General features: G+C 48.3%; 5 protein-coding genes across 7 annotated transcripts; 2 read left to right on the forward strand and 3 right to left on the reverse strand.

Annotated features, from left to right (window-relative positions):
• Window positions 1-728: 728 nt before the first annotated feature.
• On the forward strand, window positions 729-16,854 carry pmepa1 (prostate transmembrane protein, androgen induced 1). 2 transcript variants are annotated; one of them, XM_067241222.1, is made up of 4 exons: window positions 729-1,113; window positions 15,199-15,353; window positions 15,936-15,989; window positions 16,166-16,854. In XM_067241222.1, the coding sequence occupies exons 1-4, from the start codon at window positions 1,104-1,106 to the stop codon at window positions 16,739-16,741; spliced, it is 795 nt and encodes a 264-aa protein (XP_067097323.1). In that variant the 5' UTR covers window positions 729-1,103; the 3' UTR covers window positions 16,742-16,854. The 2 variants fall into 2 exon arrangements, with proteins under 2 accessions (XP_067097323.1, XP_067097315.1); XM_067241214.1 differs by lacking the exon at window positions 729-1,113 and adding an exon at window positions 13,633-13,725.
• An 11,108-nt stretch (window positions 16,855-27,962) lies between these two features.
• Window positions 27,963-33,117, reverse strand: pck1 (phosphoenolpyruvate carboxykinase 1 (soluble)). The gene is made up of 10 exons (XM_067258271.1): window positions 33,045-33,117; window positions 32,291-32,642; window positions 31,727-31,911; window positions 31,166-31,369; window positions 30,765-30,952; window positions 30,418-30,580; window positions 29,924-30,148; window positions 29,529-29,660; window positions 29,225-29,320; window positions 27,963-29,087 (listed from the first exon to the last, which is right to left on the reverse strand). The coding sequence occupies exons 2-10, from the start codon at window positions 32,512-32,514 to the stop codon at window positions 28,630-28,632; spliced, it is 1,875 nt and encodes a 624-aa protein (XP_067114372.1). The 5' UTR covers window positions 32,515-32,642; window positions 33,045-33,117; the 3' UTR covers window positions 27,963-28,629.
• Window positions 33,118-35,613: 2,496 nt separating this feature from the next.
• On the forward strand, window positions 35,614-40,051 carry ccndbp1 (cyclin D-type binding-protein 1). Its single transcript, XM_067233379.1, has 11 exons — window positions 35,614-35,746; window positions 36,148-36,207; window positions 36,366-36,445; window positions 36,595-36,676; window positions 36,854-36,950; window positions 37,084-37,157; window positions 37,300-37,376; window positions 37,523-37,779; window positions 38,354-38,414; window positions 39,385-39,431; window positions 39,701-40,051. The coding sequence occupies exons 1-11, from the start codon at window positions 35,659-35,661 to the stop codon at window positions 39,807-39,809; spliced, it is 1,032 nt and encodes a 343-aa protein (XP_067089480.1). The 5' UTR covers window positions 35,614-35,658; the 3' UTR covers window positions 39,810-40,051.
• A 923-nt stretch (window positions 40,052-40,974) lies between these two features.
• Window positions 40,975-48,252, reverse strand: tgm8 (transglutaminase 8). Of its 2 annotated transcripts, none has more exons than XM_067233391.1 (14): window positions 48,064-48,252; window positions 47,985-47,994; window positions 46,588-46,758; window positions 46,111-46,362; window positions 45,397-45,515; window positions 44,964-45,092; window positions 44,536-44,713; window positions 44,078-44,213; window positions 43,769-43,878; window positions 43,234-43,476; window positions 42,698-43,087; window positions 42,227-42,390; window positions 41,931-42,064; window positions 40,975-41,616 (listed from the first exon to the last, which is right to left on the reverse strand). In XM_067233391.1, the coding sequence occupies exons 2-14, from the start codon at window positions 47,992-47,994 to the stop codon at window positions 41,433-41,435; spliced, it is 2,220 nt and encodes a 739-aa protein (XP_067089492.1). In that variant the 5' UTR covers window positions 48,064-48,252; the 3' UTR covers window positions 40,975-41,432. The 2 variants fall into 2 exon arrangements, with proteins under 2 accessions (XP_067089492.1, XP_067089498.1); XM_067233397.1 differs by having other exon boundaries at window positions 47,985-48,010; window positions 48,045-48,252.
• Window positions 48,253-52,752: 4,500 nt separating this feature from the next.
• LOC136941095 (protein-glutamine gamma-glutamyltransferase 2-like) lies at window positions 52,753-60,496 on the reverse strand. The gene is made up of 13 exons (XM_067233501.1): window positions 60,285-60,496; window positions 57,717-57,887; window positions 57,261-57,512; window positions 56,940-57,058; window positions 56,596-56,724; window positions 56,173-56,350; window positions 55,724-55,859; window positions 55,415-55,524; window positions 54,895-55,137; window positions 54,314-54,760; window positions 53,818-53,981; window positions 53,489-53,622; window positions 52,753-53,204 (listed from the first exon to the last, which is right to left on the reverse strand). Exons 1-13 carry the CDS (start codon window positions 60,292-60,294, stop codon window positions 53,021-53,023), a joined length of 2,277 nt encoding a protein of 758 aa, XP_067089602.1. The 5' UTR covers window positions 60,295-60,496; the 3' UTR covers window positions 52,753-53,020.
• Between the last annotated feature and the right edge of the window lie 452 nt (window positions 60,497-60,948).

Genomic DNA, 60,948 nt, shown 5'->3' on the forward strand with positions numbered 1-60,948 from the left:
CAGTGGTCTATCTTGATGGTAAAATAGGCCCGCAAGGTGTAGATAAGAAAAGGTCCTGAAGAGAATACGTTAATCCAATCCAATGAACTTTAGATGCCACTTTAGAAAATTGTTCAGGTAATTTAAATACGCTTAGGTAACAATGCCCTAAACTAGATAATGTGTTCAGGTTCAGTTCGTAGGCGTTTTATCGGCGAAAAGGCATCTTTAATGTATTGGGGAACCAATCGTCTGAAAATATAAATGAGTGACTCAGGCTACCGGTGATCCACAGCGTTACAGCCGTTATGTCATTGTTCCAGACCGGCGTAAGGCCACCCTAATCTGACAGTCGGCGGCTTTGGAGGTGAGGGGAAATAGTAGGTCTGGGTGAGAAGTTGGCGTAGGTCTGTCGTAGCTCTGTAAAAGTATCTTTCGTCCTAGTGCCAAACAAACTTGGGGATATACACCTAACAAACCGCGAGGCATGAGTGGTTCATGCTGACAAGTAGGCTACGCAGGGCGATACGTATTAGACCGTAATTAAATGTGCAGATTGGCTAGCTAGGACAAACTAAACTGCGTTGACATTCAGTACTGCTATCCAATTGGCCGACACGCGGTCTGTCACTCTCACCATTTCAAGTCTGGCGCTGACGTAATCATGTCTGCCTCCGATGTCCCGCCCCTGGGAACGCAGCCGACTTGGACTTGAATGAGACGAGTTCAGAGCCCGTCAGACAGACGGATACAAAGTAGCACAGTCTGTCTGTCCCGACCCTCGGCGATTCTGGAGTCCTACCCAGGGCAGACTGCGCGGCCCGGGGAGGGGGGGTGGACTACGGACACATAGACCGTTGACTTCAGCTCTCAACTGTAGACTTAAAGACGAGGGGAAACATCCAAATCTACGCGGTTTTTTGATGCAATTTCGATCTGCCTCGGCCCGGGGAATCGACCGAAGTCAAGAAGAAAAGGCGGACGGGGTCTTGGTGCGCCTTGTTCTCTCGTAGTTTTCAAGATTTCGATGTTAAACTTCATGGGTGTGATTAACGGTACCGCGGTCCATCCAGACCAATGTATCTTGTACATGTAACTGCAAACGCTCCACGTCATTCCAGAGCATGGAGATCAGTAAGTAGGCTACATCTGATTTTTGTTTTATTATCACACTTGACTTGCTCGAACACTTTGTTTTTCCAACTTGCCCTGCTAGACTACGCTCAGTTTGTTGGCGTCGTCGACTTCATTAGGCTTCCATTACACTTCTGCCTCTCTCTCTCTCTCTCTCTCTCTCTCTCTCTCTCTCTCTCTCTCTCTCTCTCTCTCTCTCTCTCTCTCTCTCTCGTGAGTTTTTATATCAAGATTCGGTTGATTATGCGGGCATGGGTGGACTCGTCGTTATTATCTTAAATTCAACTCAAAACAACTATGCGTCGCTTTCCTTGTCTGCCATTTACGATAAACTTATTTGTCCGCACTGGGGGGCTTTGCGGGGCTCGAGCGGCGTCTCTGTCTGCCACCCCGGTGATAGGCCAGACCTCTTATCTGCTCGTCACAACACTGCCAACAGCGCGAGCCAGGCGTCTAGTCGTCCGACCGGGGAATCCCGGTGACTGTCCCTATCGAAGGTCACGAGAGAGCTCAGACAGGATTCCTACATGTATAGACTAACAGTCATTTCTGTGATAGTGATATGTTTGTGTCGCCTGTGCGTCGCGTTTGAGATCCCATTCCGTTTTACTTAAAACCTATTTACTCATTTTTAATCAAAGCCACGTACCAAAGTACATTAGTACGTAAAAGTGCTAAACAGGACAAGATGTAAAAATGTATCTAAAATGCAACATCACAAAACGAAACATTTTCTTGCAACTAAAAACTTAGAGAGTTGCATTACAAAACCACCTCTATGTGTGTGCGTGTGCGTTTTCTATTGTGTAAATTAAGATGGACCAGCCAATTCAGACTCATATCCTCAACTCAGAGAGACAGGGGAGAGAGAGGGCGAGAGAGGGAGATAAAGGAGGAAATCTCCCTGTTTGTCCGTCACTGCTCTGCTCCAGACTCAAATATGTTCCATTAAAAGTGAGCCAGAATTCTCGATGTGCAGCAATGAAAGAATGTGCTCTCCTCTTCTCTCCTCTCCTCTCTCCTCCTATCAGCCCCTTCCCACTCTCCTCCTCCTCTCACCCTTTCTCTCCTCTCTCTCCTCTCCTCTATCACCCCCTCCTTCCAATTCTCATCTCTCCCCTCTCATCCCCATTCTCTCGTCCTGTCCTGTCCTCTCACCTCTCCCTCTCCCCTCACCTTCTCTCCTTTCCCCCCCCTCCCGTCCCCTCCCCTCCCCTCCCCTCCCCTCCCCTCCCCTCCCCTCCCCTCCCCTCCTCTCATCCTCTCATCTCCCCTCCCCTCCCCTCCCCTCCTCTCCTCTCTCTCCTCTCCTCTCCTCTCCTCTCCCCTCCCCTCCCCTCCCCTCCCTCCCCTCCCCTCCCCTCCCCTCCCCTCCCCTCCTCTCCCTTCCTCTCCTCTCCTCCCCTCCTCTCTTCTGTAATTCCCTTGTCTCCTCTCTGTTGTCATCAGGGTGACACTCGGTGTCTGCAGGTGGAAGATGAGGTGTGTTGTGTCTGTCGACTGTCTAAGTGTGTGACAGGGTCAAACAGACTGGGGGAGGGGAAGGGGGGGCAGGGCAGCATATAGCATCCTGCGGTGACTGAATAGACACTTAGACAGACAGACATGCAGGCAGACAGGCAGACAGATATAGACAAGCCATAAAACAAATGAGACTGAGTTATGGAAGAAGCACTGTTGTAATCAGATTATTAAAGCCCTGGCTGTGCCCTGGCTGTGCCCACTCTGAGGATAAGCTCTCTCTGTCTCCCTCTCTCTCTGTCTCTCCCGCTCTCTCTCTGTCTCTCTCTGTCTCCATCTCTCTCTCTCTCTGTCTGTCTCCCTCTCTCTCTGTCTCTCCCGCTCTCTCTCTCTCTCTGTCTCCATCTCTCTATCTGTCTGTCTCCATCTCTCTCTATCTCTCTCTCTCTGTCTCTATCTATCTCTTTCTGTCTCTCTCTCTCTCTCTGTCCCCCCCTCTCTCTCTCTGTCTCCCTCTCTCTCTTTCTCTATCTGTCTATTTCTCTCTCTGTCTCCCTCTGTCTCTCTCCCTCTGTCTCCCCCTCTCTCTGTCTCCCTCTCTCTCTGTCTCTCGCTCTTTTTCTCTCTCACAGCTCTCTCGCTAGATGTCAAATTAAATGTTTGTTTTTTTCTAACACAGTTCACAGGAACATTGTTCAGCTTTCCCCGGTTAAAGTTTCAGTTAACAAGTACGATGGATTTATAAGGTTGACCATAATGGTGTGGGTGTGTCTGTTTTGGCATTCGTGTTTTCCCACAGCATCCTGGTTCCAAGGTGAGCAGGGGACAGGGGTGCCAGGGGTCAAACGGGGGTGAGCCCAGGACCCACATGACCCTGTTCACATCTGGAATTGCTTCTTTATGATACCCAGACATTAAAATGCATCTGCAGCGCAGAACTGTACAACTGTGTGTCACAGCATGACAACAGAACGCTGCTCTCCCTCCAGACTTGATGAATACAGAAACACTGCATGCTCATTGGCTCAGTTGGTATTTGGTTGGAACCGTGACCACCATGATTACCTGTGTTCTTGGTGTGTCATCGTCCCAGAACGACCCTCCCCCCTCCAACACACACACACAGACACACACACAGACACACATTATCCCACCACCCTCATCTCCACTTCCAGACAAGCCATGCTCTATAATTGCAGGGTGAGATCTTAGTCACAATCTCTGTCCTGTACCACCCCCCTCCCAGACACACACACACATACACACACACTCAAACACCAACACACCATGCCCAGCCAAAGCAGATGAGGTCATCGTCCCTCACAGAAGAGTCATAGACATGGAGACACACAGAGTCTGCTCTTTGTGTGAATGTGTGCTGTCCAATCATTAACCACTGTACTTGAACTGTATTGATCTATAGTATTTGCCCCCTTCAGCCGTTTGCTGTTATCAGACTAGTCACAGTCTTAAACACACGCACACACACCCAGGCCAACACACACACACACAACCCAGGGGGAGGGAGGTAGTAACATGCGTGTCTTTGTTGTCTGATGCAGGCTGGGGTGACAGACTGGGGGGAGAAGGGGGGGGAGGAGGAGGGGGGGGGGAGAAGAGGGAGGAGAGGGGGCGAGAAGGGGGAGGAAGGGGGGGGGGGAAAGGGAGGAGGTGTATTTGTTTGTTTATTTGGGTTATTGAGTTTCTGGGAAGAGAGCGGGAGATAAAAAGCGAGGGTAACAGAACATGGTCGTTGTTTTCTGTGAATCCTCATCACTGCTCAGTTTCTCCCTGGAGAAGCCAGCTCTCCACTCTATATTCTGTTAGCTCTTCATAGAAGCAGTAATTGGTAGCATGATGCTTACACTAATTTGGTTAGTTCAATGGATATACCTTGTGGGTGTGTGTGCGTTTGTGTGCGTGTGTGTGCAGCATGAGCAGACCCAGACGTCTCTCTGGGGCTGTCTGTCTGTGCAGCCTCAGGGTGGTAGACAGACTCCTTGTGGCTGCTCACACCTCCCACAGTGCTGTGCGTGTGTGTGTGTGTGTGTGTGTGCGTGTGTGTGTGCGTGTGTGCGTGTGTGCGTGTGTGCGTGTGTGCGTGTGTGCGTGTGTGTGTGCGTGTGTGCGTGTGCGTGTGTGTGTGTGTGTGTGTGTGCGCACGTGTGTTCTATTGTGCGTGTGTGAGTTCTATTGTGCGTGTACTAGAGACACAATAGAAACATGTTTGATGTGGTCTCACTGCATCCTCTGACACACACACACACCTCTCAACCGGCTGGGAATTTTTATGACAAAGGGTTTTGGTAAAACTCTCTATCCACCATGAACACAGGTGTTCCTCGCTGTCTGGCTAGCAGACCCCACTAAACACACACACACACACACACACACACACACATACACACATTGTGAATCAGGACAGAGTCACCAGATCCGTCTCTCTGGGGAGGGGAGAGTGTGTGTGTCTGAGAAGGTTTTCTAATTACACAGTGCTAGTTGTGTTAAGATGTACTGAATAACTCATTAATAATGGTTTGTTTGGCAAACCAAAATTGAGTCAATTAAATATCTCTCAACTCTTTGTTCACGCAAAAACGACTTTAACCACCTGACCTCACCTACCAATCAGAAGCATGGATGTCTTGCCAAGGGATCTTGGCCCACTAACTGCTCTCTGCTAGCCCTATCCCCCCCCCCCCCCCTTCTTCACACACACACACACACACACACACACACACACACACACACACACACACACACACACACACACACACACACACACGTATGAGCTGCAAGTGTGACTTTATTTAGCCTGATAGCATATGCGGGGGGTGGTTTGTCAAGCCAGTTGCAAGGTCTTCAGACTGCACACTGTTGGTGTCTCTCCTCAGGCAAGGCTATCTCATCATTACAGCCTGCCTCCCAGAACCTCACACTGTGTGTGTGTGTGTGTTTGTTTGTTTGTGTGTGTGTTTTTGTTTGTGTGTGTGTGTGTGTGTGTGTGTGTGTGTGTGTGTGTGTGTGTTGGAGCTACGGCCAGTTCTAGCGACAGGGTCTGGGAATGGTCTGCTGTGAGACAGTCAGCTCATAAAACCCAGCTGGTCACACACACCCACACAGACAGACAGACTGACCTGACATGCCCCACCCCCCAGTCTAATATCCCCATGATATTGTCTTAGGAATTCAGTATGTAAATGTGTTTTTGCATATTAAATCAGTCCTGCTTGCATCTGCAGAGGAGGGGAGCTGGAGGGGGGGGGGGGGGGTGTCTCCCGGCAACATGGGGGTGTCTGGGTGGTGAAGGTCAGAGGTGAGAGGTCAGTAGGGGAAGGGGGAGGAGGTGTCTAGGGTGAAGTAAAGGGTTCATTGTCACAATGCCTTGGGAGAGATGGGCTAGTTTGTGTGAGTGTGTGTGTGTGTGTGTGTGTGTGTGAGTGTGAGTGTGTGTGTGTGTGTGGTATTGTTGCCCTAAAACAACAGGGACACCCTTAAATCAACCCCAACCCCCCTGCTCTCTTTCTTCCTCTTTCATTCTCTCTCTCTTTCTCTATCTCTCTGTCTCTCTTTTCCTTTTCTTTTATGTTACAGAAGAATCACTAGCTGCTTTACTTTTTTAAAGTTTAAATAATTTAGATGATATTTTTATAATATTATTGTGCTTGGGACAAGAGGGCATCCACCTAGATTTAATAGTATTTGTAGATATATAAAAGGAATATTTATACATAGATATATCCTTACCTCAGTGCACGGAGATGGCAGATACCACCACCATACACTGTGTGAGCCAGCACACACGAGAGCAAGACATGTTTTCTGGTGTGTGAGGTACAGCCAATGGACATGTTTGGTAGTACAGAATTCCATTTACCTTTGATATCCACCACCGGTGGGTGTAGGATCTAGGTTCCCATACTAATTTCCTGTCTGTACCCAACAGACACTGTCATAATATTTACCCCAGTCTCAACCCCTCCCCCAACCTCCCCACCCTCCCCCCAGAGCCCCCCCCCCCTCCCCCAACCCCCCCCCCCCTCCCCCAGAGCCCCCCCCCCCCCCCCTCTCCTAGACCCCCACCCTGCTACTAGACACCCAGTCATTTCCATTTAATCATCATTAGGCTGTCTGGTCTGTGCTTAGCCAATATTTAAACCAGGGTGAGGACCGTCTTCTGGGGTGTGTGTGTGTGTGTGTGTGTAGGGGGCGGGGGTGGTCATGTAAGTTTCCCTGTGAGGTGGGGGGGGGCAGGGTGGATCACCAGCCTCTTGTGGTTCTGTGGAGGTTCTTGAGGTGGAACAGGAGAAGCTCACCTGCATGTCCTTCATCACAGCCCTGTCTGTTGCTAGTGGTTGTTCAGTGGTGTAGAAGTGAGGGAAGATGGTTGGTGATCTCTCCTCTCCTCTCCACCCCTCTCCTCTCCACCCCTCTCCTCTTCACCCATCTCCTCTCCACCCCTCTCCTCTCCACCCATCTCCTCTCCACCCCTCTCCTCTCCACCCATCTCCTCTCCACCCCTCTCCTCTCCACCCCTCTCCTCTCCACCCTTCTCCTCTCCACCCCTCTCCTCTTCACCCATCTCCTCTCCTCTCCACCCCTCTCCTCTCCACCCCTCTCCTCTCCACCCCTCTCCACCCCTCACCTCTCCACCCCTCTCCTCCCCTCTCATCTTCTCTTCTCGTCTTTCATTGTTGCTACATGTCTAGACTAGCCCTCAGAGTACCTCTCTAGTCAGGCAGACCAAGCTCTCATGTGAGTAACACTGCTCAATGAGGGTGTGTGTCTGCCTGATGGACACAAGCACCCCCCATCAGCACAGCAGAAACACTTGACACTGTCTCTCCTAAATTACACACACACTCACACATACACGACAAGGAGTTTGTCTCTGTGTCTGTGGCCCTATAGGAAACAGCTGTGATGTCCCCTGATTTGCATGAACACACTCCTCGGTTTCTCATTGTCTGTCAGCAGACCGATGGCACAGGGGTCGGGCGACGCGGAGAGGCTCTATGCAAATGTTCCAAAGCACCATGGCATCATTAGTCATTTCTGGTGGCTTGCGTAACTATTAGTCAGACAGAGTCCGACGTCAGACGGTCCCAGGGGACAGCAGACCACACCTCGACCTGTCTCTGTCTGATGACATCACAGCCCCTCCACTGTCTGCTCCTAGTCTGACTGGAACCCTGTCATCTGTTTTAGAGTTCTAGAATGGAACCCCTTATATCTGTTGTTACATGGTTCTAGTCTGGAATCCTATAATCTGTTACATGATTCTAGTCTGACTGGAACCCTGTCATCTGTTTTAGAGTTCTAGACCAGAACTCTGTGGTCTGTTACACAGTTCTAGTCTGTGTGGAACTCTATGATAAATTAGATTTAGTATAGACTTGGGTCTCGTGAAACTGCATCAGCCAGCACACAGAATCAACCTTCTGGTTTGAGAATGAGTTTGTGTGAAGCTGTCTGCCTTGAAACAGTTTATACGTTTTGAATATACACACACATACATACACACTCCCTCTCCCACACAACTCTCTCTCTCTCTTCCCATATGCACACACACATCCTGCATCCATGTTGTAACTGCTGCACTAATGACTGGTGTCCTCAGTAATGAGCAACAGAGAGAGGCTCTTTAATGTGGTCGTAAGACCGTTATTTTAACTGAGACTTCCCAGCACAACATGGTTTGTGTGAGTTTAGTGTGTGTGAGTGTGTTTGTGTGTGTGCGTGGAAGTGTCTGAGGGTGAGTGTGTGTGTGAGTGTGTGCGTGCGTGCGTGCGCACAGTTATGTGTGTAACTCTCCAAGGGTCGTTGTGTGTACAGACAGACAGGAAGTTGAGCCAGCTGGCAGCTCTACACACAATGTGAACATGCACCTGGAGACAGCTGGTGAGCTGCAGAGGCCCTTCAGTCCTCCACCTACGAGTCAGCCCAGCCCAGCACTGTCCTCACTAGGCCAGCACTGTCCTCACTAGCCCAGCACTGTCCTCATTAGCCCAGCACTGTCCTCACTAGGCCAGCACTGTCCTCACTAGCCCAGCACTGTCCTAACCAGCCCAGCACTGTCCTCACTAGCCCAGACCAGCACTGTCCTCACTAGGCCAGCACTGTCCTCACTAGCCCAGCACTGTCCTCACAAGCCGAGCCCTGCATTGTCCTAACCAGCCCAGCACTGTCCTCACTAGCCCAGCACTGTCCTCACCAGCCCAGCACTGTCCTCACTAGCCCAGCAATGTCTTCACTAGCCCAGCACTGTCCTCACAAGCCCAGCCCAGCACTGTCCTAACCAGCCCAGCACTGTCCTCACAAGCCCGGCCCAGCACTGTCCTCACTAGCCCAGCACTGTCCTCACCAGCCCAGCACTGTCCTCACCAGCCCAGCACTGTCCTCACTAGCCCAGCTCTGTCCTCACTAGCCTAGCACTGTCCTCACTAGCCCAGCCAAGCACTGTCCTCACTAGCCCAGCACTGTCCTCACAAGCCCAGCACTGTCCTCACTAGCCCAGCACTGTCCTCACTAGCCCAGCCCAGCACTGTCCTCACCAGCCCAGCCCAGCACTGTCCTCACTAGGGGAGTCAGGTGGCTGAGCGGTTAGGGAATCGGGATAGTAACCTGAAGGTTGCCAGTTCGATTCCTGACCGTGCCAAATGACGTTGTGTCCTTGGGCAAGGCACGTCACCCTACTTGCATCGGGGGGAATGTCCCTGTACTTACTGTAAGTTGCTCTGGATAAGAGCGTCTACTAAATGTAAATGTAGCCCAGCACTGTCCTCACTAGCCCAGACTTCACAATCCTGACTGGCCCAGCCTTGCCCAACACAATCCTGACCTAGACAATTCATTCATCTGTATCCATCCATCCATGCATCCATCCATTCTGCCATGTCTTTACTCTAACCTGACACTGCTTCGTCTAAACCAGGCTGGAAAGCTGGGCTTGTTTGGATTTGGTGTGGATTTGTTTTGTCTAGACTTCCTCCACCCCATGCGCACACACACACAAACACACAATCCCTAATGCAAAACTTGTTATTCAGGTTTAACAGAAGGTTGACAGGAGTTCTGTTCAATAAACACAGACAAACAGATCGACAGGCAGTCAGACAGAAAGACAGACAGACAGTCAGCAAGTCAAACAGACAGACAGGCAGTCAGCAAGTCAGACAGACAGATAGTGTCGGACAGACACGCGTGTTGTCAACGAAAGACTAGACAAAGCAAAGCCTTCTCACAGACTGGATGGTGATCATTTTGTCTAGCTACGCCCTAGTGTGTGAGAGTGACAGACAGTGAGAGGTGTGTGTGTGTGTGTGTGTGTCTGGGCTGCATAGCCTAGACGATCAAGCACTGATGACTTGATCTTTGCTCTCCAGTCTGCCTCTCACCCTCCAGTGTGTGTGTGTGTCGTGTGTGTCGTGTTGTGTGTGTGTTTGTTGTGTGCGCGGTGACAGCAGATGAATAGGTGGTGAGTGGTGGGGGCTGGGGGTGTGAGGAGTGTGAATCCAGGACTAGGCTTGCTCCTGCTGGCTAGAATCATAATGAGCGTCCTGTCTTTCTCACACATATACAAAGCCACACACCCCCACACGCACGCACATACACACACACACACACACACGCCTGAGACAACCAGCTGATAACAGGGTTAGATTTTCATATGTTTCAGACAGGCTGGACCACAGGTCAATTTGCTCTGGCTGTCTATGGTGGCAGGATTCTCTCTATATGTCTGTCTCTCTCTTTCTACATCTCTCTCTAAAGCTTTTCCTTGTCCTTATAAATAATAGTGTAAATATTGCCAAAGTAAAACAAACATGGAGAACAAAACTGTTATTATCAGGAGGTTTATAAAATAATAATGCTGTTTTGATGCTATTAATAGTTTTTTATTCCAAGCAATGGTCTACATTTATAAATCCATTAAATAACTGATAGCTAACTAAATAACACACTAATAATGGAAACACAAGTTATTGTAATAATAATATTAATTGTTACTTGGCACATAAAAAACATAATTAATATTTGTATTAATTCAACATAAATGCATTAAAATACAAATAAAACAAACAAATGAAAATAAATTATGTTGTTGAAGATCACACCAATTAATAACAATGCAATGAAATAATATTAATAATAATAAATAACATTTATTATTCCACTGGCTGTCCCCCAGGTTAAAACAGGCTTCTTTGCTGCCAGTGTATGTCTTCTGCAAACTATTTCATTTAGACTGTCTTGCATATTTATTAAGATTCATGGAATCAAGCCTTCCAAATCCATGGTGTTTGTGTAGTTCCTGCTCATTCCCAGTGGTCTAGTCTAGCTAGTTTACGTGGTGTTTATGAGAAGTCTCCAGTATGTAATTATTAGTTTAGTGGTGTTCCTGTAAAGCGTTCAGGCCAGACTGACTGAGTGCAGTTGTGATGCATTGTGGGGCTTTGGTTCTGTCAAGACCAGCCTGGGCAGGGGCTCTTCTCCCTGTGTTCCTCCTGGCAGTACAGGGCATGATGGCAGACAGTGCTCTATATCTCTGTCCTCCCCTCTCCTCCCACACTGGCAGTGGGAGTGTCCAGGCCCAAAGTTCCCACACTTGTTGGGTGATGTGTGACCCCCTCCCTCTTCTCCTCCTCCACCACCCAATGCCCTTGCCCCCCCACCCCCCCCCCCCCGCCCCCCTTCCACCACCAGCATCATCACACTACTACTGCTGGGTCTTGCTCTCGGACTCCACCCACATTCTTTCTCATGGAAATTATCTAGCACATTTTTGTGAGCCTTTGACCTCGAACCCACCCCTGGCACACATGCACACGCTGTCTTTCACAGACGCACACACACACACCAATCTGGCCACTTTAAATTCACAGTCTGTTGAGTCACTGTTGCAGAGGTAGAGAAAGTCCTGCGAAGCCTCCCTCCCTCCCTCCCCCTCCTCCATCCATCCACCCCTCCCTCTCTCCCCCTCCTCCATCCACCCCTCCCTCCCTCCTTTCCTCTCTCTGTCTGCCTGCGTGCTCAAAGCTGTCTGGCTCAGCATTGACCGCACATACCCTGTCTGACTGGGGTGGGGTAGGGGGGGGGCAAGGTTAACTTCCTCATGCAGCTCTTTCTCTTTGTCCCTTCCTGTTTCTCTCTTCCTCTCTGTCTCTCTCTCTGTCTGTCTCTCTGTGTCTCTGTCTCTCTCTCTCTGTCTGTATCTATCTCTCACTCTTTGTCCTTCCAATGCCTTCCGCTTTTCCCCTCTTACTCACATTTTCCCTCTGTCTTTCTCTCACTCTCTTTCTGCGTTTCTGTCTTTGCCTTCCCTCATCCCCCCCTCTCTCCTCTCCTCCCTGTCTCTCCTCTTTTCCCTGTCTCTCCTCTCTCTCCCTGTCTCTCCTCTCTCTCCCTGTCTGTCTGTTGACCTCCTCAACTTCTCTTTTTGGAGCTGATGGGGCTCTTGGTCTGTTCCCCAAACCACACACAGACACACACACACACCCTTCTGTTCCCTCAACACAACTTCCTGTCAGCTGGCTCTGTGCTCTTTCGGAGCTGTATGAATGTGTGTGTGTGTTTTCGGCATTTTGTTTTCTGGTTGCTTTAATCTTGAGGTCTGTCTCTACAGCTGGTCGGTCAGGAGTATGCCTGTCTGTCTGCCTGCCTTTCTGCCTGTCTGTCTGTCTGCATGTTTGCCTGTCTTCCTGTCTTCCTGTCTGTCTGACGTACAGGACACAGCGTGCTCCCAGGCGAGTGGAGCAGGACAGGGGAGGAGGGGAGGAGGGGGGGAGGGGATGAAGGGAGGAGGGGGGGAGGAAGAGGGAGCAGGGAGTGTTTGAGCTTAAGAGCAGTGTTCCAGAAAAAGAGAGAGAGGGTGTGTGTTTGAAAGAAAGAGAAAGAAAGATAAATCAAGGAGGTAGAGAGATATAGTCTGCTATGATGCAGCCCCCTTCTACCCCAAGTCTGCCTGCTTTGCGTGTCTGTGTGTGTGTGTGCGCGTGTGTGTGTGTGTGTGTGTGTGTGTGCGCCTCAGGGCTGCGTGCCAGCTGAAAGAGGCTGGCCGTTCCAGACAGTGGGTTGGGACAGTCGTTGGCACAGAACATGTATTTACCCAAGTGCTACACACACACACACATACACACACACACTCCAGAGCTGACCACACACACCTAGCAACACCACTGTTGTTCCGCAGTTTGTTTGCAGGAAATAGACTGTGTCTGGGATTTTGTGTGCGTACGTTTGTGTGTGTTCAGGTGTGTACGTGTGTGTGTGTGTTGTGGTGTCATAACAGGAAATCAACTGAACCAGTGTGGTATGTTTCTCAACAAGAGCCTAGTTAGAGTAACCAGAGGACCTCACATGGTCTATCTGTCTGATAGACACAATCAATATTGGGTTATATTCATTCATTATGAGAATGAATGTTCAGAAGAAGAACTCTTAAAACTTTGTTGTTTTAGCAACACATCTCTCGCTCATCTCTTTGACTCACTTTGCCCGCCTCTCCCTTCGTCTGTCTCTCTGTCTCTTTGTCTCAAACCATCATTCTCTCTGTGCCTCTATCCCTCTGTATTTCTGTCTATCTCTCTCCCCCGCTCTCTCTCTCTCCCCCGCTCTCTCTCTCTCTCTCTCTCTCTCTCTCTCTCTCTCTCTCTCTCTCTCTCTCTACCCAATATGCCTTATTGGCCTGAATTGTTTAGATTAAACATTCATGAGAATTCAAAATATCTGTCTGCCTCACTCACTTTCTCTCTCTCCCTCTCTCCCTCTCTGTCGTTTTCTCTCTCGCTCATCAGTATTCCTTCCATCTCTCTGTGACCCATCTGGTTGAGCTGGTCTAGACTTCCCACCACTCCCCCTCTCTCCCCCTCTCTCCCTGTCTCCTTCTGTCTCTCTCTCTCTCCCCTCCCCCATTGTTGTTTTTAGTGAGTGGGGGTAGTCAGCTGTTGCTTTGTGTGTGTGTGTGTGTGTGTGTGTGTGTGTGTGAGACAGACCAGGGGACAGGGCAGCAGGCGAGAGAGAGCCACAGTACGTGTGTGTCCTCGGAGGCAGATAGGTTTGTGCTGAGTAGAGAGAACTTACCACGTACCATGCAGCCTCTGTCAGGAAACAGCCAGCAGCAGCACAACTGTGAGCAGACAGAATGCCCTGGTGAGTTACCCCCCTGCCCTCCTCCTCTCTTCAGCTCTCTTCTTCTCTCTACTTCTTCTCTCTTCTTTTCCTTCTGCCTTCTACCTCTCTCTTCTTCTTCCTCTCTCTCTCTCCCTCTCTCTCTTTGTTGTTCTTCCTGGGAGACACATGTGTTGTGGTCAGATGGAGGTTAGAGGCTGTGCAGGAGAACTTCTGGGGGTTCTGTGTTCTCTCTGGGTCATGAGAACTGCTGTGGGGTTCTGTGTGGTGTTCTGTGTGGGGTTCTGTGTGGGGTTCTGTGTGGGGTTCTGTGTGGGGTTCTGTGTGGGGTTCTGTGTGGGGTTCTGTGTTGTTCCTGTGGTTGAGGAGGACGTGTTATCTGTGAGCTGCTGTTGATATATAGGTTGTGTTTGCATGTGCCTGTGCTACCTAAAGTGTGTGTGCATTTACAAATAGAAGTACAGAGCTGTGTGTTTATGTAGACCAGGTCAAACAGGGTTGTGTAATATAGGTGTGTAACATTCCAGGAATGTTGGAAAGCACTTTTATCAACCCTGTCTGGTCTTGGAGGTGAAGCGAGAGAGAGAAGGAGAAAGAGAGAGATAAAGAAAGGAAGAGAGAGAGGGAAGGGGGAGGGGGAGTTTAGAATGTAGCTGGAGGCAAGACTCTCTCACAGACTGGATTTGGCCATGAACATGTCTCTCTCCCACATGGTGTGAGAAAAAAGCTGTGTGGTTGTGTGTGTGTGTGTGTGTGTGTGTGTGTGTGTGTGTGTGTGTGTGTGTGTGTGTGTGTGTGTGTGTGTCTAAAGCGAGAATGTGTGTAATTTCTCAATAGTGGTGTTATTATCTTGTACTCTCCTTGAGTATCTATCACATTTTTAGAACTCTAAATGGCTCTGTGTACTTGTTAGTGTGTGTATCTCAGTGTGTGTGTTTGTGTGTGTGTGTGTGGGTGTGTTTGTGTTTCTCAGTGGGTGTGTTTGTGTGTGTGTATCTCAGTGAGTGTGTGTGTGCCTCAGTGGGTGAATGTGTGTCTCAGTGTGTATGTGTGGGTGTGTGTGTGTGGGTGTGTGTGTGGGAGGTAGGGATGGTGTAGGGCAGGCTGCTCTGACCTCACTGTCTCCAGATAAAGATATTCCTATCTGCCCAGAGTCCACACACTGAACTTTGAAACAGACCCCTGTGTCTGGGTCAATACCACACACAAACACACAAACACACACACACACACAGAGGCACACACACGTGCACACGCACACACATACAGGAATAACGTGTTTACTAAATGGCTTGGTCTGAGCACACATGATGTTGGTGGTAATGGTGATGTCATCAATCATAACAGCTTGCTCATCTCATCCTCCCCTCCTCCTTTCCTTCTCTCCTCCTCCTCCTCCTCCTTGCCTCTCCTCATTCCCTCTCCCCTCCCCTCCTCCTCCCCTCCTCCTCCTCCTCCTCTTCTCAACACCTCTCTCCTCCCTTCTCTCTGCAGCCCAGCTGGAGTTTGTCCAGATCCTGGTGATTGTCATGGTGATGATGGTGATGGTGGTGGTGATCACGTGTGTACTGAACCGGTACCGGCGCTCCGCTCGCTCACTGCTGTCCCGGCACGGCCCGCAGCGCCGACCTCACCTCCCCTTGGCTTCTGTAAGTATGCTGATACCTCCTATTGGCTATCGCCACCACACTCCATCTTCCATTGGCTACCACAGCTGTACACCACCTTCTATTGGCTAGCTTAGCTATGTTTAGCTGTACGCCACCTCCTATTGGCTAGCTCAGCTATATTTAGCTGTACGCCACCTCCTATTGGCTAGTTCAACTGCTTTGTGTGTGGCAGACATGCTGTCTGGCACCTGACTGACACAGTTCTAGAACCGTATGACCTCAATGCTGTCTTCTGAATCACCGTGACTCACACAAAATGACTCACCAGAGATGAAACACACACGCGCACACACACACACATACAATATAGGATTCTCCCAGGTGCCCTGTGCAAATTAGCCCCTGCTGAATCTCAGATAGACAACCAGACACAGCCAGCAAGAGAAAGCCACCTGGTGGTCATTCACTGAAATGCCACACCAGTAACTTTACAAATAACATTTTTGCTCTCTTGTTTTCCCTCTCTGTCTCGCTCTCTCTGTCTCTCTCTCTGTCTCTCTGTCTCTCTGTCTCTCTCTCTCTCTCTCTCTCTCTCTCTCTCTCTCTCTCTCTCTCTCTCAGGAGGGAGGTCTGTGGTCATCAGAAGGTGCAGGGCCCTCTAGTGGACAGAGTGAGGTAAGAAAAGTAAAAAGCTCCCATCTTTCACTTCACATGTTAATTTCAGACGGATCACGCGTCTCATTGGCTGTCATTGAGGACCTCTCCTGTGCTTGTTAGCTTACGTTAAGATACGTGCCAAAGTGATGCCACGTCTAATCTGCACCTCTAACCCTCCCCCCTCCCCCCCACAGCAGCAGGCGTTCACGCCCCGCCCCCCCGAGCGGGTGCCCTCCTACCTGCAGCGCGAGCTGGGCCGCTTTCAGCCCACCTACCCTTACCTGCCCCAGAGCTTGATCGACCTGCCCCCCACCATCTCCCTGTCGGACGGCGAGGAGCCCCCCCCGTACCAGGGCCCCTGCACCCTGCAACTCCGAGACCCCGAGCAGCAGCTGGAGCTCAACCGCGAGTCTGTCCGGGCTCCGCCCAACCGCACCGTCTACGACAGCCACCTCCTGGACTCCTCACACTGCCCCCAGGCCCCGCCCCACCTGCACCCGGGGGGGGGGGGCGGTGGCGTCATGGCGACCACCGCAGCCTTCGGCGGTCAGGGCGCGCGGGTGCACGGGGCCCCGCCCACCTACAGCGAGGTGATCGGTCACTACTACCACCCTTCCTCCCTGCCCCCTCATCCCCATCAGACTGGCGGGCCCCCGCACCCCCCCTCGCTGCTGCAGGGGCTCCTGCCCAACATCAGCCCCCCGCCGGGCAGCCTGGAGAGCAGGAACGCTCGCAACTCCAAGGAGAAGCAGAAGCCCCAGCAGGTGTGATGCGCTCGCCGCGTGCGTCTCTCCAACACAGCCCACACACACTTCCTGCTTCCTGCTCTTCCATGCATCAGCTGACCCGGGGATGAGAGAGAAGCTGATGTCAGGGTTGAGGTGAGAAGGGGGGAAGCGGGGGGGGGGGGGGGGGGGGGGCGGGTTGGGGATGGGGGGGTGCAAGAGCCCCCTCTCCTCCCCCCCCACCCCTTCTCGCTCCTCCCCCCCCCCCCTCCCTCCCCCCTCAGCCTGACTGACTTTGTAAACATATTTTCCTGCTTATTTACCATCTCAGTGCTCTCAGCTTTCTGATTTCTATGGCCACACACGGAGAAAACGAAGAAAAAAAAGTGTCATCGTAGACCGTTCTCTTCCAAGTATTTAGATTTATCTTTTGTAATATTGCGCTTGCTACCAGCTGCATGTTACTAGTTTCCCAGACTCAAGAGGGAGCAAGGACTGTCTGGACCGTCTGGACTGTTCTGGTGTGGTCTGGTTCATACCGGTTCAAACCGAACCTGGCAAAGATGAGATGATGCCAGCACTCCGACCCGAACCAGGCTGAGGTGTGGTTAGCCAAGTTAGCGTTAGCCAAGTTAGCGTTAGCCATGTTAGCATCTGAAGTGTTTATCTCTTACTCTCTGAATTAGTTTCCTTCAAAGTCCAGAAACATTTAGTCCTGTCTGGGCTATCCTGGGCATAGATTAGATCCGATTTTACATTGCTGACCTGTTCTCAAGAGATGTTTGCACAAGCTTCCAGACTGTTGCTATATATGGAAACCCAGAAACTTCTTTGCAGTTTGGTAGAGGACAGGGAGAGCAGGGGTATTTTTGTAAACCAATGGATTCTAAAGAGAAAATATGCTTTTGTCTGCGCTACAAAAAAAAGAAGTTAATTGCAAAGTGTTGGGGTGCCAACTGAAACATGTTCTACTATGTGCTCCAAACGCATATACAGCATCCCTGTGCATATGTAGAAATGTGTCAATATACCGTAGATATGTACGTATATACACACATATATGGAAACTTAAAACAAACTTTAAAAGAGTTATTTATATAAATGTTGAAAAGAATTGCACTATTTTTTAATGTAAGGAGATGAAACGTAAAATGATATCTCCAATCTATAGGAGGATTGTATGGACGCATGAGAAAGCCCTGGAACACTTGCTCCGGTCTTTGTTTCCAGGGGACAAACCAGGGGACGGACCTATTGCTCTTATTGTGATGGTGCAGTGTTCAGTAGCCTACAGCATTATGGGGGAATCCTGACTTACAGTTTGCTTTCAAACTGCTCAAACTCCCACATCAATCTTCCATTAGCATCATGGCAAGATTCATGCAAACGTTTGAGTTCAGCCAACAAATCACAAGTCAGAATTCCACCCGAGAATCCAATCAAATTCTCAGATTCTCTCCCCCAGCCTGAGACTCTGGCCAACAGCCTAGCCCACGTTCACGACACAGCTTTGTCAGAACATTGATCTGGACAAACTACCTCAGCCAAGAACTACTCAAGCACATCGCGTGGAAGACAACCTTCACCTGACCTGCCTGCCATCGACCTCCTGGCCGGAGTCCAGGAGTGTGTGGGGTCTGTGCTGGAGCGTAGAGAGACTGAGGTCAGAGAGACTGGTAGGGAGACATGACGTGGTGTCTAAGAGGTGTATGGTTGCAGGTATCTGTTCACTGCACCATCCTGTCCCAACCTTGCCCCATCCTACACTACATTGTCCAACTCTATCCTACCCCACACTGCCCTACCCTACAATAACCCTACACTACCATACATTTACCCTACCCTGCACTTCCCTACTCTACCCTACCCTACCCTACTATACATACCACCCCCTAGCCTCCCCCTGTCCCCAGCCCTGGTCTCTTTCCTCCAGGCATCTCTGAGCACTTTACTGAGGAAGGAGAGCCACCATCTCCCTGGGTCAGCACTGGTGCACCACTCTGGCGGGCTTATGCAACTGCTTCCTCTGAGGAGGGACCTCCAGACTACCACAGGCAAACATAGCTGATATCACAGCTAGTAGAAAGAGAGGATAATCCCTGTTTTTCTCTCTCTCTTTCTCACTCTCTCTATCCCTCTTTGTCCTGCTCTGAATTTTAATGTTTACATTTGATTTTCAAAGACTTTTAACTGAATCAGAACTAGATGTTGAACCTTTAAACAGCCAAAGGATAGACTTCGGGTCTGGGTTAGTCACCCTTGAACCCCAAAGGGCTTTCAGCCCGGTCCACGTTCAGCCCTGGCTGCCTTCCCAAGCCTGTAAACCTCTGAGGCTGTAGATCCAGTAGGATCGGTTGGGTTTCAGCGACATGGTGGGGACTTCTCCCGGTGTTCCAGACAGGTCAGGGGAGAACCTCCACCATGGTGCTTCCACCCATCCTGCTTCTACTGACCTGAGGCCTCCAAGATAAAGGAGACAGGAAACAAGGCACCAGGAGCTTGGTGGGCAGCCAGGGCTTGTCAAGGGGCCTAGTCTTCTGTGTGTGGTCTGGTCCTCTCAGAGGTGAGCATGGGTAGGGGCCCTGACTGGACCTGTCCTGTCCGCTAAGGGATCACCAGTGCTGACCAACCCAACAGATTTGGGGTGGGTGGGGAGCTTTGCAGACACACCGCCCCCTCCTCAGGCCAGGCCCTGAACCAACACCTCACTGGTGTGTGTGTGTGTGTGTGTGTGTGTGTGGGGGGGGGGGGGGGGGGGGGTCGAACTCCTTCCTTTATCCTGGAGACTCTGAACATTCCTGTTGGGCCCACCAGCTGCTCTGTGTAACAGTGACGGGCGGAGCACTTCAGAGAGCGTTGACGCAGGGTTGAGGCTGTTGAGAGGGCAGGATGGGCCATCGCCCCGTGAGTGACCCTCCACCGTCTAGACGAAAGATAAACACCTTTTAAACTAAACAAACAGTCCTCGGTTCTTACCCTGATGTGTCTGCAAAGTTGGTTCCTACCTTTGACCCCCCCCCCCCCATTCCCAGTCTGAAATGAGCTCTTCCTGTTCCCTAGAGATGCCTGTGTCCAATGACAGAGTTCCATACAGATCAGCCCTTCTGCCATTGGCTGGCTATATGTCTCCTTGGAAATGTTCAGTGTTTTATTACGTGTGCCTGCCTGTGCTGAGGCAAATGATAGGGCTGTCTGAGCTGTCAATCACTTCAGACCACGCCCTTGCTGCCTAATACAGACACAGATTTGAGTGGATGATGAGGATGATGATGATGATGATCTTGAAGATGTTAGTTTTGATAGTGGTGTCGCGGAGAGTGTTGCAATATACCTACTATTTGCCTTTTGATAACGTAGTTTTTGTTTAACCTAGAGAAATGTAATGCGCGTTTTTTGTTGTTGTTATTATTGTTGTTATTATTGCTGTCTTTCTTAAAAAAACAAACAAACAAACAAACAAACAGGTCATTGTGCTCCAGTTCATGGTTCACACACACCAGGGTGAGCTACAGAACAGTGTGAATGCTCAGCTGCAGTCTGCTGGGTGTCCACCAGGGGGCGTCAGAGAGACTGTCCACTACCCAGGGGTCAGCAGCAGAGCGCTGATCCAAGATCTGTTTAGTCTATTAGATCATCTTGGATGAGATCACCTGAAAGCTTAATCCATGTCCCCCCCCCTCCCCCCTCTCTCCCCCTTGAGTCCCCTCCCCCCCTCCCCCCTCTCTCCCCCTTGAGTCCCCCTCCCCCTCTCTCCCCCTTGAGTCCCCCCCCCCTCCCCTCCCCCCGCCGTCTCTGTCCAGACGAGTGCCTTCGAGGGCGGTGGTGGGTGACACTCTGGTGACACGCCGCAGCCGTAGTGCATATGGAGGGGATACCCCGTTCGCCTTTTGTTTTTCTTTCTTTTCTTTCGTTCGATGTAAATCACCCGTTGTTTTATTATTTTACCAAAAACAGACGACCACCCGATTCCCCAACCTCCCACTCCGTCACACTCTTACCTTACAGACACGTGAGAAATGTGGAAACTTGAAGCACTAGAGTGAACCAAATGGATGCAGATGAGGTGGGCCGATGGCGTTGATCGGTCACATGAGTTACTCAGAAAGTATTCGAAAATCATTGAGATCATAATTGAGATCATAAGCGATAATATTTGAGATAATAAGCGATAGTAACTGAGATAATAATTGCATGTTTGATTTGGCTCACCGTGATCATTCAGGGGAGTGGTCAGACGGTTTTATTGCAAGTTCAAGATCAAGATCACCCCAAGTATTGGACGCTTTGATAGTAACAGACACAGAATCTCTGGTCGCTATAGCAACCTGTCCAGTCCTGGAACAGTAGCTGTGTCTGGATGACCTGGAGGCTCTCTCTCCCCTGGCTTGGGGTCACAATGTAGGGGTCAGAGGTCAGCGTGTGACCTGAGGCCTTTCCAAAGAAGGAATGGTCCTGTCCTAGACTCTGGAGATAGTGCTGAAAGGCTGAACGACTCGAACTTTGTTCCTTTTCTGTTCCCCGTTCTGTGTTCTGTTCCGATGCTTGTTTTGAACCCGGAGAATCAGCACTGTGCCGCGACCTATACCCGACAATGACACACACGACACATACTCTTCTGGAGACTGTATAAGCATATTTATAATACTTTATAAAGCAATCGTATAATAAGTGTAATGGAAAACTCCTCTCCTGGTAATGACTGTTTTCTGATGTGTGTGTGTGTGTAGGAGAACAAACGTTGTCTTTATTTTCTCTTTCTGAATCAGTTCTTCTTTATCCAAGCTTGGACCATGCCTGGCTGTGTTGCAGTAAATATATAGATGCCTACTATTGTTGACAATAACTGCTTTTGTGTATCAAACATTGTTTATTACTTTTAATTTATATTGGATCCTTAAGTGTTACTGGTTGTGTTTTCTATCTCGTATGAGTTATCACGGAGAACATGCTATCAATCTGACACATTTCAGTTAGTCTTATGTTAAACAAATAAAATGTTTTATTAAAAAGTCTGTTTCTTTGTCTTTTTTAATTTAAATTTTTACAATTCTATAACTCCTACATTCTATTCCGTAATAGTTTTAACATTTAAGAATTCACTTCACTGCAAGTCTTCATTATCAACAACTAAATCAACAAATCATACAATAAAAACGGAACAAATGAATGTACAAAAAAACGACAGCAATAACACAACAATGTTTTAGTTATATAATCGAGCCCCAAACCATTATACAGTCAGAACATCATGCCTTTCACAAATGGTCTTTGTGCTGGCATCTTTGCATGCAATACTGGTGCCTGACACTAGGTGGCAGTCACATACAGAGCTGCAGAATCTGGGACCTCAGTGATGCTGCTTGCTTCTCAGTGATGACTGCTCTAGGCAGGTGTGTGCTAGGGAGGGCTGTTCTGCGTTCCTCCCACCAGATGAAGCTCTTGTATCAGTAAAAGAGTCAGATGGCTGAGCGGTGAGGGAGTAGGGCTAGTAATCTGAAGGTTGCCAGTTCGATTCCCAGCCGTGCCAAAATGACGTTGTGTCCTTGGGCAAGGCACTTCACCATACTTGCCTCGGGGGGGAATGTCCCTGTACTTACTGTAAGTCGCTCTGGATAAGAGCGTCTGCTAAATGACTAAATGTAAATGTAAAAGAGTGTGTCTACCTCGGTCAGGATGCGTGGCGATGCGTCTAATATTTCATGATCTGACCTTAGAGGTGGCACCACAGGTCCAAAAGTGGTGGGGCAAAATTTGGGAAGCATCTGCACTGACTCGTTTTTTAATACAGTCTATGCTCTATAGCGTTAGCAGCAATGAGTTGTTGAGAGGGGTGGTCCATGCTTTGCCTCTGGAGCCCGGTTGGCTGTAGCTAGGAGATGGAGCAGAAATTTGGAGAACTATTTGATCAACTTGTTCAATTGCAAGAAGAAATAATGTTTTTTTGTTGTTGTGTGTCTTTTTTAATAGTAGATAAATTAAATGCGTTCAATACCCCCTGCTAAGTCGAAAGTGGTGGGGCACTTTGAAAAGTTGTGGGGCAAATGCAGGCAGTCAGGTGGCTGAGCGTTGAGGGAATCGGGATAGTAATCCGAAGGTTGCTAGTTCGATTCCCGGTCATGCCAACTGACGTTGTGTCCTTGGGCAAGGCACTTCACCCTACTTGCCTCGGGGGGAATGTCCCTGTACCTACTGTAAGTCGCTCTGGATAAGAGCGTCTGCTAAATGACTAAGTGTAAATGCATGCTCGCCACACACGTGCCGGCGGCACTGTCTGACCTCCTACATTTTACATTTAGTCATTTAGCAGACGCTCTTATCCAGAGCGACTTACAGTAAGCACAGGGACATTCCCCCCGAGGCAAGTAGGGTGAAGTGCCTTGCCAAAGGACACAGACACAACGTCAGTTGGCATGACCAGGAATCGAACTGGCAACCTTCGGATTACTAGCCCGATTCCCTCACCGCTCAGCCACCTGACTCCCTAGACCACAGGACCAGAGTCCTCTGTCTGACCTCCTAGACTACAGGACCAGAGTCCTCTGTCTGACCTCCTAGACCACAGGACCAGAGTCCTCTTCATGCACTGGCTGTTCTGTCACCTGCAGCGTGGGTGGATGAGAGACCAGTTCGTCACAGTTATCAGATAGGTCACTTGGCCAGTTCATCGGCTTCAGCAGAGCTTTGAGGTGAAAGTTACATTGTGGAAATGATACGTAACCATTGATCCTGCTGTGTGTTGGTATCATCTGTCCCTGCAAGCGTTTGTCACAATGATCCATGAAATGTTTCGTCAGTATGCGGGGGGGGGGGGGGGGTGGTGGTGGTGGTAAATGGTAAATGGACTGCATTTATATAGCGCTTTTCTACCTTAGAGTCACTCAAAGCGCTTTACAATGTTTGCCTCTCATTCACCCATTCATACTCTCACTCACACATACCGACGGCAGCGAGCTACCATGCAAGGGGTTCAGAGTCTTGCTCAAGGATACTTCGGCGCATGACCTAGGAGGAGTCAGGGATCGAACCGCCAACCTTGCGATTAACAGACAACCCTCTCTACCCCCTGAGCCACAGCCGCGGGGGGGGGGGGGGGGGAGGGGGTGATAAGGCCTGTCACAGATAACACACTCAGAGACAGGCTCTTACATAAGGGCTGCTGTCGCTGGGACTTACCTAGAGGGAGAGAGGGAGGAAGAAAGAGATTGAGAGATAAAGAGAGAGATAGAGAGATTGAGAGAGAGAAGGACAGATAGAGAGTGCTTACAAGCATGTCCAGGCAGGGTTCCAGGGATGGTTGTTCTGTTCCAGAGCGCAGCTCTGATCCGGTAACCTGGTTACCCATCTGGCGAGATTCCAGCCCACTGTCCCTGGCCTGCCTACAGTTCCAGCCTGCATGTAGAGAGGCTAGGCCCACTGTCCCTGGCCTGCCTGCTGTACCAGCCTGCATGTAGAGAGGCTAGGCCCACTGTCCCTGGCCTGCCTGCTGTACCAGCCTGCATGTAGAGGGGTAAGGCCCTCCGTACCAGCCTGCATGTCGAGGGGTATGTCCTGCAGTCTAGTCCTATCTGTAGAGTCAAAGTGAAAAAGATGTTATTGTCACTAGCACAGTATAACACCAGGTCACTCTGGACTTTCAATTCATGTGACATGGCAAGAAACAGCGAAGTATAAGCATACAAATAAGTGAATGTGGAGCTATTGTCAGTGCGGCCTTCCACCGGTGCACCGGGATACAGGACTAGCCCCCCTGTACCGACCCGTCTGTGGAGGTTTGAACAACTTAACTTATCCCCTAGCATCCTAGCTACATCTCCTAAACTCCTAGTTTCCTAACTGACATGTTTTGGACTGTCTCTCAGTTCTCTGGAACGCTCTGTCCCATCATCAGCCAATCACAGCCCAGAATCTGGCAGGTATCACTGCTGACGTCCAATGAGGGGTGAGGGTCCGACTCTACCCCCCGCCCCCTGATAACCCCTGACATCAGTGCGTAGCAGCGTGACGCCATCTCACACCGGCTATCTCCCTCCGCAAATATTGTTGGGATCCCTCCAGCTCTCTTGCATGAAAGAGTCAATCCCCTGGAGAGGAAGAGGTGTAGAGTGGGGACACAGACGTCACCAACCCCATGAGCAACAGGAGAGCACAGCAGGGGAGAGGAGGACAAAGAAGCCTAAAATAGAGTAGATAAAAGCAGAGCAGAGTACAATAGAGTACAGTAGAGTATAGTCCTCATCAAGTATTTATCAATGATGCCAACTTTTTATTTTATACTTAATTTTTGTTCTGTTTTTTTTGTTTAACTCCCACCCAGATTATTCATTCACTTCCAGTCCATAAATACCCACACCAGCGCTCCAAGTATGACAGAGTAATCTCACTCTTAGAAAGAGTAGATTGTTATGACTTTTTTGATCTCTTGGAGGTTATTGCACAAATTCTTACTGGTGTAAAAGCTGTGCTGGTGCAACTGACAGAGCTGCCAGAGATCCTCTGTCGGGCCTGTCCGAGGAGGGTGTGGCGAGCCGGTTTGATGCAGTTTCAAAGGTCTTCCTGGGTTTATCCGACCGTCTGAACATTTAGTTTGTACTGGAAGGAGCTGGGAGATAAGGCAGAAGGAGATTGACAAATGTATTCCAGCAATAAACTCAAGTCACAGGCACAGTGAGGGCCAGATGAATGGAAGCTGGTAGGATCTTGGTGAGGAAGACAGAATTGAGAACTTGAAACAATGGGTCAGGTCAGGTCAGAGACAAGCGAAATACCTTTACAACAAGCATGTCATAAACACATATTTATCTATCTGTCCATTCATCCATCTATCAGAGATGGCAAAAGTACACAAATCCTTCACTCAAATCGAAGTACAGATACTCATGTTTAAAAAGACACTGATAAAAGTTGAAGTACTGACTACACTTTTTCACTCAAGTTAAAGTAAAGAATTGTGGGCTCTGACATATACTTGAATAAAAAGTAGCCATTAGTGTCACGCTGGTAACTGGCTGGACCTCACATCATATTACAGTAATACATTAGTACAAAAATACATTGTTGGTGTCCTTTTTGACACCAACAATTTCGAACATCTCCCTCATATATGGCCATGGGTGATCAGGAATGTCTCTATTCTCAGTCATGTCGACATCGCTAACTCCCTCTGTCTCATAACGTACCTTTTTTTCTAACCTTTATTTTTCACACACAAAGTGAAAGGAGAGGAGAATAAAGATGCCTAAAACAGAGTAGATTACAGCAGAGCAGAGTACAATAGAATACATTAGAGTATAGTTCTCATTAAGTATTCATCAATGATGGCAAGTTTTTTTGAACGTTTTTAAAAATATATATTTTTCAAACCTTTCAAAACTTTTTTCAGACCTTTATACGAAAATACTTTTTTCAAAACCCTTGTAAACCTTTTATTCAAAATCTTTTTTCTGAAAGATTTTTTCCAACTTTTAGAAAGTAAGAAGTTGAAAGTACAGACATTTGTGTAAGAAATGTAAAGAGTGAAAGTAAAAACTTTCTCTCTCTGACATCTTCAACTTTCTCTTACATTTCTCAATCCCTGGGTTCCAACAGCAGGAGTGTGTGTACTGTTCTCTCTGTTACTAACGACCTGCCACAGCAGCTGTTGTGTAACCTGGATGGGAGGCTGTGTGGGGCGGTACACATCACCCGTCCTGATTGGCTGAGAGGAAAGCTACTCCCTGCATCTGCAGTATGTTACGGAGGTATAGTACAGTATATAGGAAGCTGGAACTGAGGCATAAACTGGTGGCAGGTTTGCCAACAAATGTTCTGTGAGAAGCGGTGGACTCAGACACACACAGTATGTGGTACAGAGCCTGGCTGACCTTCTCCAGATGGAGGGAAACATTACATTACATTTAGTCATTTAGCAGACGCTCTTATCCAGAGCGACTTACAGTAAGTACAGGGACATTCCCCCTGAGGCAAGTAGGGTGAAGTGCCTTGCCCAAGGACACAACGTCATTTTTCACGGCCAGAAATCAAACCGGCAACCTTCTGATTAATAGCCCGATTCCCTAACCGCTCAGCCATCTGACCCCCAGGAAACAAGTACTGAAGGACTAAAGCAGGTCAGGAGTGGATCGTTATCGGCAGCAGTCTAGTGAATCATAGTTCAATGTACAGTAGTGCTCTATGACAAAAGGAAACATGAATGATAGGGTCGGAATCCACACACTGTTGTTTTATGATGTGGTTTTGATAACCAAAGGGATTGCAAAGTGTGTCTGTTAGGAAAGCCAAATGAGCATAAGGGCAGCTTGGGCAGAATGATCTACAACAGTCTGTATTCTGCAAAAAGAATCAGGACACAAGCAAGGATGGATCTAATTCAGTTGGCAGATGGCTGATACCGCTGTTTTCAGTTCGTCCTCCGAATAAGCTGAAACTGACCTCAAGTGTAATTTATGGACACTTATGAACCCATTGGCAGTATAGATCTGAACATATGACTTTTTTTAAATATTATTTTTAAGATGGTGAAAGATAATTCTTCTTTCTAGGTCAGGGGTGGACTGTCCTGCATGTTTTAGATGTTTCCCTGCTCCAGCACACCTGTTTCAAATGAATGGGTTGTTATCAAGCTCTGTGGAAGCCGGGTAATGACCATTCATTTGAATCATTTGAACATCTAAAACATGCAGGACAGCGGCTCTCGAGGACAAGGGTTGTCCACCCTGTTCTAGGTAGTTAACTTTTGTGTGTCATAATACACATGATAGCATTTATGTGGACACATTAAAATCGCATGTCCTTTATCGTGTGTGTGTGTGTGTGTTATTCACAGTCCTGTTTGTCCCCAGATAGACTGTGTTTTGTGGTCAGAGGTGTTTCAGGTGGTTGGTTCCCACTGGGCACAGACATCATTATAGAGCCAATCAGTCATGGCTCTCTTCCCCATGGCAACAGCTGAACTTCAGCTCACCTTAGCTTTTTATAAAGTTGTCCATTCTGGCAGTGTGGGCCATAAAACACATCTTCATCGAAACTGACTTTCTTTAGTGGCTGTCCGTCTACATGATCCTTATGTGTAAACAACAGTTACCTAGTGATGCAAAATACTGCGTTTGTTTGCATGTTAGACATGTCTTATGTTTCATCATGAGGTTGTAGCTGACTATGACTGAACAATAATGTAATATTACAGTGTCAAACAGACAACCTGAAACTGTAGCCAGCATCCATGTTTGAGGTACCACAAACTGTGAACAATAAACTGAAGAGTCATGGCTACCTTTTAAATAATCTCTCTTTTATTTGGATTTCAGTCAAACAATACAAGAAAACAGCACAAAATACAAAAATAACTTAATAACATCATAAAACGCAGTCCTATACATGGATAGAGGTGGACCCCCATTACCATGACCACAGCCAGAGACCGGTTTCATGGCGACAAGGACCCCCTGTTTAAATGCCTGTCAGAGCAGGAAACTGTTTTTTTATGCAAATATAATAAGTTAATGTTAAATAATACAGACAGATGATTTAGAAATGTATCACATTGCTTCAAAGTTACAGAGATGACTAAGAAAGCCTGGTGACTACATAAGCTGGCACCCTTATTGTTCTGTGATGTTACTGCTACTCTACCCGTCTCCAGGTTCAGGAGGGGCTGCCCTGTGTACGCAGCCTGGGAGAGGAGCTAGGTTGGAGACAGGAAGGTTCCTGGCACTCAGAAAAGAAAAATAAATCGCAAAAAGAAAACGGACAATAACCAAACATCTCCCTCATGCCCTGACTCACCCAGGTCAGCCAGCTATATCAATTAGATAATCTAGAATCATCGCTCTGCTACGTCGCAAGTGACTAGAGGTCAAAGGCACTTCTCTCTCTTATTCTCTTTTACTCCTCTCTCTCTCTTTCTATTTCTCTCTTTCAGTCCTCCCTCTCTCCCCTCACAGCTGACGGACCCTATGTTGCAGCATCTCCAGTTGCCTGGCGACCTCTTCGGGCAGGTCATCGTTGACCTGCGTGTCGAAGTAAGCCCTGACATCATCCACCTCCTTCTGCCAGAAGGCCTGGTCCAGGCCAAACAGCTGCTCCAAGTCCAGGCTGCTGCCCAGACCCTGCAGGTTCAGGGAGCCCTGGCAGGGCAGGTAGCCCACAGCTGAGGGCATGGCCCCAGCCTCGCCGGACAGGCGGCGGAACATCCAGTCCAGGACCCGGATGTTCTCCCCGAAGCCAGGCCAGAGGAAGCCTCCAGTGGTGGACTTGCGGAACCAGTTGACGTGGAAGATCTTGGGCAGTCTGGCACCGGGACGGTCGGCCATGCTCAGCCAGTGAGACAGGTAACTGCCGAAGTTGTAGCCGAAAAATGGGCGCATGGCGAAGGGATCGTTCATGATCGCCTTGCCTGGACAGGAAAGGAGGAGAGGGAGAAAAGCGAGAAGGAAAGAGAAGAAGGAGTTAGCACTGGGGAAAATATATTTCGGTGTCACTATGTTTGTAGCCATTTCATTCTGTGGTGTGGAGGTCAAAGTTCAGACTCACCTCTGTGTTCCGCTGCAGCGGTGGCCTCCGACCTCATGGCCGCTCCCACGAACACGCCGTGTTGCCAGTTGAACGCCTCGTACACCAGGGGCACTCCTAGAGACAGAAGAAGAAAGAGTTAGGAGGGAGGGTTCTAGAACACTGGCCAGAGCAATCTAATCTTCTGTTCCATTCCATTTCATCCCATTATCATTCATTCCATTCTATCTATTCTGATTACATTATGATGAGTCAGGCTCACATCCCAATGTTACTCCACACAGCGCTGTCGGTACAGAACTGACAGCTCTAGAACCGTGCTCACCCTCTGGCCTGCGTCCTCCAAAGATGATGGCCTCGATGGGCACGCCCTCGGGAGACTCCCACTGCGGGTCGATGATGGGGCACTGTCCGGCCGGGGTGCAGAAGCGGGAGTTGGGGTGGGCGCACGGCTCACCTGGAGAGGAGAGGGCACAGGAGAGGTCAGCTTCTACAGCTACTGTACTGTACCGTCACATTTCAACATGTGTAGGACGATGGAGGAAAGGAATCTGATTTGTTCAAGAACTAAAACAAAACGCTTCCGCTTTTGCCCGTCCAGCCATTCAAGTTGGGTCCAGCTCGTCATAAATGCTTCACAAGAATGGTATAGTAATCAACATTACGCTGATTAATTGATGTTTTTTGAACGATTGAGGTACTGATGAATCATAGACCTACCGTCCTGTGGCGTCCAGGGCAGGTTCTTCCAGGAAGTGACGGAGACCCCCTCTGGTAGTGCCTGGTCCATGCCCTCCCAGTACACACCCCCATCGCTGGTCTCTGCTACGTTGGTGAACACGGTGTTCTTGCAGATGGTCTCCATGGCGTTGGGGTTGGTCTTGACCGAGGTACCGGGGGCAACACCGAAGAAACCGTTCTCTGGGTTGATGGCGCGCAGGTTGCCTAGAGACGAGAAGGCAGGGAAGAGGAGGACGAAAAAGAGGAGGAGGAGGAGGATGAGGATAATGAGGAAGAGTTGAAGGCAAGTTATGAGCAGAGTTCCAACCATCTCAGCTTAGAAAATACCAGTCATCTTGTCCTATTATGGCATAAATGCTAACAGTCTAGTACCAGTTAGAATCTGTACATCAACTGCATCTTGATCCAGATGATCTAAAGAATGATCAGAGCCGGCATGAGAAATCAAGCTAACCTTGTCACCGGTCTCTCACCTTGGTCATCAAACTTCATCCAGGCGATGTCGTCTCCGACACATTCCACCTTCCAGCCGGGCAGAGCGGGGCTGAGCATGGCCAGGTTTGTCTTTCCACAGGCGCTGGGGAAGGCTGCCGCCATGTACTTCTTCTGGCCCGCTGGGTTGGTGATGCCCAGGATCTGCATCAGGAAGACAGAGGCTGTTACCATGGCGTCTGCCACAACAACAAATCGTTTTTTTCTCTCAAGGCCCAGGTGGGTTGTAACTCCTGGTACTGCTACTCTCGAGAGTTACTTCTCCAACGAGACATTCACGACAGGACGGGCTGCTGTGCTTTCCGTTCGTCTTAAGGCTTCGTCTTACCAGCATGTGCTCAGCCAGCCAGCCCTCCTCCTTGGCGATGCGGGACGCTATGCGCAGAGCGAAGCACTTCTTCCCCAGCAGGGAGTTCCCTCCGTAGCCGCTGCCGAAGGACACGATCTGCCGGCGGTCGGGGATGTGGCCGATCAGGGTCAGCTCGGGGTTACACGGCCAGTTATTCACCAGGGGACCTGAGGGGCAGGAGGAGGGGTAGATGAGGGGCAGGAGGGGGGGCAGGAGAGGGGTAGATAGATGAGGGGCAGGAGGGGGGGCAGGAGAGGGGAGATATAGTTTAGTTGCCACTACAGATTCATATTGACAGTGCAGAGAGCGTTGGATTCGAACGACAGGAGAGTGCCTGATTAAATGTGTTGTCTTTGCAGATTAAGTCGAGCTTAACTTACTTTTGAGAGGCAGGGGGCAGCCAACGGAATGTAGACAGCGTACAAAGTCCCCCCCTCCCAGGGCAGTTAGTACAGCCTTGCCCATGCGGGTCATCACCCTCATACTGGCCACCACATAGGGAGAGTCGGTCAGTTCCACTCCAATCTTTGACAGGGGGGAGCCCACTGGTCCCATGCTGTAGGGGATCACATACATGGTACGTCCTGAGAGAGAGAGAGAGAGAGAGAGAGAGAGAGAGAGAGAGTTACTACATTGTTTGTACAGGTAGTACTGGATATATCTAGCTACGGCTCAACACTTCTGTGCTGATGTTAAGAATGCTACCAAACAGCAAGGCAGGTTTTAGACTCCCAGAAGACAGACTGTACAGCCGGGAGCAGAGCATGCAGTATTTGTACATTGCTTTGAACACTAAGCTTCTGCTAACCCATTGCTGCGTCACACATCCTCGAGGGTTCAGGCTGGCTTAGGTGTAGTTCTATAGGCGTACGTCAAACCCTCTGTGACACTGCTTATAAAATAAAGGTCTGTACAAAGAAAATGTGATTTGTTTTGGGTACCTTTCATGCAGCCAGGGAACCGCAGCGTCACGGCCTTGTCAAACTCCTCCTGGGACATCCAGCGGCCCAGCTGGCTGACTCCGCCTCCTCGCGGCGAGGGCACGGTGTCCCGCTCGTTCTGGGTGACAATGACGGTTTTGCTCTCCACGCGGGCCACGTCTCTGGGGTCTGTCCTGGCCAGCCAGCTGAGGAGGGGGAGGCACAGGGAGTCAGGAGAGGGAGGCACAGGGAGTCAGGACCCTGGGTCTCTGGTCGCATACAGGGTTTTAGCATGACTGGACTGCAGTCTGGTATGGTGAGCCAAATGGTGACATTTATGTTTTGACCTGAACATGGTCTCTTTTAAATAAAATAAATACTTTTTTGGTGGGAGTCGATTCCTCCTCAGTCTAGCAGGGATTAATTTACTTCATTCTTTCATCATGAGGCTACGGTACTGAAGAATCATCTAAATCGCTGCTAAGGAAAAGCTAAGTAAAATACAGCTTCCACTGGGCCTGTATCCCTCCCCGGCCCTCCCCAGCTGTGGCGTGAGGTGGGCTTCAGCCAAACGTGCTGACCTACCAGTTCTCATATTTGGTGAGCTTCTTGATCATGCCCTGCTCCTGAAGCTGGGCCAGGACACTCCGGTTCTCCTCCTCGGACCCGTCGCAGATGTGGAGCGCCTCGGGCTGGCACAGCTTGACGTTAGCCTCCACAAAGTCCCTGACGGCGGGGCTGAGCTCGCTCAGGTCTCCCTGGAGCAGCCGGGGACCAGCCCGGTTCTGGGACGGGAGCTGAGGGGCCATGGTGCTGCTGGTGGAGATGGAAGAACGAGGAGAGGAGAGTGGATGGGTTGAGCCCTGAGGGAGAGGAGAGAGAGAGTGGATGGGTTGAGCCCTGAGGGAGAGGAGAGAGAGAGTGGATGGGTTGAGCCCTGATGGAGAGGAGAGAGAGAGGGTGGCGGAGAGGAGGGGTGAGGAGTGCGGGGAGGAGAAGAGAACAGAGAGAAATGACAGGAATGATCAGAATGATTTACAAGTAACATTCTCTATGTACATTCTGTAGATGTCTCATGAAGATTGAATGTTCCAAACAAGCAAAGCAAAACAGGATCACCCCATGCTAACAATGCCATGCTTTAATGCCTGTCATATACAGCTAATAGGATTTTCAATGGAGATGGTTAAATGCAGAACTAATAGATAACTTTGTTATAACGAATCTGATCTTGTAGAGAAACACATGCAGAGTGTGCAACTAGTGGCACCACACTGGGTAGTCAATCTGAATGCAAACAATTCCGCCAAATAAGAAAACGGCAGACAATATTAATTACCTTTTCTTCTTTCTTGTTCACAAGGAGTCAGATGAGTTTCTTCAACGTTGTTCAGAGACTCAGGTGATCGTCTCTTCTTGCTGACTTGTGTCTTCTCTAAGACGATCTCTCAGCCTTTATACCCAGGGATGCCCGCGGGGAGGAGGTGGGACAGTGGGGACTCGAGCTTCAGGACATTTGCATAAACCTGATGTATCTGCTTTGGGAGAACACTCCGTCAGTCACTAGTCAATTATTAATTACCAATATTGCGTCGTTTGACGGAGTTAATCAAACAACCGCGAGTATTTTGTTCTTTCTAACTAGGAAATGATTGTCCACTGCTGCGTGCGCAAAACGAATACGCAATGCACCCCTAGAGAGAACAGTAGGGGTGCATGTGGGAGTTAACTTTGACCCACATGTTAAATGATGAAAGAGTGAATCTCGGTGCATCAGTCCGTGACGTGTTGGTCTTTGCTTGCCTCGTGTGATTGACTTGATGTAAGGGGCTCGCCAAGATGATCGAAGATTCCAAGAGAATCTGGAGACCGAAAATGCTGATTCGTGGCCTCATCTCGGGATGAAGCTGGATTATGCAGATCCATTCTCTTTTGGCCACTTAAAAATCCTCAAAAATTTCTTAGTAAAACAAAATACATATTTTTGGTTACCGAGAAACAATATGAGTATTTTTTACAATCAAGCAATTTAAATAAATTATTTATTTATTTATTTAACTTTAAATAATATAATGTTACATTCAAATTCCTTTTAAATCAAAGTACATTTTACTACCCCCAAAAATTCCTGTATAATCTAGGAATGGGATGTGTGCTGAAAAACTCATTATCTTTTACATCTGGCATGTTCAGTTGATCCTACACTTACCATGACTGCTAAGCACATTGTACACACATGTGAAATACCTTAAACACTTTATTCCTGAATCCTGTACCCAATGTCTGAGTTGGTCTCCATGCACAATCTGTCTGATCCAGGGAAGAGCATAGTGGATCTATACAGTGGCAGAGTGTGTTGTCTTCTGACCATTATGCGTCTCCCTGTCAACAACTCTGTCAGCGTGGTCAATAGGCCCGAACCAGCCATGCCCTGCTGGGCTTCAGTCATATCAGACACTTCGACCCCTCCCGTCAAAGGTCCTGTTTGTTTTAAGCTGCAGTGTTCTCTTTCAAGAACCTAAGATGATACACTAGTAAAAAAATAACTGTGTCTGCATAAAATCACCATCTCTCCTAGTGTGGCCTGTTCATTCATACTGCATGTGGGAGACCATACTGTCAAAGAAAAACATGTTTGTTATCTTCTATCTCCAGAGGCACATTGCCTAACAAAGGCTTGTTTACTGGTTACAGAGTGAACATAAATAGCAGATAATAAGCCAGCCGGATGAGTTTCATGACCATCTTGCTCAACAACAGATGATAAGTTATGCTTGTCTTTGAGATCGGTAAGTTCAGACCAAGGTGTTGACATGAGCAGTCTATCTGTACTCTGCACAGATCAGGCCAGCATGGAAGTCTGGACCAAAGTAAATTCTATAAAATAATATATTTTATATTCTCTTATACAGGGCACACCAACCATGTTCCAGAAGAGTTTGTACAGGATGGTACTGAGGATACCAAGAACAGGGTTGGAGAGCCAAAATTCAACACAACAAGAGTTAGTGGTGTAACATTTACTTCAATTTAAAAAACTTTAACTTTCTTCTTCAATAATTGATCAACAGTAATGAATATGTGACTGCATGCCATTTTCACTTAAAATAAGTGACAAATAATTGAATAAATTAGAAGGACAATGTTTGATGTTGCTAAATTACTGTGATTGCAGTTCCTCATACTGTATGTCCTGTCCTACAATCTGTGTTTTGCTTTCTACAGCATGACACCAAAATTGCAAATGGTCACTTAAAAGAAGTGTTAACTGCGTTTAAAAACATCACTGTCTTGTACTATTTTGTTTTTGTTCAGTTAAAGTTCTGTTCTCGTATCTCCTCTGAAGATAACCCCCAATAAACCTATGGTAGAAAAAAAGCCTTGCCACATGTTTATAGACTGCTAAGGACAGATATAGGATGAGTATATGAGCTATGCTGAATACGGTCACATGTAAACATTAACACGTTTGATCTGAGCCTTCTACAGAGCATACATAGGTGTACTGGTATACAGTGAATCCACTAAACAATATTTCTCAAACAATCTGAGAATGGTCTCTTTCGCAGAAAACAATAATGTTTTTATTGCAGTTTAGTAAACTCATTGTTATATATAAAATATATATATATATAACAAAAAAATAAAAATAAATAATAATTTGTGAATCGATATAAATCGCTAGAAGACTGAATCGCGATTCAAATGTAAATCGATTTCCCCCACCACCACTAGACAGGATACACCCTAAGAGGTGTACATTAGCCACAATGCTCATTTGGCATTCTGCACATTGCCTTTATTACAGCGCTTCCTAGCGGATATTCCTAGAATTACGGTATGACTCGTTTGTCTTCTGGTGAGACTTTTATTTTGAAACCTGACAATTCCTACTGTAAAGCGCTAGCTGAACGGTACTGCAGTGTTCCGCGTGTTTACATGGATGGTGCGCCATGAGCGCTGACAATTCTTTTGAAGACCTTACGGTTCCTTTAAGAAATCTCCTTAACTCTGTTCAGTGTGTACGAGACAGAGTCAAAGGTATGATAACCTTGCCAGCTACCTAGCTGAATAACAGGAGTTGTAGCCTTAAACCTTGGGTTGCTAGCTAGCGCTAGCTGTTGTACAGTAGCTAGCTGCTTTTAGAACACAGTTTGACTCAACGACGTTAGCCAGCATGTTGACAAGCTAACGTCATGTAGTGGAGTGGATGGCTAAAGTTTGGCTAGTAGCCATCGTAGTTTAGATCTGTGTGGGTCAGATTGCGGTTGATGTTTGTGCTTTCATATTGCCAGTATAAGCACAAGTCATCTCGTCTCCTGTCTCATTGTCAGGACGGGTTAGGGTTAGCAGTCTATCTGTCAAGCTGTAACACACAGGCCAACTTATCATCAATAAAAGTAAATAATTTTTAACACAATACGTGATGCTTTTGTTTACAGATGGGGAGTCCAACGAATCCAATGGGGGGTTCAACCTGGCAAACTTCTGGGATACGCTGAGTTGAGTAATTTCCCACGTAGGCAATGCAGGCGATCAATCCCCGATGTTCTCATCAATAGGCTATTCTCTCCATAGATATATCTATGATTCTCTCCACCTCACCGTCATCCCGTCATCTTTTCATTCTCTCTCTCTCGCTCTCTCCCTTTCTCTTCAGATCAGGCTGCAAAAGCGGTCTCTCAGGAAGCTACCAAACTAAGCCTTGCCTTCTCAAAGCCCCCACAGCCCTCGCAAGATGTAAGACTACGTCGTTTGTGAACAGTAGCTTTTCCCTCTACACTACCCTACCTAATAAAGTCCTTTGATTTTTACGATCGTAAAGATGCAAACTCGTGAGGCAACATCAGACACTAAATCATCTCTCTCTCCACTGCTCATCTTGCAAGGATGTGGAGATACTGGCCAGGTCGATGCAGAAAAGTGTTCTGTCTCTGTCCACAGTCTACTACTGGCTGCCTAAGAGTCAAGGTAAGCTAACCCACCTGCTTCCTGACAGGCCCAGTGACAGAAATAATCTAACGCTATCAATGCCCGACTGGTTCTTATGCATTCAGTGTTGAAATGACCGTGCTCCAGTGGTGCTGTCAATCACTCCTGTGCTGTTCCCCCTTTGGTTCATTTGACGCTAATCCCCTCCCCCTCCAGGCATATCTCTGCGCCGGTTGGTCAGGGACGCCACATTGGACGGATTGGACGGAGTGATTCAGCTGGTGGAGGTCCTGCTCAGTTCTCCTCTGCAGAGGTACCCCAGAAACACATACACACATGGAATGGCCCAGATCAATGCCCTCATACACTATGGAGAATTACTATAGATCCTCACCCCTCTCTCTGTCTTTCTTGGTCTCTCTCCCTCTCTCTCCCTGACGGTCTAGTCTTTCTCAGGAGCAGCTGTCCTCCACTGGGGGGGTGTGGTTGGCCTGTGACCAGTTTGCTCACCTGCCCAGCGGTGAGTCCAGAACAGCAGCTGCTGCAGTGTCCTCACAGAACCAGAGTAATGACCACAGGCAACCTGCAGGTGGCGACGGTGAAGCAGAGATGACAAGACACAGCTCCCTTTTAACGTGTGTGTGTGTGTGTGTCCTAAACAGACAACCAGGCGGCAGTTGGGGGTCTGTTGTCCTCTCACCTGGGGGTAGTGAAGGATGCTATCGAGGAGATGGAGCAGGTAATGTCCAGAACTCTTTTTTTTGGGGGGGGGGGGAATAATTCCAGACCCTCATAAAGCTTGTTTCCTTATAGCTGTTAATATCATCCTTGTTTACACCATCCCAGCTCTGTATGCCTGTTCATGACATTCTTGTCTGCTCCCAGGCGCGGGCGGAGAGCGTGGATCCCCTGAGTAACGAGCTGGAGGACGAGGACGAAGAGGAGCCTCGGGGAAACATGGACACCTACTGGTCGGAGCGGGACCGGCAGGTGCTGGCGCCGTGCGGGGGGCTGATGAAGACGGCCGCCGCCTGCCTGAGGAAGCTGTCGGCCGCTGTCAAGGCCAGCGGCAGCGTGGCCACGCCCCAGACCGTGGCACAGCTCGATGATCTGGCCGACGTCACCAAGATGATCAGCCCTGGGTGAGGACCTCCTATGTGTGTGTGTGGTTGCGTGTGTGAGTTTGCTGGGACAGATAGAGATGTGCGTGCGGTTGCAGCTTCTCTCACACCGTCTCACACCCATTCACAACAGTTAGACGCACCCACACACACACACACTAGGAGTCACCAGGGCATAATTATGACGTAGCGATGAGCCTAACCCAGAACATGTCTCGGAAGATGTTCCTCTGGGAACCAGATCTCTATACCTGAACACACCACATCACCTGTTGTCACCTGTTTACCTACTGAAACACAAACAACATTTTTGGTACAAAATGTGCTACTACATGCATGCGTCCCACCTGACACAGGTATGATGCAACCCGAGACTGGTAAATGGTTTGTTTATATTCATCTCAGGACTTGGCAGCGGTCCGTAATTCATCTCTTTCAGCTGTGACCACTGTAGGAATGTGGGTGTGACTGGGAGTGTCTGTGAAAGATCAAGTTAGGGAGAGATAGAAAGTGATGATTCTTCATGCTGACGAGAGAGTGATGACACAGAGAAACTGATGTTGTGTGTGTGTGTGTCTGTGTGTTCGTTTTCCAGAGTCGATGACCTGGCCCTGACTCTCTACCCCCCCATGGACTACTCTGGAGTGGAAAACAATGTAAGACCTCTTCTTCCACCTCCTCTCTCTTCCTCTTCCACCTCCTCTCTCCTCCACTTCCACCTCCTCTCTCTTCCTCTTCCACCTCCTCTCTCTTCCTCTTCCACCTCCTCTCTCTTCCTCTTCCACCTCCTCTCTCTTCCTCTTCCACCTCCTCTCTCTTCCTCTTCCACCTCCTCTCTCCTCTTCCACCTCCTCTCTCTTCCTCTTCCACCTCCTCTCTCCTCCTCTTCCACCTCCTCTCTCTTCCTCTTCCACCTCCTCTCTCCTCCTCTTCCACCTCCTCTCTCTTCCTCTTCCACCTTCTCTCTCCTCCTCTTCCACCTTCTCTTCCACCTCCTCTTCCACCTCTCTCCTCCTCTTCCACCTCTCTCCTCCTCTTCCACCTTCTCTCTCGTCCTCTTCCACCTCCTCTCTCCTCCTCTTCCACCTTCTCTCTCCCTCCTTCTCTTCCACCTCCTCTTCCACCTTCTCTCTCCTCCTCTTCCACCTCCTCTCTCGTCCTCTTCCACCTCCTCTCTCCTCCTCTTCCACCTCCTCTTTCCTTCTCTTCCAACTTCTCTCCCTCCTCTTCTATCTCCTCTCTCCTCGTCTATCACCTCTTCCTGTCTCCTCCACCTCTCCTTATCTCTTCTCCTCCCGTTCTCACAGCTTTCTCTCTTTCCCAGTCCCTCATACACGCGTCTTTCTCCCTCACCGGCTCTCTCCTCTCTAGGGATGGGGATCGTTAATTTTTATCGATATCAATTTTCGAGACTACTTAACGATCCGAGACTTTATCGACTTTATCGATTCCACAGAAGCCTTTGACCGCTTAGTACGTTCAGCCATCGTAGCTAGCAACAAAATGAGAAGTAGGGCGTGAGCCAATTAAATTCTTCTTTTATTTTAAAGGCGGTTGGGTCTTTACAGAACCGGGTATCGATCCCCATCCCTACTCCTCTCTCATTCTTCCATTTTCTCTCTCCAGGCCTGCCAGCTGGCATCCATACTAAAGAAAGTTCTGGAGATCATCAGGTATGAACAAAAACCTGATAAACATGCTGTTTATCGAGGTACACACACACATATATACAAAATTGCACTTTTATACTGCAGCACAAATACAGAAGACAAAATTAATATAAAAAACAATATTCATATAAGAAATATTGGGTGCCCAAGAGTCCTGCACAGTGGTACACTATGCATATTCTTTATTGTCTATATACTGTAATACACAGATGCACTGTATCCCCCTTAAATGTAATCATGTAATCACCCCCCCCCCCCCACCCCCCCCACAGGTCCAGCCACGTGTGTCTGGAGGCTGATCTGACCTGGGTTCAGTTTCTAGAACGTGCTGTGGAGCACAACCTGCACAAGATCCAGGACCTTGTACAGGTCTCCATCTAGCAGCGCTGTGGGGGGGGGTGGTGGGGTGGGTGGGGTGGGGTGTGTGGTGGGGTGGGGTGGGTGTGGACGTATGTATGTATGTGTGAATGTGAACGACTGAGATAAACATAGCATGAGAGAAAAATGACTGTCAGCTGTGATGAAATATCATTTATTTTTCTCATGTTTGCCAACCCTTCATCAATCTGACAGTCAGTGGAGTCTATTTCCCAAGCAACTGCAAAATAAACATTTGCTAAGTGTTCACTCGCACTTGCTTTGTGCAACTATGTTTATGGAGTATTCATGGATCTATTTTTTTCTTTCGAAGTGGTGTTGCATGGCTGAAGAATGCAGTGCTGTGCCAAATTCTGACACATCAGCCACTGAGACAGAATACATTTGTGTCAGAGTGCGACTTGTGTAACTGGCTATGAATGTAGTGTATTAACAATAATTTCGAAAGATTCAATTCGTTAACCAAGACTCCGTCTGGTATTCTTTGTCTGAGTCTCGTGATGGACAGAGCAATCAGACATGGAATCTCAAAACAAATCTATTCGCATCATTCTGTACTTAATCTACTCATGTTACAGATCACACAGATCCTCTTTTTCGTGCTCATGTTTGAGGGGGAAAGAAAAGGAACGTGTGAGAACCCGCCCTCGTGTCACACCAAACGCTTGGGTGACATCACAACAAGGAAATCTGTGGTTTGATTCTTAGAAGTACTGGTTATTCCCCAAATGTTGCCCAATGAAGGACATACCTGGAGGATTAAAATGATTGACGTGCAGAAAGCTTCTGCCTGGTAGCGCTGGTCTTAGCAGAATGTGCTGCCTTGGTTGTGTAAGACAGAGACAAGTGTTTCTATGGCATCTATGCGGTGTTATAGAGTGCTACCTGACGCAGTTTTGTATTTGGTTTTGCTGAATAAACAGGTTGTTGTCACAAGATGGCCAACGTCTTTTTTGCGGTCTCTTGGATCTGTCTCCTCTGCTCTCATTGGAGGATCTATCCCTCCATACCGGACAGGAAGTCAACTTCATAAAAAACAAAAAATGTCAAACAAACATTTTGGTAGGAGCGCTTCACGGATTCAAAAAGAGTTTTTTTGAGGTGCTCTTTGGAATGGGGACACATTTGGACTAAATTACTAAAAACACAGAGACACTCTCGTTAAATAACAATGAAAAGGCCTTTACTGTCACGGCATGCTCATGATAAACCTCTAACACTGAAGCGTTAATAAAAGCGTCAAGCCTTCAAACAAAAATGCTTTTATCATGATCATCAAAATGGAAGGAATGGAAACACGCTTTAGTTTGGTAATGCTGCATTTGGTTTATGGATTCTCCACAAACAGCACCACATAACATCTCCAAAGCAATAATAACATATACATCTCGAACTTGTGTGCATGTGAGAGAGTAAGGATGTGTGTATGAGAGAGTGTGTGTATGTGTCTGCAACATCTACAGTACAACCGTAAAAAGTCACATGACAAATGGCTAGTACAGCCATACAGCCCAGGTCCAGATAAATATACAAATTACAAAACTGCAGACTGGAACACACCACTCTTCTCCCACAGGCCAGTGTTGTCTACCTCCCTTCAGACCTCAGGAAGGAGTGAGGCCAGTCTCAGGCGATGCGGCCAAAGCTGTAGCCGAAGCGGTTATAAGGAGCTACGTCGACATTGCAGCTAGCCTTGATGTTCCTGAAAGAGTTGCAGTTGAAGTCCGCCACCAGCTTCTTCTGCCCCGATCTGTACGGCGTCACGGGCACCTGCACGCGGACACGGTGATCTGGGAGCAACGAGGCCAGCCTGGGGAGACAAACACACACTCAGACCCTGTTGCAGTTCATCCCCTGACCTCTGACCTGTGCACCTCTGGAGGTCTGAGTTGCATGGATGTGATATGGGTGGAGGGATTCTTTCTGAGAGTTCTTAGCAGAGTGCTTCCAACTGAGGCCTGTGTGTGTGACAGTGTGAGTCTAAATGTGTGTGTAAGAGTGTGAGTTTGTGTTGAGTGCATGCGAGATTGAGTGTGTGTGTGTGTAAGAAAGTGTGTATGTGTGTGTGAGAGTGAGTGTGTGCGTGTAAGAGTGTGTGTGTGTGTAAGGAGTGGGACCTCTGACCTGGTCTCCACAGAGCTCTGCAGAACTCCACTGCCCGTCACCGTGATGGTGCAGTCTGTCAGAGCTTCATCCAGGGGGTTCATGAACACCACCTCTGCCATCAGCTCACGGTACTGCTGTGCTGGGCCCACGCTCTACAACACACACAGGGTAAACAAAGTTATCCTCTAGACATAGACACAAACATACACATAAACAGACAGACATGCAGACAGACAGACATGCAGACAGACAGACAATGCAGTCAGACAGATGGACAGACATGCAGTCAGACAGACAAGAGGAAGGAGACCCACAGTGATGGTGAGGGCAGGGTCTTTCGGTACGATCTCCATCTCTGTCAGGTAAACATTCTTTGTGTTCTTCTGGTCCGTAGCCAACGCTGACACCCTCATACTGTTGTTCTCCAACATGTGTTCTCCGTACACGGAGAACGGGATCAGGATGGGGACAGTTAGCTCTGGAAAACAAACACGATCTAGTGTCAGTAACAGTACTACAGTCCTTCATGCAATTGAAGTGTAATTTCACTATTAGGGTAGTGTTCAGCCGGGAGCAGCGAGTCAGATAGATGGGGAGGGTTGAACAGCAGCTAGGTAGGCAGGGTTAGACAGAGGCAGTAAGTCAGAGTTATACAGAGGTCAGATGGCCAGTGTTTTACAGAGGCTGCGAGGCAGGGTTAGAGACAGAGGGACAGTGTAATACAGAGGCTGAGTTAGACCGAGGCAGTGAGGCAGGGTTATACAGAGGCAGGGTGGCTCCAGTACCTTGCCCAGGGGCCAGCTGGAGCTGCTTCTCCTCCGTCTGCACCTGAGAGGCGGGGGTGCCGGTGTACTTCATGGCCTGGACGTTGATGTGCAGCAGCAGGCTGCAGGGGGCGCCAGCCAGGCTCCGCACCACCAGCTTCAGCCTGATGTCGGCCCCGCTCAGGGGCTTGCCCTCCACCACGACCTTCATCTCCACGGCCCCCGCAGCCACTGGCCCGTTAGGCGTTCCATTGGTGTTTGAGGTGGTGTTTCCGGTGGTGGGTGCGGTGGGCGTTCCTGTGGGTGTCCCGGTAGGATTTCCAGAGGGTTCGCCCGCCTCCTTGTCCTCCTTCTTGGGCTTGAAGCCGCCGCTCACAGCCCGGTTGAAAGAAACTCTCTCGTCTGTGGTGCCTGGAGGACGGACACGCAAGAGACCAGGTGAGACATGACACACACGTTGTCTGCATGCGTGTGTCTGTGCTGAACCTGTTTATCAATGTTGCAGCTGCCTGACGTGTGTGTGTGTATGTTTTGTTTATGTGTGTGTGTGTACTGACCCTCTCTGTGTTTGTAGTTGTCAGTGATGTTCTGTCTCTTGTCACTGCCCACGCTCTTGGTGCTGATGTTCTGTCCCACGGAGACGGCGTCAGAGAAGATCCTCTTCTTGGATCCATCCTTCGCCACCAGCCACGTCACATGGTCGGCGTTGACTTCGGCGAACACGAAAGGGACGTCATACAGCACGTCGGTGTGGCCCAGGCGGATGGCCTTGACCGGGGTGGGGCCACAGCAGTACACGCCTGGGGGGAGGGGGAGGTGGTGGAGAAGGAAGTGGAGGAGGAGGATGAGGAGGAGGTTGAGGAGAAAGAAGAGAAAGAGAGGGAAGAGGAGGAGAAGGATTAGAAGGAGGAAAAGGAGAGGAAAGAGGAGGTGGAAGAGAAGGATGAGGAGAAGGAGGTGGAGGTGGAGAAGGAAGCGCAGGAGGAGGAAGAGGAGGAGGAGCAGAAAGAGGAGGAGGAGAAAGATGACATTCCATCTAGTGATAAGGGCTCTAGAGTAAATGCACGTTATGCTGAGATTTCTGGACCATACCATTGCTCTTCTCCTGAGGGGTGGGGTCCAGTACCTGCCAGCCGTCGTACATAGAGTCATCTGACAAGTCGGGACGCTTCATCCAGGCTTCCACCCACACATGGTAGTTCCTGTGATGACAACAAACAACCACATTCTACAACACGATTCTACCACAGCTGTAATCCAGGCCTGCTGAACCCCACCGGAGTCATGCAGTAATCCAGACGTGACAGATGGACTGTCTGTACAGCACTCTTACGGGACAGATAGATGGTTGATTTACACTTGTGTGTTGTGTGTAAAAGGCCAGCAGGCCCTGTTCCCCACCAGACACTGTCGCTGCTAGCTTTCTCCAAGACTCCATAGTCTCCGTAGAACTCGTCCACTGTCAGGCTGCCATCCGTGTCATGGGCCGACTGGAAGTTGGTGACGATTCGACACGGGATCCCCAGACATCTCAACACTGGGGGGGGGGGGGGGAGAGGGAGGGGAGGCATGTGAGGAAAGATGGTGATACAGGGACAGAGGGAAGGAGTGAAAGAGAGAGGAGTGCGAGAAAGAAAGGGAGGGAGGGAGAAAAGAGAGAGGGAGGGAAGGACAGAAGGAAGGAGCGAAACAGAAGAGAGGAGAGAAAGAGAGAGAGAAAAGGAGGAAGGGAGAGATGAAAGGAGAGAGAAGGTAAGGAGTGAAAGCGAGAAGAGAGAGAGGAGGGATTGCGAGAGAAAGCGAGAGGGAGGATGAGAGTCCGTGGGGGACATGGGGCTGTGGGGGTTTGGCTTCTCTACCTGTGCACATGACACCGGCATACACCCAGCACTGCCCGTACTTGACAGGGTTGCAGTCAAACTTCCGCCAGCGTCGCAGGATGTCCACACTGCCGTTCCATTGGGTGGGGCTGACCCCTCCGGCGAACGAGTTGCCCCAGTTTCCCAGCACCACCCCGCGGTCATCGTTGCAATTTATCTGACGGTCAGAGAACAGTCGGGTCACACTGGTGCCGTCACCTGAGAAGGGTTTCTGGGATGCACTAAGGATGAAGTGGTGTTGACATTTGACGTTTTATTCGTGTAGCTGATGCTTTTATCTGAAGCGTTGGAATAAAAAGTGCACGTAGAAAGTATAGGAGAGATCAAGGAGCAGAAGGGCAAAGTTCCACAGTGTTTGATGGTCAAGGAACAGGCGTAAGTTGCCATAGTGCATGGCGCTTAGTTACCATGGCGCTGACTACACGGCTGACGTAGATGGGGTTGCAGCGGGCGGAGAAGTCTTGTGAAGCGTCACTCAGACACTTGGGGTTGACATCCAACAGCTTCACACAGATCTCCAACATGTCCTCCTCAAACTGTAGGGTCAGGGGTCAGGGTTAGCACGGATGAGGAATTAGCCGGTTACTACAATTATTTGTGTTTTATTAGTCATCGTTAGTTATAATGTTGGTTATTGTGATTGTAGTTTTTATTATAATTTGAAAGGCACTATGATGATTGATGTGACTGTGATTATAGTGTCTTATTGATTGTCAGCCCAAACACACAAACCTGATGGCTGGCGGACTGCTCCTGAATCGTGACAACCAATCGGTGTGGTTGTGTTTGTATGTATTTTTGTATTGGTGCGTGTGTGTTTCTGTGTGTGTCTGTGCGTACCTGTCCTAAGTTCCAGGCCAGGGTGTCGATGTAGTTGTCCGAACCACGATAGATGATGCTCTGCTCTTTCATAACATACTCCTGCCTCTCTTCCTCCACACTTAGGTAGACCCAGTCATCTGACACACACACAACACACACATACACACACACCACACAGTCAGCTTCAGATTTACATGACCATGATCTCCTGAGCTCAGCTCCACAGCAGCCTGCCTCTTACGTCAACTTCACACAGTTTTTTATGGACTGTTGAGAGACACTTTATGGATCAGTCCCAGCACGTGACAGAATGAGCGAAGCTAGTTCACGCAGGGCAATCGGGCAGCACGCGTCATCCGCTCATTACCACACGTGTGTTAGCCAGCACAAGCCCATTGGGCCACGTCTGATAAGATGGCCAATTAAAAGGCCATGCGGATACGCACGCACTCACCCCGGTTGTTGTATATGATGAGTGCTGCTGCCGCCCTCCACCGTCCCCTTCTCCCCCGTGCTGTCTGTATGTTCTATCCATCAGGGGGATTATATCTCTATGGCTCCCTGTCTCATATGTCATGTACTGTATGTATGTGTCGCATCGAGGAGGCAGGGAGTGCTTCCCTTAGATCATACGCTCCGCCAAAGTCAAACGTATTTCCATGTCATGGTCTCAATAAATGCTCAAATCTAATACGTGATTGTTTTGTCTGAACTGTTTACGGGCTGTTTTACCTTTACACCAGGGGTTGAACAGCATCAGCAGGCTTCCCACACTGGTCCCGTTCGGCTCCCCCTCCTTGGTCTTCACAAACAGGGAGTACTGACCCACGGGGGCGTTCGCTGGAGGGGTCACGGCCAGGGTCACACTTCCTGCCAACAGCACTGTCTTCGGGTCGAGCTCCGCCCCCCACGCCGCTGTCCCCGTTTTGCTGTTGGGGAAACTGAACACTGACCGGGTGCCGAGAGATTCTGAAGCCTGGAGGCCTGGAGGGGGGGGGGGGGGGGGTTAGGTAGGTAGGGGGCAAGGGTGGAGGATAGAGGAGGGAGGGAGGGGTGGAAAATGAGAGGGAGGGGCAGAGAGAGGGAGGAAGAAGGGAAGGAGGCATGGAGGGAGGGATCAGACACACAAGATGTTGACATTGTTTGTTCAAAGTGGAGGAACCAAGTTGCAAGTATTTCTCATCCTGGGGGCAGAGTTCGATAACGTACCCGTCTCAGCGGTGATCAGGAGTGTGTCGGAGGCAGGGTTGAAGGGGCGGGGCAGCCTGAGGGTCAACAGAAAGGACTGCCCCCTCCGCACGATCAGACGCTGCTTGCTGATGTCATTGGTCCGGTGGGCGGAGTTATTGGCCTCGCAGTGGAGGTCCACTTTATTCACAACTAGAATACAGCCCGCACCCACATAAACACAAAGCAACCAGTTTACAATCAGATGTGAGTTTACGTCAAAATGTGGTGCAGATCCACCCTGCCCCACCCATACACCAAGCAGCTTGACCAGGTCAACTGGATCAATCTGACGAGACCACTGAAAGCCTCTTAGATCCTGTTAAACTGCTAGTTAACCTTGTTGCGACAGCTGTTACAGTTAAACTAGCTGTTACTGTTGAACGAGCAGTTACTGTTTCTAGCTCTCAATGTGTGTAAACTAAAAGGCTGTCAGGAGTGAAGCTCCAAACCCTCTGAGTCTCACTGCAGCCAGCCAGTCAACCAGCCAGCCAGCAAGCCGACCAGCCTGCCAGGCAGCCAGCCAGTCAGGGTGCCAGCTGCCAGCCAACCAGCCAGCCAACCAAGCAGCCAGTCAAACAGCCGGCTAGCCAGTGATCTGGAGAGCCAATGCCACTCTGGGAATGCATCGGTGTGATCTAGGCGTGGAAAATATAATTGTTTCTACTAGAATACAGTAGATGGTTCAAGTTCAACCTGTTTTCTGGATATAATAAGCTAAATGATTACTGACAGCCATGGGAACTTGAACAATGAATGGAAAAAACAGTTCAGAGATCTTATTAGAAAAATATTAAAACGGGAGTTAGGTGGCTGAGCGGTTAGAGAATCGGGCTAGTAACCAGAAAGTCGCTGGTTCAATACCCGGCCATATCACATTACGTTGTGTCCTTGGGCAAGGCACTTCACCCAACTTGCCTCGGGGGAATGTCCCTGTACTTACTGTAAGTCGCTCTGGATAAGAGCGTCTGCTAAATGACTAAATGTAAATGTAAAACAGTATACCAAACTATACAGTGTAAATTATGGATGTATACTAACCAGTGCTGAATTGCACAGTAAAAATTCCTAGCATATCCTAAACATTACTGAACTATAGACTAATTAACTGTTTCCTAACTAGCACTGTACTGCAGGTGTTGTTTTATAAAAACTCTACAAGTGGTCAGGGTTAGTATTTTATTTGACCAGCTAGTGGTATTTTCTTTTTCTGCACTGAACTACAGAATCTCTTTATTCTAACCAGTACTGTACACCAGAATAAATTCTACCTAGTGCTAAACTACAAAACCTAAACTCATTCAAACTAGTATGTAATCTATGTTGACTCCTACTGTAAGCAACCTCTCAATCCACAAGAATCTACGGAGCTGACTTACCCAGATCCATGTCAGAAGTCTCAAAGCTGCGTGTCTCTTCACAGGGTCAGAAGTTCAAATCTGCGTGTCTCTTCACAGGGTCAGAAGTCTCAAAGCTGCGTGTCTCTTCACAGGGTCAGAAGTCTCAAAGCTGCGTGTCTCTCAACAGGGTCAGAAGTCTCTAAGCTGCGTGTCTCTTCACAGGAGGACAGTAGGCTGGTCTGGCTGCTCTCTCTCCAGCTGCAGGGAATTAGCAGAGGTGAAGGAGTCTCCGGCTCTTAAACACTTCCTAGAGAGGCAGTTTGGTGAGAGAGGGATGGTCACTGAGTCAACCGTTCACACTCTCTCTGTCAGGGAACCTGTTGGGTCTGTTCAAGATGACAGATGAAGTCAGGTTGGGTAAGATCAGGGTCGATGAGGAAGACAGGGGCCGCTCTTTCTTTTTCTGTGGGGGGACACAGCTTTGCCTCCATTACAGTTCAGTGTGTTGCTCATGGTCAGTTGAAATCACAGACCGAGAACCACAATTTCAAATCTCATCTGTTTCTTTATTGTCAGGGTTTTAAACCAAACCAATTAACAAGGTGATTAATTTCCTTTATTGAATAACATACCCACACATTACGTACTTCTATAACAGTGAGTAAAGTACAGATGTCCAGCCCAGTACAGTGAGTTACGGTAACAGAAGTGTTACAGTGCCATCTATTGGCTAAAAGAGGAAAATGTTCTGGTATTGTGACTGACACGTTTTTTTTCTTGACATATATACTTTGTATCTCTGTTAAAATGTATACTATACTATACCATACTATACTAGGTCAACAATTTCCGGTAGCTAGCAGTTACAGAAGTTGAAATACGTTTCACTGTGGTGTGCATAGCCAATAGCAGTTTGCTATTTAACGTTATTTTATATCAAAGTTTTGAGTTGTATAAAAGTTTCAAAACGGAAAAAAAAGTTTGGAGAGATTAAAATAATATTTTTGAAAAAAGGTTTTTAGAAAACTAGAAACCTTTTTTGTTGTGTTTGTGAAAAAAAAGTTTTTAAATGTTCAAAAAAAAAGTTTTATTTGAAGCTAGGAGCAAGATCTGGGTTCAAAGACACAAATCTAGGAGTTTGGGTTATCTTCCCAAAATGACGATTAACAATGTACATGGGATTCTGTGCTGCTGCCCTTCAAGAAATAGAGAAAAGGGGTTACAAATTGTAGTCTCGAGCTACATCGACAATGATGAATGTAAGGTTCAGTCTATCTAACTCACAAAGTAAAAGTAGTTCACTAGTTATCTAAAGGATTTGAGCAGTAACATTAGCTAGGCTAACTGCTAGGCAGTTTGTGAACGATTTTTAGCTACATTGTAATGTACTCAGTTATCTGATTGTCAGCTTGCTTGCTAGTTGTTCATGTTAACTGATAAATAATTGGTCTGTCATATTTGTTCTCTATGGATAGTGTAACATGTCTTTCTCAGTTTCTAACAAAACTGTCTTGATATTAAAAGTCACGTTTCTAACTTCACCGGAAGTGCTCGTGTGCATAGCCAATATAGCTGTTAGCTATTTATGTTATATGAAATAAAGAATATATTGTGCTTATTAAAGTTATGCATTGTGCTTATTAAAGTTATGAACTTAGAAGTGTGCTCAGGCTTAAACATTGGGTCTCACACTGAGTGTGGGACGCAGGCTGTTCTTTGTGTCTCTATCTCTTCATTTTCAGAAACAACCTTGAAACCGGGTGGAGACGGCACCCGAGCAGGTGGGACGCGCGTAGGCAAGAACAACTCCCTGACGCACGAGAGAACAAGCTCAACCCTTTTTTGATACTTGTGTTTTCAATTGAATTGTACATGATATGCTGGGGCAGGGAAAGATAGCCAGTTGGACTTCGTGAACCAGCCCAAACTCTGTTGCGGGTAGGGAAACGTAGACAACCCCAGAGCTCTGTACTTGTTGATTTCCAACTGCTGCATTAAAGCTGATATTATCGGACCTCTGCAACTCCAGACCACTCTTTCTAGAACACAGATTTGTGTAATTGAATACCATCATTACATATTGGAATAGACACATAGATTTTGAATCCTTCAGAAACTACAGGAATGATTGTAGGCGTAAAACGATTTGAGCAATGCAAGTGGGAAAGGCTACTGTCTACATGGCATAGCATATAATACATTGGACATAAGTCGTGTCGTTTGTGAGTGTTTACATCCAGGATATTTTAGCCAGCCTGGGGCGGTTCTAGGCACGGGCGAACTGGGCAGGCGTCGGGGGTGGCATGAAGAGAGGGGCGGAATTTTCCGGAATTTTCTGTTTGGCGCCCTCTGCTGGCATAAAAGTGTATTGCGTTTGTGTGTTTTCGCAATTGTATTGCATTGTAACGGCATTGTCGTGCTCTTTACTGGGTTCGGGGGGCGGCAGGACACAACAATGCCGTTACAATGCAATTGCCCGGGGCGCCAAATGGACCGCCACCATTTAATTGGTTGAGGCAGGGCCGGCCCAAGCCTTAATGGGGCCTTAAGCAGAATTGATTTGGGGGCCCCTCGGTGACGCTGAGAGGCATCATTTACATTTTGTCATTTTAGCAGACGCTCTTATCCAGAGCGACTTACAGTAAGTACAGGGACATTCCCCCCGAGGCAAGTAGGGTGAAATGCCTTGCAAGTTAAGCTGCAAGTTAATGTGCTCTTGGGGGCCCTCTGGTGGCCAAGCAGCCGCTTACTTCGCTTATGCCTTGGGCCGGCTCTGGGTGGAGGTCTCCTGCAGTCATCACTTCTACACTACCCCGGTCCCCACTTCTCCTCACCCTTGCCCAGGGGTGCAGATGGAATTTTGAACTTTTGAATGGGGGGGGGGAGGGACCAAGCTGTCAGGAAATGATTCCAACTGAATTAGCTAGTTGTTTTGTGTAATAATTTATATACATATAGCTACTGAAGCTGCAATAAACATTAGTATGTCAATCACGCACCAAAACTTCATGCCCTCTGCAAATGTTTTATTTAAACATTTGATCTCGGCAGGATGTAAATGATTACAAATATAACTATGCTAAAAATGACTAAAATGTGACTAATGACTAATGTAAACAACAATGTGTATGAAAACGGAAGTATAAACACTTAAACAACAGCTTTACATGAATAAAAATAAGTATAGCCTACATAGCATGAAATGTTAAATGAAATTTACACTTTACTAACTAACGTAATCTCCATGACAACCAGGAAGACGCCAAGCCTAAAAGCACAAACGCCGGCTCCAAAAATACTTTAAATAAGCATAATACACTTTATTTATTTTTTCAAGTGTTGTAGTACTTTTGTCTGGCCAACGGTACAAACGCTAATACATGCTAACATCGCTAACATCGCCTAATCAGCTGTGCAGTTATTAACTGATGCTTGTGGCCTTACGTAGGGAGAGTGGAGGGGATGGATCGGGGTCACTATGAATCTGGGGACCCTCCCCTCATCCCTAACCTCCCTGGTCTCACCCCTCCCTGCACCCCTTCCCTCATCCCTAACCTCCAAGGTCTCATCCCTGTTTTGACGCCCATCTAACATTAAATACATGTAGATGTATTTACATCTACATGCTCTTATGTTTCTTCCCATTGGCACTTATTTGCTTTTCACAATGTATGCTTCATGTTTTGGCTACCCGCAATGTTTTTGGGGTTATCTTGTTGTTTATGAATTTGGTGAGTGTGTGCATTTCACAAAATGGGGCTAGTACGTGTAACCACAGTACGCTTCAGGCATGTAAGACTTTATTAGCCAGAGTTAGCAGGGGGTGCATTTCGTGGCAAGAAGGAATACAACAAGCCTGCCATGAAATGCACCCCCCTCTATTGTCTGTTCTGTATATCCCAGCATCAAATGATTCTTACTGTACACTGAGGGGACAAATTTGAGTAACCAGAGTAAGTTTCAGGCATGTAACACTTTCCTGGTCAGAATTAGCAGGGGGTGCATAGCATTTACATCAAATGGAAAACAAAGCCTGCCATGAAATGCTCTCCCCCCTGCATACGTTTCTTCCCTTCTACCCCAGCAGAATGTAAATTTAATAGCATACATTTAATACCAATACGTGTATGTATAGGGTGGACAGGTCTGAAAACAGAATAGGCCATGGTAGGTGGGGGATTATTACGTTTTATTTTGACATTTATTGCATTTATTTCATTAACTTACACAATAAGAGTAAGGCTCAATTGTTACCTTTACTTTTCCCTCAGAATATCAGAATCAGAAAGGGTTATAATCGCCATGAAAGTTTGCACAGACAAGGAATTTACTTTGGCAGGAAAGTGCATACAATAAACATATAGGCAGGAGTGTCGTTAGTATAATCAAAAGTGTGAGTTTTAACAATTTATTTTATTAGTCAGTGGATTCATTTAGATTGATAATCCCGGAAAAAATAGACGCAGTATCCCAATCAACGCTTGTAAAAGTGTTTAACCGAAAACACAAACCGATGCACGCAGAATTCCATGTCAGAGCGCTCTTCTGAGCTTGCCAAATAGCCACTGCAGCACGCACACAGAAATCCAGGTGTCAGACTCGGCATACAAGTCAGAATTGAGGTAGGCTAAGAAAACATTACAAAACTAAAGATAGTTTCTAAATGATAGGCCTACCGATCATCTTATTTAGACTAAAACCCCCCCAAAAATGTACATGACGCGGTCAAATGAATGCAAAAAAATGCGCGCTAGCATTAACTATTGATGTCCCTGCCAAACAAAAGGGTTATGAATTGAAGTGCCTGTGCCCCAGTAGAGTTTTATGTCTAACAACACCTCTGCATATAGGAATCTTAAAACTTAAATATGTGGTACTATACAAAAGGAACAAAGTCTACCTAATACTAAGGGGATTTAGAATTAAAATACAATATAATATATCAAACTTCAAGTGAGTTTGAGAGCAACCATAAGGTTTCTGTAAAAGGTCACATGACAAATGGCTAGTACAGCCACACAGCCCAGGTCCAGATACATATACAAATCTGACCTCAGGAAAGGGTGAGGCCAGTCTCAGGCGATGTGGCCAAAGCTGTAGCCGAAGCGGTTGTAAGGAGCTACGTCGATGTTGCAGCTAGCCTTGATGTTCCTGAAGGAGTTGCAGTTGAAGTCCGCCACCAGCTTCTTCTGCCCCCACCTGTACGGCGTCAGGGGCACCTGCACGCGGACACGACGACCTGGGAGCAACAAGGCCAGCCTGGGGAGACAAACACACACTCAGACCCTGTTGCAGTTCATCCCCTGACCTCTGACCTGTGCACCTCTGGAGGTCTGAGTTGCATGGATATGATATGGGTGGAGGGATTCATTCTGAGAGTTCTTAGCAGAGTGCTTCCACCTGAGGCCTGTGTGTGTGACAGTGTGAGTCTGATTGTGTGTGTAAGAGTGTGGGTGTGAGTTTGTGTTGAGTGTGTGTGTGTGTGTAGGAAAGTGTGTATGTGTGTGCGAGTGTGTATGTGTGTAAGGGGTGGGACCTCTGACCTGGCCTCCTCAGAGCTCTGCAGAACTCCGCTGCCTGTCACCGTGATGGTGCAGTCTGTCAGAGCTTCATCCAGGGGGTTCATGAACACCACCTCTGCCATCAGCTCATGGTACTGCTGTGCTGGGCCCACGCACTGAAACACACACACACACACACAGTGTCAACAAAGTTATCCTCAAGACCAGACACAGACATACACATAAACAGACAGACATGCAGACAGACAGACAATGCAGTCAGACAGATGGGCAGACAGTCAGGCAGACAGAAAGACAGGCACGCAGACAGATGGACAGACATGCAGACAGACAGGAGGAAGGAGACCCACAGTGATGGTGAGGGCAGGGTCTTTCGGTATGATCTCCATCTCCGTCAGGTAAACGTTCTTTGGGTCCTTCTGGTCCGTAGCCAACGCCGACACCTTCAGACTGTTGTTCTCCAACATGTGTTCTCCGTACACGGAGAACGGGATCAGGATGGGGACAGTTAGCTCTGGAAAACACACAAGCACAATCTAACATCAGTAACAGTACTACAGTCCTTCATGCAATTGAAGTGTCATCGCACTATTAGGGTGGTGACAGACACAAGGTCTTCATATGTCAGCCTGGAGCAGAGAGGCAGATAGATGGGGAGGGTTGAACAGCAGGTAGGTAGGCAGGGTTAGACAGAGGCAGTAAGTCAGAGTTATACAGAGGTCAGATGGCCAGTGTTTTACAGAGGCTGCGAGGCAGGGTTAGAGACAGAGGGACAGTGTAATACAGAGGCTGAGTTAGACCGAGGCAGTGAGGCAGGGTTATACAGAGGCAGGGTGGCTCCAGTACCTTGCCCAGGGGCCAGCTGGAGCTGCTTCTCCTCCGTCTGCACCTGAGAGGCGGGGGTGCCGGTGTACTTCATGGCCTGGACGTTGATGTGCAGCAGCAGGCTGCAGGGGGCGCCAGCCAGGCTCCGCACCACCAGCTTCAGCCTGATGTCGGCCCCGCTCAGGGGCTTGCCCTCCACCACGACCTTCATCTCCACGGCCCCCGCAGCCACTGGCCTGTTAGGCGTTCCATAGGTGTTTGAGGTGGTGTTTCCGGTGATGGGTGCAAGGGTGGGTGCGGGGGTGGGGGTGGGTGCGGGGGTGGGTCTTGTGGTGGGTGTGGGGGTGGGTCCTGTGGTGGGTCCGGTGGTGGGTGCGGTGGGCGTTCCTGCGGGTGTCCCGGTAGGTTTTCCAGAGGGTTTGCCGCCGCTCACAGCCCGGTTGAAAGAAGCTCTCTCGTCCGTAGTGCCTGGAGGACGGACACGCAAGAGACCAGGTGAGACATGACACACACAGTGTCTGCATGCGTGTGTGCTGAACCTGTTTATCAATGTTGCAGCTGCCTGGCATGTGTGTGTGTTTTGTTTGTGTGTGTGTACTGACCCTCTCTGTATTTGTAGTTGTCAGTGATGTTTTGTCTCTTGTCACTGCCCACGCTCTTGGTGCTGATTTTCTGTCCCACGGAGACGGTGTCTGTGTGGATCCTCTTCTTGGATCCATCCTTCGCCACCAGCCACGTCACCTTGTCGGCGTTGACTTCGGCGAACACGAAAGGGACGTCATACAGCACGTTGGTGTGGCCCAGGAGGATGGCCTTGACCGGGGTGGGGCCACAGCAGTACACGCCTGGGGGGAGGGGGAGGTGGTGGAGAAGGAGGAGGAGGAGTGGGAGGAGGAAGAAGAGAAAGAGAGGGAAGAGGAGGAGGAGAAGGAGGAGGGGGAGGAAAAGGAGAGGGAAGAGGAGGTGGAAGAGAAGGAGGTGGAGAATGAAGAGCAGGAGGAAGAGGAGGAGGAGAGGCAGAAGGAAGTCAAAGTAGAGGAGGAGGAAGAGAAAGATGACATTCCATCTAGTGATAAGGGCTCTGGAGTAAATGATTGTGATGCTCAGATTTTTGGACCATACCACTGCTCTTCTCCTGAGGGGTGGGGTCCAGCACCTGCCAGCCGTCGTACATAGAGTCATCTGACAAGTCGGGACGCTTCATCCAGGCTTCCACCCACACATGGAAGTTCCTGTGATGACAACAAACAACCACATTCTACAACACGATTCAACCACAGCTGTAATCCAGGCCTGCTGAACCCCACCGGAGTCATGCAGTAATCCAGACGTGACAGATGGACTGTCTGTACAGCACTCTTAGGGGACAGATAGATGGTTGATTTACACTTGTGTGTTGTGTGTAAAAGGCCAGCAGGCCCTGTTCCCCACCAGACACTGTCGCTGCTAGCCTTCTCCAAGACTCCATGGTCTCCGTAGAACTCGTCCACTGTCAGGCTGCCATCCGTGTCATGGGCCGACTGGAAGTTGGTGACGATTCGACACGGGATCCCCAGACATCTCAACACTGGGGGGGGGGGAGAGGGAGGGGAGGCATGTGTGGAAAGATGGTGAGACGGACAGAGGGAAGGAGTGAAAGAGAGAGGAGTGCGAGAAAAAAAGGGAGAAAAGAAAAGAGAGAGGGAGGGAAGGACAGAAGGAAGGAGAGAAACAGAAGAGAGGAGAGAAAGAGAGAGAGAAAAGGAGGAAGGGAGAGATGAAAGGAGAGAGAAGGTAAGGAGTGAAAGCGAGAAGAGAGAGAGGAGGGATTGCGAGAGAAAGCGAGAGGGAGGATGAGAGTCCGTGGGGGACATGGGGCTGTGGGGGTTTGGCTTCTCTACCTGTGCACATGACACCGGCATACACCCAGCACTGCCCGTACTTGACAGGGTTGCAGTCAAACTTCCGCCAGCGTCGCAGGATGTCCACACTGCCGTTCCATTGGGTGGGGCTGACCCCTCCGGCGAACGAGTTGCCCCAGTTTCCCTGCACCACCCCGCGGTCATCGTTGCAATTTATCTGATGGTCAGAGAACAGTCGGGTCACACTGGTGCCGTCACCTGAGAAGGGTTTCTGGGATGCACTAAGGATGAAGTGGTGTTGACATTTGACGTTTTAAAAGCTGATGCTTTTATCTGAAGCGTTGGAATAAAAAGTGCACGTAGAAAGTACAGGAGAGATCAAGGAGCAGAAGGGCAAAGTTCCACAGTGTTTGGTGGTCAAGGAACAGGCGTAAGTTGCCATAGTGCATGGCGCTTAGTTACCATGGCGCTGACCACCCGACCGACGTAGATGGGGTTGCAGCGGGCGGAGAAGTCTTGCGAAGCGTCCCTCAGACACTTGGGGTTGACATCCAACAGCTTCACACAGATCTCCACCATGTCCTCCTCAAACTGTAGGGTCAGGGGTCAGGGTTAGCATGGATGAGGAATTAGCTGGTTACTACAATTATTTGTGTTTTATTAGTCATTGTTAGTTATGATATTGGTTATTGTGATTGTAGTTATGAATAGTGACCACCAATCGGTGTGTGTATGTGTGTTTGTATTAGTGTTTGTGTGTGTGTGTGTGTGTGCATGTGTGTGTTTCTGCATGTGTGTGTGCGTACCTGTCCTAAGTCCCAGGCCAGGCTGCTGATGTAGTTGTCCGAACCACGATAGATGATGCTCTGCTCTTTCATAACATACTCCTGCCTCTCTTCCTCCACACCCAGGTAGACCCAGTCATCTGACACACACACACCACACACACAAACAACACGCACACACACACCACACAGTCAGCTTCAGATGTACATGACCATGGTCTCCTGATCTCAGCTCCACAACAGCCTGCCTCTTAGGTCAACTTCACAGTTTTTTATGGACTGTTGAGAGACACTTTATGGATCAGTTCCAGCACGTGACAGACTGTTTACGGGCTGTTTTACCTTTACACCAGGGGTTGAACAGCATCAGCAGGCTTCCCACACTGGCCCCATTCGGTGCCCGCTCCTTGGTCTTCACAAACAGGGAGTACTGACCCACGGGGGCGTTCGCTGGAGGGGTCACGGCCAGGGTCACACTTCCTGCCAACAGCACTGTCTTCGGGTCGAGCTCCGCCCCCCACGCCGCTTTCCCCGTTTTGCTTTTGGGGAAACTGAACACTGACCGGGTGCCGAGAGATTCTGAAGCCCGGAGGCCTGGAGGGGGGGTAGGTGGAAAGGGGGCAAGGGTGGAGGATAGAGGATGGAGAGAGGGAGGGAGGGGTGGTAAAAGAGGGAGGAAGAAGGGAAGGAGGCATGGAGGGAGGGATCAGACACACAAGATGTTGACATTGTTTGTTCAAAGTGGAGGAACCAAGTTGCAAGTATTTCTCATCCTGGGGGCAGAGTTCGATAACGTACCCGTCTCAGCAGTGATCAGGAGTGTGTCGGAGGCAGGGTTGAAGGGGCGGGGCATACTGAGGGACAACAAGAAGGACTGCCCCCTCCGTACGATCAGACGCTGCTTGCTGATGTCATTGGTCCGGTGGGCGGAGTTATTGGCCTCGCAGTGGAGGTCCACTTTATTCACAACTAGAATACAGCCCGCACCCACATAAACACAAAACAACCAGTTTACAATCAGATGGGAGCTTATGCCAAAATGGGGTGCAGATCCACGCAGCCCCACCCATAAACCAAGCAGCTTTAGTCCAGTCAATTTAAGCCAAAATGGGGGTCAACCTAGGACAAATTGCAACATAAGAAAACTCAACTGATTTTGTATCTTCAATATGTCCTGAGTAAGGAAAAAAAAGCCCCAAAGAATCCCATTAGGGGAAAGTTTAGAAAAATACCCAAATATAGCCTATTCATACGCCTATTCATTCTTTTTCTTATGTGAATAGGGTAAAATCTTTAACCTTTAGATATCACCATGAAAATTACTGAGTTGATTACTTACATCAAACAAACAAAAAATGTATTACAAGTTTTTTTAGATTGTTAACATGGGCAAACAGTGCATAATCTAATTAGGTATGCGCTAATTTGCATAAATACCACAACATATCTAAACATTGGATATAGCCAGGTGAAAATGTCTTGTTGACATATAACAGTAAAAGACGTAATGTTAAGGTCTGAATGTAACCCATTTAGGCTACACAGAGGCAGGAAGAAGTACTTTAAACCAGCCTTTATTAATTATTATTGCAGAGATGGGGTTTGGGGCTGGGTCGTTTCACCAATAATAGTCGTACCACAGCTCAACACACATCCAGATGTTCCCAATAAATTGTAGTTGATCACCAGGTATGTTTTATTAATGTAGGTCGAATAATCCATTTAGGAGAAACAAAAGGAAATCTTTCTTACCTGAGTGACATAATTGGTACACACATCTCTCAATGTGTGTACCAATTTCCGGACTATAAATCGCATCAGTCAAAAATACGTCCCGAAGAGGAAAAAAACATATATACGTCGCATTGGACTATAAATCTCATTTATTTAGAAATTTATTTCACAAAATCCAAGACCAAGAACAAACATTTAATCTGGAAAGGCAAGTTATGCAACTACCCCATAGCACACAGAACAACAGGCTCGGGTATGTTAACGTCACACATTGTTATTCAGCTACACAATAGCATAAAGGAGTCAGGTGGCTGAGCGGTTAGGGAAGCGGGCTAGTAATCTGAAGGTTGCCAGTTCGATTCCCCGGCTGTGCCAAATGACATGTGTCCTTGGGCAAGGCACTTCACCCTACTTGCCTCGGGGGGAATGTCCCTGTACTTACTGTAAGTCGCTCTGGATAAGAGCGTCTGCTAAATGACTAAATGTAAATGTAAATAAAGAACATACCTGGGAGACTGAATAGGCTAGTTAACATAACAAGCCAACAAGTCCAACAAGCAAGTTACCGGTAAGCTAGTTCACCAAGCTCCCGATCTTAACCAGCCAGCCATGCAGGCAGGCAGGCATACTAAACAGTGCTGAATTGCACAGTAAAAAATCCTAGCATATCTTAACTACTGAACTATAGACTCAGGGGGATCGTTTGGCCCTTTTTACTGGGGCACGTGCCCCAGTATAAATCTGCTGTGCCCCAGTAAAATCGAAAGTTTGAGTTTTAACAATTTACTTTTAGTCAGTGCATTCATTTAGATTGATAATCACGGAAAAAATAAACGCAGTATCCCAATCAACGCTTGTCAAATCAAAGCAGTTTAACCGAAAACTCGCAGAATGCCCGCAGAATTCCAAGTCAGCGCGCTCTTCTGAGCTTGCCAAATAGCCACTGCAGCACGCACACAGAAGCAGGTGTCAGACTCGGCATACAAGTCAGAATTGTGGTAGTTTTCTAAATGATAGGCCTACCGATCATCTTACTTTGACAAAAACATAAAAACAATATTATATTAAGCTCAAAAAACAGTATTTGCGCTCAAATGAATGTGAAAGAAATGTGCACACTCGCATTAACTATTGATGTCCCTGCCAAAGCTGATATCAAACTTGCGTCCCTGAACTGTTGTGGGTTAAGCAAGGGGAGTTTCTATAGCCTAGTAGTGCATTGTGCTCAGCAAGCTTGGAAGAAAAAAAGGGATATGAATAACAACGCCCCTGTATAGACTACTTAACTTTTCTTAACTAGCACTGTACTGCAGGTGGTGTTTTATAAAAACTGTACAACAAGTGGTATTTTATAATGATGGTATAACAAGAGGTATGTTTTATCTAAATTGTATAGCACATGCTATTTTATAACAACTATAGAAACACTGCTGTTTTAGTGACGTACAGAAATTCATTCTCACTAGTATTGAACTACAGAAGGTCTTTATTCTAACCAGTACTGTACTCCAGTATAAATTCTACCTAGTGCTAAACTACAAAACCTCAACTCATTCAAACTAGAATGGAAACTATGTTGACTCCTACTGTAAGCAACCTCTCAATCCACAAGAATCTACGGAGCTGACTTACCCAGATCCATGTCAGAAGTCTCAAAGCTGCGTCTCTTCACAGGGTCAGAAGTCTCAAATCTGCGTGTCTCTCCACAGGTTCAGAAGTCTCAAAGCTGCGTGTCTCTCCACAGGTTCAGAAGTCTCAAAGCTGCGTGTCTCTCCACAGGTTCAGAAGTCTCAAAGCTGCGTGTCTCTCCACAGGTTCAGAAGTCTCAAAGCTGCGTGTCTCTCCACAGGTTCAGAAGTCTCAAAGCTGCGTGTCTCTCCACAGGGTCAGAAGTCTCAAAGCTGCGTGTCTCTTCACAGGGTCAGAAGACTCAAAGCTGCGTGTCTCTTCACAGGAGGACAGTAGGCTGGTCTGGCTGCTCTCTCTCCAGCTGCAGGGAATTAGCAGAGGTGAAGGAGTCTCCAGCTCTTAAATGCTTCCTAGAGAGGCAGTTAGAGCGTGAGAGAGGGATGGTCTCTGAGTCAACTGTTCACACTCCCTCTGTCAGGGAACCTCCTTTATTGAACAACATACCCACACATTATAATACTTCTATAACAGTGAAGACAGTACAGATGTCCAGCCCAGTACAGTGAGTTACGGTCACAGAAGTGTTACAGTCATCTATAGGCTAAAATAGGAACATCTTCTGGTATTGTGACAATGACACATTTTATTTCTTGACCTTATACTTTGT

Source organism: Osmerus mordax, chromosome 1 (assembly GCF_038355195.1).
Source record: "Osmerus mordax isolate fOsmMor3 chromosome 1, fOsmMor3.pri, whole genome shotgun sequence".
Classification (NCBI taxonomy): domain Eukaryota; kingdom Metazoa; phylum Chordata; class Actinopteri; order Osmeriformes; family Osmeridae; genus Osmerus; species Osmerus mordax.

What these genes read in the sequence shown, in the direction of transcription:
- pck1 (XM_067258271.1), bottom strand. Translation starts at nt 32,514, where the DNA reads ATGGCCCCTCAGCTCCCGTCCCAGAACCGGGCTGGTCCCCGGCTGCTC. An exon ending in CTCACCAAATATGAGAACTG is followed by an intron (nt 31,912 to 32,290) that starts GTAGGTCAGCAC and finishes CCCCCTCCTCAG; the next exon opens with CTGGCTGGCCAGGACAGACC. An exon ending in TGGAGGACGCAGGCCAGAGG is followed by an intron (nt 29,321 to 29,528) that starts GTGAGCACGGTT and finishes TTCTGTCTCTAG; the next exon opens with GAGTGCCCCTGGTGTACGAG.
- ccndbp1 (XM_067233379.1), top strand. Translation starts at nt 35,659, where the DNA reads ATGAGCGCTGACAATTCTTTTGAAGACCTTACGGTTCCTTTAAGAAAT. An exon ending in AAACTTCTGGGATACGCTGA is followed by an intron (nt 36,208 to 36,365) that starts GTTGAGTAATTT and finishes CTTTCTCTTCAG; the next exon opens with ATCAGGCTGCAAAAGCGGTC. An exon ending in CCCCACAGCCCTCGCAAGAT is followed by an intron (nt 36,446 to 36,594) that starts GTAAGACTACGT and finishes TCATCTTGCAAG; the next exon opens with GATGTGGAGATACTGGCCAG.
- tgm8 (XM_067233391.1), bottom strand. An exon ending in GTTCAACCCCTGGTGTAAAG is followed by an intron (nt 45,516 to 46,110) that starts GTAAAACAGCCC and finishes TGTGTGTGTCAG; the next exon opens with ATGACTGGGTCTACCTAAGT. An exon ending in TGCCGGTGTCATGTGCACAG is followed by an intron (nt 44,214 to 44,535) that starts GTAGAGAAGCCA and finishes CCCCCCCCCCAG; the next exon opens with TGTTGAGATGTCTGGGGATC.
- pmepa1 (XM_067241214.1), top strand. Translation starts at nt 13,665, where the DNA reads ATGCAGCCTCTGTCAGGAAACAGCCAGCAGCAGCACAACTGTGAGCAG. An exon ending in CTCACCTCCCCTTGGCTTCT is followed by an intron (nt 15,354 to 15,935) that starts GTAAGTATGCTG and finishes TCTCTCTCTCAG; the next exon opens with GAGGGAGGTCTGTGGTCATC. An exon ending in CCTCTAGTGGACAGAGTGAG is followed by an intron (nt 15,990 to 16,165) that starts GTAAGAAAAGTA and finishes TCCCCCCCACAG; the next exon opens with CAGCAGGCGTTCACGCCCCG.
- LOC136941095 (XM_067233501.1), bottom strand. An exon ending in GTTCAACCCCTGGTGTAAAG is followed by an intron (nt 57,059 to 57,260) that starts GTAAAACAGCCC and finishes TGTGTGTGTCAG; the next exon opens with ATGACTGGGTCTACCTGGGT. An exon ending in CCCTCAGGAGAAGAGCAGTG is followed by an intron (nt 55,138 to 55,414) that starts GTATGGTCCAAA and finishes CCCTCCCCCCAG; the next exon opens with GCGTGTACTGCTGTGGCCCC.